The sequence below is a fragment of the Anopheles funestus genome, chromosome 3RL (genome assembly GCF_943734845.2).
Source record: "Anopheles funestus chromosome 3RL, idAnoFuneDA-416_04, whole genome shotgun sequence".
Taxonomy (NCBI): domain Eukaryota; kingdom Metazoa; phylum Arthropoda; class Insecta; order Diptera; family Culicidae; genus Anopheles; species Anopheles funestus.
The window spans coordinates 47,460,534-47,520,856 of record NC_064599.1 but is presented as its reverse complement, the minus strand read 5'-3'; the positions used below and the strand labels follow the sequence as shown (position 1 = coordinate 47,520,856).

Genomic DNA, 60,323 nt, shown 5'->3' with positions numbered 1-60,323 from the left:
TCGTGAAGTAGTGAACGAGACTCTCAGAAGTACAAAATAAATAAATTAGAATGTTTCTAGTGAGGCGGGACGAATGGGAATTTTAGGATCCTGGAAGCCATGAACATAATGGAAGCATGAATCTACATATTTGTCCCATGGCTTCAGTTATAAGCATTTTCACTCAAACCAATCAACCACTTAATCAGGTTCGAGGATTCATTCGAACAGGCAATGCGGTTAATGAATGTATTATTTGACTACTCCATGATAATTAGGGGATAGTAAAGAGGGACATAGAATTTTAATTGAACGAAAAATCCAATACCCTAATATGATCTGAACTACAACGTTAAGTAGACCTGGGTTCGAAACTTACTCCTTAATATACGTAGAATATTTTAGTTTAAAATATAAAATTATATCGTGTAAATATAAATATCTAAATCTATAACAAATCCTTCGCGGATACACGCAGAATCGTAGGATACATTTGGTACACTTTACAGTTTAACTGTTAAGTCGAGCTCATAAAATCATGTTATATAATTATATATACAATCATGTATAAAAATTCAGAAATACTCATAATGAAACTTAATTACAAAAGCTACGAGCATTTTAACCTCATATTTTCACATTACTTTAATACTTTTATTAATGCTTAATAATAATTAATTAATTAATTAATCATCTAATTATATAAGTAATTAATTAATGCATTAAACAAATCGTCATTTATTTATTTTTTATCTGTTTAAAAAATTTGGCATCCATTCTGTATTACTGATCAATTAATCTATTTTTCGTTATAATTTATTAACAACCTTTACGCTGAAATTCTTATTAAATCTTAAAAAAACCAAAATATTTTAACATTTCCAACCGCCATATGATGAGATTAATTCAAATTCCAAGCGTTATACAAAAAAAATGAAGCATTTCGCAACGCATCGGCAAAACGCCTGTATCTATGCAACGCGCATTCGTTTTCAATACAACTTTCAATATGGCGGAGCAATGGTCCAACCTGGGAACCACCTACCAACTTGTGGGCTCTTTCTACTCTTTAGCCACAGCCAATTCCAAATGGTTATCATTCCCAACATCAAGGGAATGAACAACAGCAAGAGCAACTCCAACCACAATGCACTCAAACAACTCGTGCTACAAACAGTCAACGAGGAGCAATAAAGGACATGCATATATACAGATGGGAGCAAAATGGAAGACGAATGTGGAATAGGGATGGAGCTGAGCGCCACAGAGGAGATAGCTGCTTCGTACAGATTAGAAAACTCGGTATCCATCTGCACGACTGAACTAGTGGCAGTCGACAAGGCACTAGAGTTAGCAGTGGAGAAAAACATCAGAAACCCGGTCATCTACACGGACAGCAAATCGGCTTGCACCATTCTCCAAAAAACACTGAAAGAGCCAATATTAGACGGGAGAATCCTAAATAACGGGACACTGCTTGGTGCAAAAATCCAGTGGATCCCGATCCACGTGGGCGTTAACGGTAACGAAAAAGCGGACGGACTCGCAAAGGAAGCCACTACCTCAGACCAAACCATAACTATCCATGGCCAGACTATTAGCTGGCCATGATTACGGGAACTACTGGCTCAGTGTAATGAGAATTATCCGACAAGGCGACTGCGAAATGGGTAATGTTCTGGACACAGGAACCCATAAAGTCTTCCACTGCATTAAGTTCAGCTTCGAGAGAAACAAAATTACAAGTATTAATGAAGATACATTCAGAAAGGATTGGAAGGACAGAAAGGTAGGGACCATAAAAGCTGTGATAGATTTTATTCATAAAAACAGAATTACATTTTAGTAACATAGACAAGAAATACTGGTAGAGTTAGGTATCGGCTTCCGGTCCGAGCAGGCCCGGAATAAGGCCGTTTAAAAAAAACACGACGTACAGGAGGAAATGCCTATACACCAGAAATCAGGAGTATAAACAAATCAAAACTTCGGAGTAAGGCTGGAGTCACGGTTGCGTCGCATACGATTTCGTCGCAATGCGAATCGCAAGTGCAGTCACTGTTCTGTTGGTATTAAGCAACGTTTAAGGTTTGACACCTCCTATGGTTCGACACGTCTGTGTGTCGAACGTTTAGTTTGGCATCACTGCCTACTACTATATAAGAGCTCCGCGTTATGAACTATTGTATTGTATCCTTCCAGCAACTCACCAATAAAGAACTGTGAACTAAACGTGTTTTTCGCATTTCAAATTATTTAACAGGTTATGGGCCCAGAGTGAAAGGCTCTTGTTAAAAAAATGACGACGTATCAAATTGTGCTTCCACGTCTGAAAGACGATAACTTTGAGATATGGAAATTCCGTTTGGAAATGGAATTGATTCGGCAGGATTTGGTGTCCTACATTTTGGAGGCCAAGCCGGAAGAGCCGAATGAAAAGTGGATAGCCGGTGATGCAAAAGCACGTGCTGTGATAAGTTCGACGGTCGAGGATAGCCAAGTAGTTTATATATTGAATAAAACTACGGCAAAAGAGATTTGGGACACTCTTTGTTCTGTTCATGAAAGCAGTGGCCTCCCGTCAGTTCTTTGTGTACTGCGAAAACTATGTTCGCTGAGATTAAGTGAAGGTGGCAATCTTCCTGCTCATTTAAGTGAGATGGTAAAAATGAACACGCGTCTTCAAATGGTGGGCGAAGGACTAAAAGATCGAGTATTCATGGCTATGATCTTGTCTAGCCTTCCGCCGTCTTACGGTAATCTGATAGTAGCACTTGAAAATCGTCCTGAAATCGAATTAACATCTGAGTTCGCGATGAGCAAGCTACGCGAAGAATACCGCAGGAGAACTGAAAGTGAAGTTGGCAGTGCGTTACCGGAAGATAAAGCCCTTCATGTGAAGTTGCCAAAAGTGAATGGTCCTATTTGTTACCATTGCCGAAAACCAGGCCATTTTCGGAAGGATTGTGCTTTGTTAAAGAAACACAAAGCAGGACAAAAAGCTGTCGCCAATTTTTCGTCAGTTAAGGGCGAAAAAGGATGGGTGGTTGATAGCGGTGTGAGTAGGCATATGTGCGGTGATCTAGATCTGTTTAAAAGTGTTGTGAAACATCAAAGGAACAGTGTAGTTTCCATAACGTTGGCTGATGGTAAAACTATCAAATCTGCCGGTATTGGAAGTGGAGTGATTCACGGTATTGATGACAAAGGAACAGCTTGTGAAATCATGGTTAAAGACATTTTATATGTTCCCAGTTTAAGCAGTAATCTATTATCAGTGTCTTGCTTGTGTGCTGATGGTTATGATGTAATGTTTACGAAGGAACTGTGTAACATTATTAAGAATGACCGGGTTGTGATACAAGGCTTTCTAAACGGCAGCATATATGTGCAAAATAAGGAGTCGGCGTATGTAGTGCGAACAGGACAACATAGTGAAAATTGCTGTCATTTGTGGCACGAGCATTTTGGGCATAGGGAAGATTCCGCGATTAAGTTGCTGTTTGAAAATAATTTAGTGACTGGTGCAAAAATGCGGTCGTGTCCGGAAAACTTGAAGTGCGAAACATGTTTGGAAGGGAAACTTTCACGTACAAAGTTTCCAAAGATATCAGAACACCAGACAAAAGAAATGCTTGATCTAGTGCACAGCGATGTCTGCGGTCCAATGCCGACAACAACACCAAGCGGAAATAAATAGTTCGTTACCCTGATAGACGATTTTAGCCGATATGCAACAGTTTATTTGGTCAAAACAAAAGCCGAAGTTCCAGATAAAATAATAGATTTTGTTAACCTTATGCGTAACCAGTTTGGCAAAATACCGAAAATATTAAGGTCGGATGGAGGTGGTGAGTACATTAACGATAAACTAAGAGCCTTTTATCGGAAACAAGGTATTCTAATGCAAACATCCACTCCATACTCGCCGCAACAAAACGGTGTCGCGGAAAGGAAAAATCGGTACCTGGAAGAAATGGTAACGGCTATGTTGTTGGGTGCGAAATTGGACACGAAATATTGGGGTGAAGCAGTTCTGTGTGCAAACTATTTGCAGAACAGACTGTATTCAAGTGTAGTGAAATGCACTCCGTATGAAAAGTGGTTCTGTCGAAAACCAAAAGTGGACCATCTTCGCGTGTTTGGTTGCGGGGCATGGGTGCACGTCCCAAAAACAAAAAGAAACAAATTTGAAAGCAAAGCTCGAAAGTTGACTTTTGTTGGGTATTCCGAGCAACAAAAGGGATATCGTTTCGTGGATTTGGCAAACGAGAGAATCACAATAAGTCGTGATGTTAAGATTTTGGAACGAGACGTACAGCGCAAGCAACCGGTCAGTACCAGTGAGTGTGTAAACCCAAATACTGTTATTGTTTTCGAGCAAGTTACCGAGAAAGAAAAAGCAGACGAGTGTGTCGCGTCGAACAATGAAGATCTTACAGAAGGGTCGAATTCTGAAGACTCATTGTTTCTTGACACCACTACCGGATTCTCGGAACTAGTGGAAGGGGACGTCAACGAAGACGAAGAACTACCAGCTGTTCGGCGAAATCGGGGTAAACAGCCTGGGTACTTGGACGATTATGTGGTCGGTATGGCGAAGCTGATCGAGGACGAACCAAAAACATGGCGTGCAGCGATGAATTCATCAGATGCCCGTTCCTGGAAAGCCGCAATGGACGATGAAATTAAGTCACACGAAAAGAACTGTACGTGGGATTTGGAGGATTTGCCACAAGGTAAGAAAGTCATCGGTAGTCGCTGGGTGTTCAAAAAGAAAAGAAACGAAAAAGGAGAAATTATTCGTTTCAAAGCGCGCATTGTGGCACAGGGTTTTAGCCAAGTTTATGGGACTGATTACGATGAAACGTTTGCTCCGGTAACACGATACAATACGGTACGTACGTTGTTGGCAATTGCGGGGCGAGACAAATTGTTCGCAAAACATCTTGATGTAGCGACAGCATATTTGCATGGCAACGTAGAGGAAGAAATATATATGCGACAACCTCCTGGTTATGAAACCGTTGGCCAAGAAGGGAAAGTTTGCCGTTTAAGGAGGAGTATATATGGATTGAAACAATCAGCCAGATGTTGGAATAAGGCACTTTGCAATGTAATCGAGAAGTTAGGTTTCGTTGCGAGTAAGGCAGACCCTTGTTTATTCACGCGTGTTGATAAGAAGCTATTAACATTTTTGGTAGTCTATGTGGATGACTTGTTAGTTGTTTGTAAGGACGAAAAAGAAATAACCGGTTAATCAACTGAAAAACCATTTTGACATCAATATGTTAGGTGAAGTTAAGAATTTTCTGGGACTGCAGGTCTTCAGAAATGAAGAAGGAGTTTTCTGTCTTGGTGCTCAGAACCATATTGATGGACTAATTACGAAACTCGGATTAGAGAATGCAAAAGAGGCAAAGACCCCGATGGATTCAGGTTTTCTACGAGACGAGAAACCTAGTAATGTCCTGAAAAATGGTACGAATTATAGAAGCATTGTAGGAAGTCTATTGTACATTGAAAATTGCGCTAGGCCTGATATTGCCGCATGTGTTGGTATTCTAGGAAGAAAATTTAGTGAACCAACTGAGAAGGATTATGTAGCGGCAAAGCGAGTAGTGCGGTATTTAAAACGTACAAGGGATTGGATTTTACATCTCGGAGGCAAAACGTATCAAAGTCTGGTAGCGTTTTCCGATGCAGATTGGGCAGGAGATGTTAGTAGCAGGAAATCCACCACGGGATTTATGATTCTTTATGCAGGAGGAGTTATATCATGGGTCAGTAGACGTCAGAGTTGTATAAGCCTTTCATCCATGGAGGCGGAGTATTGCGCTCTAACAGAAGCCTGTCAAGAAATAGTATGGCAAAAGCGACTTTTAGAAGATATGCGAGAAAATACGAGTGGACCAATAATAATACATGAAGACAATCAATCATGTATAAGTTTTGCAGGATCAGGAAAGGCAACTAGAAGATCGAAACACATAGAAACTAAACAGAGCTATGTGAAGGATTTAATAGAAAAGAAAATAGTGACCCTGCGGTATTGTCCCACTGAAGAGATGACGGCTGATATATTGACCAAACCTTTAGGAGCAACAAAACATGATAAGTTTTGTAAGGTTATGAATCTTTCCTAAAATATGTAAACGTTGAGGAGGAGTGTTGGTATTAAGCAACGTTTAAGGTTTGACACCTCCTATGGTTCGACACGTCTGTGTGTCGAACGTTTAGTTTGGCATCACTGCCTACTACTATATAAGAGCTCCGCGTTATGAACTATTGTATTGTATCCTTTCAGCAACTCACCAATAAAGAACTTTGAACTAAACGTGTTTTTCGCATTTCAAATTATTTAACATGTTCATGCGATTCGCATTACGATTTTTGGATGAGTTTGACAAAATTTAATCACTGTCATTCGCGGGTTCAAACCTACCGGTAGTGAATTTGTGAATATATGGAGCTTACGGACAAATGTTTAAGATATTTCGGACAGACGATAAATTTCATACGGAACATTAGTTTTGAGAAAGGAGTGAAAGAAACAAGAACAGTAAAGGGACAAAGGAGCAAAGATAGAGGGGGATGGGGGTCGAGGACCCAAGAGGAGGATCAGCCTTCGGCTCATATTATGAGCCGCTATTAGCGATCTCACCGAAAAGAAGCAATAAAAAAAGAAGAATCAGAGGAGAAAGAATAGAAATAGGACTGGATAACTCCGACGAGGAGATATTCATGGTTATTGAAAGCATGGACAAAATAAAATCCTACAGGCGGTAAACCTATTTCTGGTTCAAAAGAACCTAGAAACAGCACTCGGCGAAAACCCTAAAAAAGTAACCATGCTAAGAGATGGAAATCTCTTAGTATTAGTGAAGAGCAAAAAACAAGCAACGCACTTAGCAAAGTACAAGCTCAACCTAGGGATAGCAATACACGTGAAAGAGCATGATAGACTGAACACATCAAAAGGTGTAATCAAATGTGATGCCATAGCGACAATAATGGAAAAAGACTTAGTCGAAAGATTGAAGAAAGAAAAGGTGAAAAAAGCATATATGTATAGTGAAAAGGAAGAACAGCGAAGGCGTATACGTGAATACGAATACAGCGACTGCGATACTGCCACGTCGCGTTCCCGCTAGATGGCGCTCATAAAGCGATTTCGGCTGAGTGAGCTTCGGCTCAGCGAGGCCATTCTGCTGAGCGAGATGAGTGCCGCTGAATAAAAGCCCACCGAAGCTGGTGCCAGGGCTCTTTCCCTAACGACTCAGCAAGAACGCAGAGGTTTTTAACACACAATCCACACACAACATACAATCCAACTCTACAAACGCTACCAACACCAAGACACAAAACACACGTGTTTTAATATAATATACCTAGTTTTAGTTAAAAAAAACTGCGTGTCGCGATTAAATCAAGGGAAAGAAATTTGTGATTGCTGGACGCAATCTTTGTTGCTGGACGCAACAGCGATACTAACGTTTGACGGCACAAGGATACCCAGGAGAATTAACGTCGCTTACTACTACGATGTGAAGGTAGAGCAATACTACCCTAAACCAATGAGGTGCATGAACTGCCTGCGGTTAGGGCATAACAAAAAATATTGCAGAGGTAGCAAAAAATGTGCCATGTGCGCTGAGGAGTATCACGAAAACTGCAACAACAAATCCTACTGTACAGAGTGTGGAGAAGAGCACAACACACTAGATAGAAACTGTCCAATATATTTATACGAAGTGGAGATAAAAAAAATCAAGTACAACAGAGAGTAGCGATGAGAGAAGCAATAAGGAGAGAACAAACACCAGCAATCCCTAGAAACTATATAAAAAAGACTTTCGCTGACACCCTAAAAAAACGGCTGAATGAAAATAATAAAATCAACAATAACAAATGAAATAATGAAATAATAGGTAGAAGTTATCTATAAAAATGGAGCAAACAAGCGTTAAAAACAGTGGAATGAGTTTAAAAATTCTACAAACGTTCAAAGCATAAAAAATAGTAAAGAAGAAATACAAGATATATTAAACAGAGAACATTTTAAGAAAGAAAAAACGTAAGTTTTTTTGTATACAGGAAACATGGCTTAACAAGGATGCAACATTTAAAATACCTGGATATAATATAGTAAGAGAAGATAGAGAAGACGGCTATGGTGGTAGTTGCATATTATTAAAAAAACAGCTCAAATATAAAAAAATAAATGAAGAAAAAAAGTACAAACTTTATTCAAATTACAGCGGTAGAACTAATAGAACTCAAGATTAAAATATTATCAGTTTACATTTCAAATAAAGCCGACTACACAGAAGTTCAGAATGCAATGAATTAAATAGTCAGCTACTACACAGAAAATACTATAATAACAGGAGACTTCAATAGTCACCACACATATTGGGGTGATGAATAAACAGATAGATGGGGAAAAATTATCATGGAGGAAATAGAGCCATCTTACATGATCATCATGAAAAACGAGACAGCCACCAACATCCCAAGAGACATAAACAAAAGAGGATAGGAGGAATAGAGGATAGAGGAACAAAAGAGAACATAAGCAATTGATCTAACGATAGTAACACAGGACATATAGTCAAATATCAAAAAAGTAATAACGGAACAGTACATAGGCAATAGCCAACACAAAATAATACAGATCAATGTAGATAAGGAAACGAAGCTAGAGGAAAAAATAATTTATTAAAAATCCAAAATATTAGAGTACCTGAATAAGTCAAACTGTGATAATGGAGAAAGTTTTAAACAAATATCAGCCAAACTAAATAAAATAGTAAAAAAGAATAGTTATAAATTGAAACATAAGCCTAAATTATGGTGGAATAGGGAAATATGAAAGGCTTGGATAGAAAAAAAACAAAGCCAGAAGACAATTCAACTGCATGAGAACGACAGAACACCTAATACAGTTAAATAAACTAACTGCAAAACTAAAATTTGAAATCCAAAAACGGAAGAAAAAATACATTGAAAACACGATAAATCTAGTAAACCAAAACACATCCACCAAAGAACTTTGTAATCTGGTTAAAAAAGTTAAGAACAAGAACAGTGAAACTACAAAAGCAGAACATATAATACACAATGAGGAAAAATTAGGTAAATAATTACTGGACGAAACATATGGCAAAAACAAAGGATTCCGTATAGAAGAAATACAATTCCCACAATTTATTAACGAAGATCAACTGATAGATCTAGAACTATGGACCTATGGAAAAATACAGCACCAGGTGTCGACAATATTACATATGAGATGTTAAAACATCTAGATTTAAAAACAACAAAAATATAGTAAACGAAATAAACGACACGTGGCAGAGAGGAAAAATAAAAAAAAAACAGTACAAAACAATAAAAGCGATAGCGAGATAGCGATCCCAAAACCAGAAAGAGACTCAAAAAAATAGAGAACTATAGAATAATCGCTCTAATATTAACACTCATAAAGGTGAGCAATTCAACAGTACTGGAAAAGTTAAACAAACATTGTTCAATAAATATAATAATACCAGAAACATCATTCGGATTCAAGAAAAAAGATCTTTTCAAACATACACAAACTGTCTTTATAATATCATCAAAGAAAACAAAAATAAAAATTTAAGAACAGGAATAATATTTATAGATTTAGAAAATGCATATAACAAGGTAACTCTAAAAGAACTTTAGAACTTTAAACTTAATAGACGCAAACATACATACACCAATAGTTAAATGGATTATAGAATTTTAAAAAAATAGAACAATTGAAATCAATAGCAATAATACAATTGTAAGAAAATTAATCACTGAAGGGCTCCCTCAAGGAGATGTATTATCTCCAACGTTATTCAATATCTATAATAGAAAATTACATAAAAGATTAAATAGGTTAAAAAACATACAGTTAGTGCAATACGCAAATGATTTTACGATAGTTACAGCAGGATGTAATGACTACGAACTACAAAGAAACCTACAAATAAGCCTGAAGGAATTCGAAAATGAAATAGAATCGCTCAATCTAAACATTAACACAGAAAAAAACAAAACTCATGGTGATGGGAATAACCAAACAAAATATAGAATTGAAAATTAATAACAAAGACTTAGAAAAAGTAAATACGTACAAATACCTAGGTACGATATTAGACAAAAAACTAGGCTTTAACAAACACATTGAACAGCTAAAAAACAAAGCAATCAAAAGACTTTACATATTCAAAATTGTATGCACAAACTCAAACAGTATCTCTCCACAAAAAGTCAGAACACTGTATAGAGCGACAATAAGAAGTCTAATAGAAAGGGGATCATCATTAACTTTAAACAACAGCATTACAAATAGTAACAAACTAAACACAGTCACCCACACAGCACTAAGAAAATGTCCAGGGTGCACAAAAACCACACCAACCAATTCGCTACACACAGTGAACGCAGAAATAAGAAGAGCGAGTTAAGTTTCGGACGAATGATGAGCGGATGAAATAATTGTTAACGCGTCGAGTGCCGATTACTGAATGTTGGTTTATTGCCTTTACAGCCAATAATTGGGTGGATGGAGGAAGGGAGGGAACGGAGGTGTACCGAACTGCGACGACGTCAGAATTGTATCGATGCACTAGTTCTGCCGAATAGCAATTTTGTTGCTAATCGGTTTTATGCTGTCCGTGCATTTGGATGCGGTCGGAAACAGCAACGGACATCGATGTTGCTGACATCGATATTGCTGACGATGACGTTGACTCTTAACTTGCCCCCTCTTAGTCTTGAGGCTCCGTACGAAAGAGATCTTGGATTGTGGGTGGTTGAAAACTTCGAATATTTTCGGAGTTTGCTGCTTCTGTTGGGCTGGTAACTTGAACTTCGATTCGACTAGATTTCTTTTTCAGCTGTAGAACGATGAGGCAACCGATGAAAATGATGAATGGTAACGTAATGAAGAAGGGAGGTGACCACTTCCATGTCCACGTAAAACTGTTTGACTCTAGTTTAATTGCGTCCATTTCTTTTCGCATTTCAACGTGTAGATCATTTAAGTTATCCAAACTCAAATTCGTGATGTTGCTTTTTGGCTGAATCTGTACACCGTATAGTGGAAGATGTATCAGTGATCCTGGTAAATCGGTGCGATTATTCGAAATTTCCTTCCCGTTCATTAGAATCGTACAAGAAGCGTATGTTATCAATAGCGGTCCGTTGAATACTCGTTCTTTCAAGCCGCAGTTGGTTGTTATGATGAACGTAGTACCAGTATTTATCAATAGATGTGTCGCATCCGGACACACAACTTCCGCTATTGTTGGTTGATAAACCATATCACATTCTGATTGTTCTTGGTTCAAAATCGCTGCAACGCATGATGATTCTTCTTCCTGCAGGTCCTCAGGTTGATATATGGCTTTTCGCAATGTCGGTACGGTATAAATATAGTGTTGATAGGATAGGAAATAGGGATTGGGTACATGAATACTTCTATTGCTATTTGTGACAGGGTAAACTTGAATTTTCTTATAAATCTTATCTTCCAGCCTAGGGTCAGTAATTATTAAAACTAGTTCTGAATTGCTAATAGCAGCTTTTGTAGTTGTATACGAAAGGGATTCTATGATTGTATGTATTGGAAGATTATTCCGCTTAATGTCTGCTACTATTATGTCTATTTCCTTTTTGTTAAGGAGCTGTACATTGGTTACTCCCAATTTTGCCAAAGTTATGCTGTCGATAATGATTTTTATCCTTTCTGATAAGTGTTTCAAGTTTAAGAAAATGTTTATGGAGTAAAGCTCCATGGAAGAACTGTTAAATATGGTAATAGCTTCTCTTATTTTCGCTAGACTATCATTCAACCGAGTCGCCAAACCTTCATTTATTTTCACTTGAGCATTATTGTTTATGATCAATTTGTTTAAGGTAGTATTAATTAATCTTAGATCATTAGCGTCTGGATTTCCTGCGACAAATTTCCAGACCGTTCCTATTGTGTCCCATCGTTTTTGACGGTTGGGTAAGATGGTGTTGAGTTGGCTTGTAATTTGATCAAATTCGTTCTTAATAATATGGGTATATTGGGTTTCCATTACTTTATCGAACTCGGCATGCAATAATTCCACTTGATTTTTTATATCGGTTACTTGAAAATGGTGAATATAATAATTGTTACCTGTTGATATCCTAGCTACACCTCTATCGAAGGCCAGTAGTGGTATTTTTTCTAGGCTTAGTATTGAAATATTCTGTGTCCATACTGCCAAAACTATCCTGTAACATAACAGGGTATTAGACATTAATTATTTTAAGATCATTTTGATGAATCCTTTTTTCGTCTTTAGTGGTAACGGTTGTTTTGTTTACTTTTTTAATATTGATTGGTCTAAAGGGTTTGACTTGTTTCATTCTTCTTTTTGTTTTCACGAAAGCTAATGCTGAATCCGGTATCGGAATTTCTACTTTATTTTTGTTAAAGAAATGCAAATCTTTTTCCTGTTTTAGACGCAAATTTTTTTGTACTTGTAAAATAATAGCGGTACTTTTCTCTGAAGGATTAATAATTTCGAAAGGTTTAAATTTTGTAACCGAATGGATAAAATTATTATATTTATGTACAGTAAGATCAACGAGATCAATTAATTTCGTTAATTGATTGTCTGTTTTAGTTACACGATACATTTCCAGGAATGTTGAATGAAACCTTTCTACGATTCCGTTAACTTCGCTGTGGCCAGTAGGAGTAACATAGGGAGTAATGTTTAATGTGTTAAAGAAGCTTGTTATCTCTCCTGAATTGAACGATTTTTCTCCGTCCATGACGATGGTATCGGGAGGTTCATATTTAAGCAGCATTTCCTTCAAAACGGGTAACACATCAACTGTTGCCCTTGATTCAATTTTCTTAACCTGTGCGAACTTAGAGAATTTATCAACGCAAGTCAAGAAATAATTTTTTTCTAGGAAGAGGATGTCGATGTGTACAATTTGAAACGGCCGTGTTGGTAAAGGCGTTTCTTGGATTTGTTTTTTGATCGGTTTTCTATTGTATTTGCATTCGTTACACGTTGCACATGTTTTTATAAAGTTTCTGACGATTGCAGTCATTTTAGGAAAATAATATTTCCGGAGGATTTGTTGCTTGTTTTCCTCGACACCTCTGTGTGCCCTACTATGTTCTAAACACACTATATCCATTTGGTTTGAATAAGATTCGACGTCTTCAAGTATTCTTTGAGTAAATCGAATCTTTAAGATATTTTGTCTACCAAAATTGTTCTTGTAGACTTCCTGAATTCTTCCCATGATAGATTCAGTTGTGTACAAACCATTCAATTTAGAAGCATCAAAATTACTTTTCAGTATTTTAAGAAGATTTGCTTCACTTGTATCATCTGTTGTGATGACTATTCTTTTAAAACGATCGAAAATACTTATTTCCTCAATTTTATTTTTTCCTTCTTGTATTATTACCTGATGACGGAAAGCATTTAGTGGTCCTTCAGTTGAAGGTATAAATAGCAAATCACAGTCAGGAGCTGAATGCTGGGTTGCTATCATAGAGCAGCAAATGCGACTTAAAGCGTCGGCCACCACATTTGTCTTTCCTGGTTTGTATACAATACTGTAATCGTGCAGTTCTAGATAGGCTTTCCATCTTTTAAGTTTTGCGTTTGTATTCTTTTCCGATAATGTAAATGTAAGGGGTTGGTGATCAGTTAGAATGGTGAATTTTGCCCCATATAAATAATTTCTAAATGTTTTAAGAGCCCATATAATAGCTAACATTTCTTTCTCCGGAACTGAGTAAGATTCTTCAGTTCTTGACAGAGAACGAGAAGCAAAATGGATTGGTTTATCCTTTCCTATGTCGCCTTGGGACAGAACTGCTCCAATTGCAAAGTTAGAAGCATCGGTTGTTAAAATAAAGGGCTTATTATAGTCTGGATAAATTAGAATGTCTGACGAGGAAAGTATGTTTTTCAATTTTTCGAAACATTTCAATTGTTCCGTGGAGAGTGTTATTTTGCTATTTGAAGTTATATTTTTCTCACCTCGTAGGCTATTAGTTAAAGGTTTCGCTATTTTCGCATAGTCCTTAATAAATCTTCTATAATAGCTTGTCAATCCCAAAAATGATCTCAATTGTTTGATTGTTTTGGGAGGGGGAAATAATTTTATGCCTTCAATCTTTTTAACGTTTGGTTTCAATCCTTCACTTGAGATAATATGTCCTAAAAACTCAATCTCCTTGTGAAGAAACTCGGATTTGTCTAATTGAACCTTCAGATTAGAAGCATTCAATGTAGAAAGAACTTTATCTAGATTATCCAAATGTTCTTGAACCGGTCTCCCGAATACAATTACATCATCCATATAGATGTAACAGATTTTGCCTATGTGTTCGCGAAGTATATCATCAATGGCTCTTTGAAAAATGGCTGGTGCATTTTTCAGACCAAACGGCATTCTTGTAAATTCATATTTACCGTTGTTGATAGAGAATGCAGTTTTTTCAATATCCTGTGCATTCATCTGAATTTGATGAAATCCTGATGCAAGATCAAGATTTGAAAAGTATTGTTGGCCTCGTAGTTGATCAAGGACATACGAGATTTCTGGCATTGGATACCTATCGCTTATGGTCTTTTCGTTTAATTTCCTATAATCTATGACCATACGGAATTTCTTCTTTCCTGAGGCGTCGTCCTTTTTTGGTACAATCCAAACTGGGGATGTCCAAGCAGATCGCGACGGTCTAATGATTCCGTTATTGAGAAGCGTTTTGATCTGATCAGCCACTTCTTCTCTGTAGGCCGCGGGGTATGGGTAAACCTTTTGGTGCACAGGTAAATTATCTGTAGTGTTAATTGCACATTTTACATTTGTAGCACAGGTCAATTTGACATTTGGTTCGTGGAAGGTAGCTCGATTTGCATTCAATATTTTAATTAGCTTGCATTTATCTTCAGAATGCAAATGATCGGTACGAAATTCTGCTAAAGCATTGCTCATTTTGAATGAGTATTTTTCTAATGGTACAGTGAAAGTGGTGCCATTATCGGTTTTAAGTTGAAGTGTTGAATTTTTGAATGATATATCGGCTTCAAGGGTGTTCAAAATTGTTGTTCCGATTATTCCAGCAAAAAATGGATGGAAATCATGTACTATAAATTGAAATGATTTCATTGTTCTTGGTGCAAAAAATTTTATGTCTATTGCAGAAGATGTGTTAAATTTTCCGTTCGTAGACGCTATACTATTTGCCGAAAAAGGGTATGGCTTACTCAATTTGTAAGTATTTGCTAGTTTTGTTGAAATTAAATTTATATTTGATCCGGTATCTATTAAGAAGGGGAATTCTCCCACATTAGTACGCAAATTGATAAAGAAGTGAAATGGCTTTACCAACTCGCGTCCCACTCTAAAAAATTATTTTCGTGTGGAAAATTAGATTGCTCATATCCGGGGTGTTCTGTACCATAAAAATGTTGATCAGGCGTTTGGAATATAGACTTTGATTCACAGCTTACTTCATCTAATTTTCTGGAGCCATCGATATAATCAAGTGACGGTTCCGTTGAACTAATGTGTGACATTTTGCTGGTTTGTGCAAATGGAGCATCGATTCCGTAAGCCTGTCTAAGATTTGATGACGCAGGTCGGGGTCGTTTTGCATTGAAATTTCCCTGATTGATTGTTTGCATAGAACGGTCAACTTCCATGGGCACTGAAGTGTTAAATCTTATTGGTCTATTTTGGGGCTGAAAACCGTTAACGTTGGGATACCTATTTCCTGTATGAATTTGATTTACATACTGCTGAGGGTTACCTTGGTTTGCGAATGGTCTGGTATTGGTGAAATTTGGCGGTTGAATTTTATTCACCGGTGCTGTTCTTCTTTGATACGAGTGATTCTGATGGTTATGGGTTTCTAGGCCAATTGGTTTTGGAATTTTTATGATCCTATTGTCGTTAAAGGGTGCAGACCGCATGTCCATATTGTAATATTCTAAACAATATTGGAATGCACTGCTCAACGACTTAGGGTCGTAGTTTTTCAAAAGCAAGCTTAGTGTTTTATCAAGACCTCGGATAAAACAATCTAGTGCTTTTTCCCTAAAGAATTGTATGTGGACACTATTGTTAACCGCATACTTGGGGTCGGATTGAATTTGTGTTACAATAGCAGTTTGTAGGTCGTTAACCCTGCTGAAGTAACTGCTGATAGATTCAGATGGTCTTTTTCGTATCATTGTCAGTTCGTGATCAAGCGTTTTAAGGTCTCTCTTGTCCTTATAATAAAGGAGGAGAGTCCTTTTTATTGTATTCCAATCTGCTGCTAGGCAGTTAGAATTCAAAACATCAGCGGCTTCACCTTGTACCTTTCTCCTAATAGTACCTTCGATTATCTGGTACTCGGAGGAGTCTTTAGGAAGCCGTTCATATAAACTAAGAACGGTTTCAACTTCCATTATCCAACTCGGTAAGCTTGAGGCTTTACCACAAAAAACAGGTAACTTTTTGACATACTCTGGCACTTTCCCTATGTTCAAATACTCCTCGCGGCTCATGGTATTGGAGATGATAGTTTGATTCAACATCCTGTTCCTGTTTTGCAAATTTGCTCGTTGTTTTGAAAATGGAATTTTGAATTTTTTATTTTACGTAAAATATAAAAAAAGGTAAATTTATGATGCCGAAAATTTTAAAATGATGGTTATACCTAGTTCACGCTTTTCAATTTTCAAATGCAGTTAAATTTACACTAACTTGAAATATTTTTTCCGATAGTTCACGCACACTTGATTCACTTATCGATTAATAATATTTTTAATGCTAGTCACTTAACTTACAGACTCAGAATCAGCAACGAACGAACCGACATCATCATCCAGTCCAGATGAACTCTGATCGCTTCTATGGTATGCAGCAGGTTGTGGGTTGTTCAATCCTCCTTCGGGCGGAAACGTCCAATCTTCAGGTGATCCTTTTTGATGTGTTGTTCTACTGGGGGCCTTCAGTTTGTTTCGAGAGAGATGTCCCGAACTCGTTCCACTCCGTTGATGCAGGATGGATTTATCCTCACTTATTTGGAGATGTTTTTCACAACACGACACGACTGCTTTAACTACCGAGCGTTGTGCAGGTTTGATATTATATTAACACCTCACTTTTATCAGGTCCCTATTCGGGCGCCAGTTAAGTTTCGGACGAATGATGAGCGGATGAAATAATTGTTAACGCTTCGAGTGCCGATTACTGAATGTTGGTTTATTGCCTTTACAGCCAATAATTGGGTGGATGGAGGAAGGGAGGGAACGGAGGTGTACCGAACTGCGACGACGTCAGAATTGTATCGATGCACTAGTTCTGCCGAATAGCAATTTTGTTGCTAATCGGTTTTATGCTGTCCGTGCATTTGGATGCGGTCGGAAACAGCAACGGACATCGATGTTGCTGACATCGATATTGCTGACGATGACGTTGACTCTTAACTAGCGCTTAGATAAGAAGAGAATACATAATATTAAAAGAAACAACAAATGCGTACACACTTAGCCCCGAAGTAAGAAAACAGATAAATGAAATGAGCAAAAACAATTCAAAAAAAGGAACGAAAATAAAACAAGAGGAACTAATAAAAGAGCACAAAGAAATATTAGATAAAATATCAGTAGCAAAAACAAATGATACCGAAAAATACATAAATATAAATACTAAAATCAAGGACAAAATAGAAAGTAAAAAACAACAAACAAAGCTGTGATAAAACAAATTACGTTAGAAACAATAGAAAGCAACATAAAAAATAGACCAAGTATTTATACAGATGGAAGCGCAATTGAAGAAAATATGGGAATAGGTATATACATAAAAGATAAAAACAAAAGATGGTACTATAACTTTAAAATAATGAATAAGGCATCAATAACAACAATTGAAATAACAGCCATTCAGAAGGCAATAGAAATAGCAGTAGATTTAGGAATACAACACCCAATAATTCATACTGATAGCTTAAGTAGTTGCACCATACTAAAACATGACAAAAAAGAAACACAAATAGAAGGAATTGTAAAAAATATCTATGAATTAGGAAAAAAGGCAAAGGCTGAAATTTGGTGGATACCCGCACATGTGGGCATCCTAGGGAACAAATGGGCAGACCGTCTGCCCAAACAGGGAACAGACAGTGAACTAACCATAAAAAAAGGATTAGGTACATAGATGTCCACAAAGAATTACAACAAAAGATGATTAAAGAAGCAAAAAGCTGGTATAAAAAAGAAATTGGAATGTGTGCCATGGGAAAAAGAGATTAACATAACAAAGACAGAAATTGGATTAGCAAACAAAATATTAACAGGACATGATCTTTCGCCATTTTGGTTGAACAAAATGAGAATAGAAGAATCAGGGACCTGCGAAACATGTGAAGTCCCAGATACGGGAAGACATAGGATATTCGAATGTAAAAAATATGAAGAACATAGGAACGATCTGAAAATAAAAAAACTAAAAGAAAAATGGAAATACAAATCAGGGGAAATGTGGAGAAAAATAGCAACATTTAAAAAAACAAACAAAATAGAAATGTAGATCGTATAATGTTACGGACGCGACAAAATTCACAAGCGTACGCGTGAGAAAATCAAATAACATGTTTCCTTCCAGGCGAGGTAAGAACAGAACGACGTTTTGATAAACAAGAACGATATATAGGATCGCGTGGAACTTAGGTTGTACCTACATAGACATTGCGATAGGAAAGCAAGTAATAAACGCGGATTCAACATACCCACAAATGCAACTTGTAACAAGGGTTGGCCTTGTTCGAGCCTTGATATCTTAAATAAGCGATTACCCGAAATAGCTAAAAAAGGGACGTCTCAAAATGCTAATATTGGTAAAGGTTTCGACGCGGGTAAAAATCATCCGTCTACGGACGAGAGCAATACGAAAATAGCGATAAGCATAACGAGCATACGCCCGCGCGCCGTAGCGTACCTGGCGGGCAATAAAACTGCACCCGATCCCTTAAAACCATCCCATCAGGTAACATGCTTTGCATATAGATAAAATACGCACGGGATCGACAGGAGAAAAAACGCACCTATGCGTTCGGTGCAATTAATTAAAAAAGGCCGAGTCAGATGACGGCTACGGAATCCTAAACTAACATTAGCGGGTAAAACTAGGATTCTACCTTACGTTCTTGAAACTAACACACACTTACTGCGTGTAGAATAAGAACTAATACCATTACACTTTGTTAGTATATAAGCTGGATAATTTTTTAAAAACTTTCACTTGTTATCCGAAATCCGAACTGACGAGTCTTTTCTGTTAGCGATTCGAGCGGCACTCCACAGTAGGAACTTATATTGAATTTCAATAAACAGCCTATTGTTAGAACCGTTCACTCGCTGATCTACAGAAAAAGCCTATAAACGGCAAAGGAAACTTGCTCTAGAAGTTTCCAGTTTGAATGTCCTTCGCGCAGCCAACTCAACGGCGGACCGTAATCCGAAATTGTTAACGTCAGCAACAAATGGTGGCTCCAGAGAGGAGTGCAATAGCTTGAGCGTATTTGCATCTCGAGGAACGAACTCACAAAGTGCGGTGTGCTGTCGCCAAGAACAGCTGTGTGTAAAAGAAATAAATAGTGAAGTGTGCATCCAGATGTGTCTGCCACGCGACCAGGAGGAGCTCGACCGAGAAAATATCCTGGAGGTTCGACCGCGAAACGATCAACAGTGGATCGAAGAGATTGAGGAACCAGCTGCTGCGGAACCGGAAGACCTAGGCGAGCCGTGTAACATCGGCGGTTGGGACGAGGACGAGTGGGATCGTCTATTTGCTGAGGAGCTTGCACGTCAACGGGAGAACCGGAAGACAACGAAGACGTGCATCCCGAGGAACCAGAAATTCTTAACTATCAAGAATTTCAGGTAGAATCAGACGACGACGAATACTACTTTAGTCGTTATCGCGTGCCCACCTACGACGACACGGACGAAGTGATAGCGACGACTATAAGCGCCATCACGCAGACGCTGAACGAAGGCCGTCCAATTCCAATTGATATCCTTGAAGAGCTCGAGGATATCTTTAACAGCTACGTCAACTTCAAGATACTACCGAGGGATGCGTACCCTAGGATAGTACATCTGCAGTATCAGTGTTTGTAGAGCGGAATAGGTGAAGTGCGTGAAATGGTTAAATAAACAATAAAAAAAAAACCTCAAATCAGTGCGTAGACTATCATAAGTGTCACTATCCGAAAGAAAAAACTCACAGAAAGAAACATTTACGAAAGAAAACAATTGAGAAACTTTGAAAGAAAATTAGTGAGTCATCCGAAAAACAACGATTGCAAGGAATCGTTGTTTGTGCTTCGCCAAGAGTCCAGTCGGTGCTTAGAAAGGAAATTCAGACCAAGGAGTCAGGTAAGTGAATTATATTCTTATAAGCAAGGCTGGAAATCTCTGATTCGTCCAAAATGCCTTATCCGTTTGTTTCGAATGTTAACGGCAGTTGCCGACTCTGCACAGCGGAGGATACCGCTGAAGAGAGTATGGTTGCTTGTACAGAGTGTGACCGATGGTTTCACTTGAAATGTGCCAAGCTAACGCGGAAACCATCAACTGAAGAGTGCTGGTTATGCCGCAAATGCCAGCAAATTAAGTACGAACTCAATAGGAAAGAGGACGCACTTAAGGCTGCTCAGGAAAGAGAGGCCAAGAATAAGGAGGAAATAAAGGCGCTTCAGGAAGCAGAAGCAAAAAATAGGGATGAGCTCAGGGCCTTAACAGAAGGCGCAAATAAGGTTGAAATTGCCGAACAGGAATCAACCGAAGTAGTAGGAGGTCCAGAACAGGAACCATCCCTTGGGAAAATGATTTCTCAATTAATAGTTAGCCAACAACAGCAAACGAAGGAGTTCGTTAAACTGATGGCAACTAATGGTGGAGAATCCGCCAAAATGGGGGTCCTGATCAGAAGACAGGCCCTAATGCAACTACCTAGATTTGATGGCAGTCCCAAACAATGGCCAAATTTTAAGAAAACATTTGAAGACACAACCCGAGAAGGGGAGTTTTCTAATTTAGAAAACTTAAATCGTCTCAAGCAGGTTTTGCATGGAACGGCTTATAAAAGCGTTCAACAGTTGATGATGGAAGCCGAAAATGTACCTGAGATTATAAATCGTTTGGATGAACTTTTCGGAAGACCCGATTTGGTATATTTGGAGTTACTGAGCGATCTCCAAAAATTACGAAAAGATTCAAGAAACATAATATCGGACATGACTAGTGCACTGGAGAACATCATCAAGAATGTGAATTTAATGGGGACATCGATATATTTGCATGATCACAGGTTAGTGCTGGAATTGACGGGCAAGTTACCGCACAGTATATTGGTGAAGAGAGCGGAACATATGGCGTCCGCATCATCAGCACTAAGTGTTAAAAATCTTGAGGAATTTTGTCGATGGCTCAAACCCTATGCCAAGACGGCAGAAATGATGAACACAATCACGGTTCACAATCAAAAGGGGAATTTTCACTTACATGATTTGGGAACATCAGGAGGACCAGCCACAAATCAAAGAAAAAAGAATGTAACACAGGCAAAGAAAAGTTGTCTGATATGTAACAAGCCGCATGAAACGACTTGTTACGACGGAAATCGTTCGACACCCCAGACGCGTGGACAGGCCTGGCACGGCGAAAAGTGCTAGTGCGAAATGTAGGAGAGTAGGATCGAGACTGATCGAGAGTAGGAGTATGGAAAAAGCAACGAGTGAAACAAGTCGATAAAAGGACAAGAAATGTAGGTCGCGCTACGGGAGTGAAAGAGTGTGAATTTAATAATAATTTTGATAAATATAGTTTTAGAACCTGCGGAAGCGGTTATCAACGAAATCTTGTCTACAAAATTCTAAAAATTTCTTCGCTGAGGAAATAATAAACTACACGTATTACTACACGAGGTTAGGATGGATGGAAAGAAGAAGTGCCAGCAATGCAACCGACCGGAGGAAAGCGACGCCACGATGGCACAATGCTGCCTTTGTACGAAGATGGAACATATGGAGTGTGCAGGACTGAATTCAGCCGATTTCAACGATCCTACATTTCGGTATGTATGTACAAAGTGCAAGGTAAGGCAGGAAACCACGGCCGCAAAGTTCCGCGAAGATCGGGAAGCTGCTGGATTAAAACCTTCAACGAGGAGCAGGAAAGTGTCAACGACCTCGACGGCGAAACGTAGTGACAAAATAGCGCCAGCTAGTGTAGTGTCCACTTGCCTCTCAGTAAACGTCGAGGAGCAGATACAAATACTAGAGGAAGAGAAACGTTTGAGAGTGCGTGAGATCGAGGAGAAAAGAGAACTCAAACGCAAAGAGAATGCAGAATTGGCACGCCAACTAGAAGAGAAAAAAAGGCTAGCCAAAGAAGAAAGTATCCTTCGGGAGAGAGAGCTGAAAGCCGAAGAGGAGATGAAAGCATTAGAACAAAGTGTGCGCCGCGAGGCGCTAGAGAAGAGACGCGAATTGATGCTGCAACTCTCACGCGCAAGCCACATGGGTTCAGAGAGTAGCTACAGTGAAAAGGTAGTGTGCTGGCTCAACACGAGCAAAGGAATGACTAGAGGAAACCCAGTCACAAATAAGGACATCCCCTCTAGCTCCAGCTCATTGGCGTCACAGCTTAAACCCATTGCGACATCAAGCGCGTCGAAAAGAGGGAGTGAGAAAAAGGTAGTTTGCTGGCTCAATACGAGCAAAGGAATGACTAGAGGAATCCCAGTAACAAGTAAGGACATCCCCTCTAGCTCCAGCTCATTGGCGTCACAGCTTAAACCCATTGCGACATCAAGCGCGTCGAAAAGAGAGAGAGAGAAAATAGAAGTGCACGTGTTTAGAGATGCGAGTGAAGCAGCTTACGCTCCTGTGGCATATTTTCGTCTAGAAGCCGACAGCAAGATCCACGTAGGACTCATCGGCGCTAAGACTAAAGTTGCTCCGTTGAAGACGGTATCCATCCCCAAATTGGAGTTGAAGGCTGCACTCCTAGGTTGTCGCATGCTCACCAAAATAAAAGAATACCATTCCTTTCCGATAAATCAACAATATATGTGGAGCGATGCAGGAGTTTGTCTGTCTTGGATTCGATCGACAAACCATCGTCGCTATCAACAATTCGTGTCAGTGCGAGTGGGCGAAATCTTGACAACAACAGATCCTAAAGACTGGCGATGGGTTCCATCTAAGCTCAACGTGGCCGACCTAGCAACAAAATGGAATGATGGACCAGACCTGAGCATGGAAAACCCGTGGTTCCATGGGCCTGCTTTCTTGCATGAGCCCAAAGACTGTTGGCCGACAAAACGTACCTTTCCGGATACGAACGAGGAAATCCGTGCTAGTCACTTACATGTTGGATCAACAGTGCAAATCATAGATGTTACTCGGTTTAGTATCTGGCGCAAACTACATCGTTCCACTGCATACATCGTTCGGTATTTGGACAACCTGCTAAGGAAAAAAGCAGGGAAAACACTTGAGCTGGAAGGGCTTAAGCAAGATGAGTTTCAAAGGGCAGAGCAAATATTATGGAAGATTGCGCAACGTGAAGCTTTCCCAGATGAAACCGCAAAATTGTCCAAAACCCAGGGCACACCAGAGAGACGGCACAACACCGTTAGCAAAGCCAGTCCCATCTACAAAAAGTGGCCATTTATGGACGACAATGGAATAATAAGGACGCGTGGGCGAATTGGTGCATCTTTTTACGCGACAAATGAAGCTAAGTACCCTGCAATACTCCCCAAGAATAATCAGATAACTTCCCTCATCGTAGGTTGGTACCACTACAACTATCGCCATGCGAATAGAGAGACTATAGTTAACGAAATCCGTCAACGTTTCGACATCGCCAACCTGAGAGCCGTAGTAGAAAAGGTAGCCAGAAACTGCCCAGTCTGTAGGATAACGAAAGCAACAGCAAGACCACCACCAATGGCCCCACTTCCTGAAATGCGTCTAGCAACCTTTGTTAGACCATTTACGTACACCGGACTGGACTACTTTGGGCCGGTTCTAGTAAAAGTAGGCAGGGCAAATGTAAAAAGATGGGTAGCGCTCTTCACGTGCCTGACAATAAGGGCAATACATCTCGAAGTAGTACACACCCTAAGCACTGACTCGTGTATCATGGCAGTAAAGCGTTTCATCGCACGCAGAGGTACACCCTTGGAATTCTGGACCGACAATTTTACGTGTTTCCAAGGAGCGAGTAACGAACTGAAGGCAGAAATGAGACAAAGACATGACGCTCTCGCGCTTGCTTTTACAACTTCTCACACTAGCTGGAAATTCATACCCGCGGCAACACCACACATGGGAGGTGCATGGGAACGGATGGTCCGGTCAGTAAAAACAGCGATTGGTACTATAGCAGAAGCTAACCGGAAACCAGATGACGAAACTCTCGAGACAGTGATGCTGGAAGCAGAATCGATGATCAACTCAAGGCCCCTCACGTATATCCCGCTAGAGTCAGCCGATGAGGAGTCGTTGAATCCTAATCACTTCCTGCTGGGGAACTCGGACGGCACTAGACACTTCCTATCATCGCCAGTGGAACAGCGCGCTACACTTCGAAGCAGCTGGAAGCTTGCACAACACATTAAGGAACAATTCTGGAGAAGGTGGCTCAAAGAGTATTTGCCCATCATCACTCGTAGGTGTAAATGGTTCGAAGAAGTGAGAGAGTTGCGAGTGGGTGATCTCGTGCTTGTGACTGGAGACTCACCAAGAGATCAGTGGCCACGAGGTCTTATAGAGGAAGTATTTCCGGGGAAAGACGGGAGGATAAGACAGGCTTTAGTGCGTACATCGAACGGATTGCATAGACGATCAGCAGCGAGGCTAGCTATTGTGGACGTCGTGCAGAGCAGTGAACACAAATCAGCATTGAAACCGATAGCGGTGTGAGTTCACGGGTGGGGGCATGTTACGACGGAAATCGTTCGACACCCCAGACGCGTGGACAGGCCTGGCACGGCGAAAAGTGCTAGTGCGAAATGTAGGAGAGTAGGATCGAGACTGATCGAGAGTAGGAGTATGGAAAAAGCAACGAGTGAAACAAGTCGATAAAAGGACAAGAAATGTAGGTCGCGCTACGGGAGTGAAAGAGTGTGAATTTAATAATAATTTTGATAAATATAGTTTTAGAACCTGCGGAAGCGGTTATCAACGAAATCTTGTCTACACGACTAAATGCTATACATTTGTAAAAAAGGTACCGTCGGAACGGTTAAAGGTTGCAAATGAAAAAAGATTGTGTTTTGGGTGTCTGAACTCAAATAAACACGGCATAAGAGACTGCAAGAGCGCAATTCCATGTGGAATTGATGGATGCTCACAGAAGCATAGTAAGATGCTACATGTAAGGCAGGAAGCTCCAGTACAGTTGGAGCAAATGAATAACCACCACAATGTGGAGGTTACATGGACGACCCATTATCAGACCTTGCCGGTCAGATTAATAAATGGGAATAAATCATTGAATACTTACGCGTTTTTAGATCCTGGTTCATCTTTAACCATGATCGAAGCGAGCGTCGCTCGATAACTAAGTTTGACTGGGCCAAACATACCGCTACAACTGAACTGGGCTCAAGGAATAAAGGCAGTTCAGGAAACCAGCGAGCAGGTACAACTGCATGTAAAAGATGCAACCAAAAAGGGTTTTTTACTAAAGGATGTTAGAACGATTGAAGAATTGAGACTACCCATGCAATCGTTACCTTATGAAGAGATGAGTGAAAGGTATCCTCATCTAAAAGGGCTGCCAATAAAGGGATTTGGTAATATTCGTCCTACCATTTTGATAGGACTAAACAATAATCACCTGTTGATGGGGCTCAAGCACCGGTTCGGTAGGCCAGGAGAACCAATAGGGATGAAAACGCGACTAGGGTGGCTAGTCTTCGGTAAGTTGAGCAGTGAAGAAAAATCGAATAAGGATCACACGATGATCGTCCAAGAGGACGACATGCGTGACTTGATGCAAAAATATTTTTCAACTGAAGATTTCGGAGTAAAACAAGTAGCTAAACTACCGGAATCTGAAGATGAAAAACGCGCGAAGGCCATCCTAAAAAACACTTTAAAGTTTGTGGATGGACGCTATGAGGTAGGGTTATTATGGAAAAATGATAAACCCGAATTTCCATGGAGTCTTGACAATGCGATGTCAAGACTAAAGCACATGGAGAATAAGCTAGCCAAGGATCCAGCTCTAAAGGAATGGGCCATAACAACCTTTAAGAGCTATGTGGATAAAGGCTATGCAAGAAAATTAGAACCTGTGGAAATGATAAAGGAAGTATCACCACTGTTCTATCTGCCACATTTCATTGTAATAAATAAAAATAAGGATCCACCTAAGCCACGGTTGGTTTTCGACGCGGCAGCCAAGGTAAAGGGTCAATCCCTTAACTGCACGCTACTATCGGGCCCCGATAGTACAACTTCCTTGTTTGGAATTCTAGTAAGATTCCGTGAAGGGGAATATGCAATTTGTGGGGACATAAAGGAAATGTTCCACCAGGTAAGAATCCGCAAGGAAGATCAAAACGCGCAGCGTTTCATTTGGCGCGATTGTCAAAATCGGTATCCAGACATATATGTCATGCAGGTAATGACCTTCGGGTCAACATGTTCACCATCATGCGCTCAAGCAGCGAAGAATACGAATGCTGAGCGATTGAAAGATAAATATCCGTTAGCTCTCACGCCGATAATCAATCAACATTATGTTGATGATTACAATGATAGCTTTAATTCCCTTAATGATGCAGTAGAAACTGTTAAACAAGTAATTCAAGCTCACGATGAGGGTGGATTTTTCATCACTAAGTTCTGCTCCAATAGCAAGGAACTTATTGCGTCAATACCTGCGGATAGAGTAGAACCTGATGCTATCAGGATGCTCGATGAACAGGAAGAAAATTCCTCTAAAATTTTAGGCATATACTGGAACACCGCAAAAGATAAAATAGGATTTCGATCCAGATTGGAGGCTCTTCCGAAGGAGGTGTTCAATAAGCTAAGACCACCTACCAAGAGAGAAGTATTATCCTTCATTATGAGTTTTTTCGACCCGTTGGGATTGATTTCACACATCACAATTCAAGGGAAATTGTTGATGCAAGAATTACACAAGGAAACGAGCGAATGGGACACTCCGATATCGCAAAAATTATTTGAGATGTGGGATTTATGCCTTGAGGGTATTAAACAAGCCAACCACATTAAAATTCCGAGATGGATCCTTAACGCGCCAGTGTCTGAAATAGAGTTACACGTTTTTGTGGATGCATCTGATAAGGCATTTTCAACAGTAATCTATGCAAGAAGTAAAGGAATTAGCGGAAAACCGCATATACAGCTTCTTGTGGCTAAGGCCAGAGTAGCACCAATAAAGGGGTTATCTATTCCTAGATTGGAACTACAAGCTGCATTATTGGGAGTAAGACTCTGCGATACCATCAAGGAAGAGACAAGATTGAAAATTTCTAGAACGATATTTTGGAGTGATTCCAAAACGGTGCTAGCTTGGATAAACTACGCACACCGTAAATACAAGCAATTTGTCGCTTATAGAATTGGTGAAATACTAGAGTCAACTACCGTGGACCAATGGAGATGGATACCATCAAATCAAAATCCTGCAGATGAGGCTACCAAAAAGGTATCAAGGCCATCAATATGGGTAACCGGTCCCGAATTCCTTAAGGCCGCAGAAGGTGAGTGGCCAAAGGTAAACATTACGGAAACACACGAAGAAGCAAGCTTCGTGAACAAGCATGTCGAACAACCGAATTATATACAGGAAATGAATTTTTCCAATTGGTGGAAATTGATAATTCGCGTATGCATGATAATGAAAATCATCGAATACGGGCTAAAACGTAAATCATTCAGTAAGGCTTATACGGTTGAGGATCGTATTAGAGCAGAAAATATACTGTATAGAAAGGCCCAAAGGGATGTTTATCCTGATGAGGTAGAAGACCTTATCAAAAATAAAGAGTTAACAACAATTGGACCGTTGTCAAAACTCTCCCTGAACAGCTTCGCGAAATTTCGGATCGATTTTTTGTTGCGATATTTACCAAACAGGTTGTAGTTTTTCGAGGTTCCAAAATGTAAGAGGATTTATTCCATTTTTCTAGCCCTATTTATAAGTTTTTTCATGAGTGTTCCTATCGTGAGAGACCATCTCACTACTCACTATTTTCTCACTACTCACTTGACGAAACTAGCTTTCGTCAAATGGCCCTCTTGACGTCTACGCGTCAACATACTCCCCCCCATGACAGAACGTCATAAAGAAAACAAAACAAGTTACACGTGCTACTAAGCAGACGGCTTCGCAACAGGTAACAGACAAATTTTAGTTACTGGACGCGTAATTATACCTTTCGCCGTTTTCAGCTTCACTACACGCGTAAGCTGATCCTCTCCGGGATGTATTTCGACAATGCGTGCGAGGGGCCATCGGGTGATGGGAAGCGAATCGTCCACTAGGATGACCAGTCTGCCAGGTACTATCTCACTACGATTCACCACCTTGTTATCCTTCTGCATCTCCTGCAGATATTCTGTTGCCCAATGCTTCCAGAAGCGTTGAACAAGCAATTGCCAGCTCTGCAATTCGTCTAACGTGTAGGCCTTCAAGCGGGTGTAGTCGGGAACAGGCACCGCATGCATCGACGTGCCAATAAGGAAGTGCGCAGGAGTAAGCGCCGCCAGATCATTCGGGTCATCCGTCAGCGGCAACAAAGGACGCGAGTTCATTGCCGCTTCTATCTGCTGCAGAATGGTGCAGTACCCTTCATACGACAGCCTCGAACTGCCTAGGTGCCGATAGAGATGTCGTTTGGCCGTCTTTACCGCGGCTTCCCACAATCCACCGAAATGTGGGGCCTTAGGTGGGGTAAAGTGCCAAGTGATACCCAAGTCGGAACATTTGGATGCGATGACGTTTTGTAGCTGTTCGTTCTGAAACAATTCAAACAGTTCATTAAGTTCGTGTGCTGCACCCTCAAAGTTTTTCCCATTATCCGAGTGTATATCAGATGGTAATCCGCGCCGGGATGTAAACCGATGCAAAGCGGCCAAGAATCCTGCAGTGGTGAGATCGCCAACCAGCTCCAGGTGAACCGCCTTGGTTGAAAAGCACACGAACACACACAAGTAACATTTAGTGGCAGCAGCTCTCTTGTGTGTTGGTTTGAGGTAAAACGGCCCGGCGTAGTCCACTCCGGTTACGGAGAACGGCCGGCTTGGGGTGATGCGTTGGTACGGGAGTTGTCCCGTTTGTTGTTGCGTAAGCGACGGATCTTGTCGTATGCAACGAAAACAATTCCTTACTATTCCTTTCACTAGACGTCGTCCGTCGAGTGGCCAATACTCCTCTCGTATCTGGGAAAGCAATAGTCTTCCCCCGCCATGCATAAGCTTTTCGTGGTAGTGGACTGCGATGAGATGAGCTAGCTTATGGTTCTTGGGGAGCACGATGGGATGCTTAGACTGGTAAGGAAGCTGTGCAAGCTTCAAACGCCCTCCCACTCGTACTCTTCCTTCTTCGTCGAGAAATGGATTCAACCGTCTTAGAGGTGAGTGTTTTCCCACGGTTTCTCCTATTTTCAGTAGTCGGATTTCCGATGAAAACTCGTCTTGCTGCGCCAGTTTGCATAGTACGATTTTCGCTGCTTCGATGAACTTGGGTGTAATCGACAATGCAGCGGAGGTAAACGGTGCTGACGGTTGCGTACGTATCTTGTGTTTTGTGTTGTGTATAAAACGTGTGCAGTATGCGATTATGCGTAACAATTTGGTATATGACGACGACAAATTGAACCAAGGGTGAATGGTATGTATATTGGCGACTGCAGCACTCACCTGACGAGTTTCCATATCCGTTTCAGTAGCCAGTGATGGATTCGAAATAGGCCAGTTAGAGGCAGGTAAAGCCAACCAATCGGGACCACAACGCCACATCGAACTTTTCAGCATCTCAGCTGCGGACATCCCTCGGGACACCAGGTCTGCAGGATTCGATGTACCGGGAATGTGCTTCCATTGTCGGGGATGCGAATAATTCTGGATCTCAGCAACACGATTCGCCACGAATGTTTTCCAGGTGTTGGGTGGAGACGCAATCCAGTTTAGCGTCACAGTTGAATCCGACCAGAAAACCGATTCGGTCGCATCGATTTTCATCGCCCGTCGAACACGATGATGCAGATGTACTGCTAGCACGGCTGCGCAAAGCTCCAATCTCGGTAACGTAACACGTTTCAGTGGAGCCACCCGAGATTTCGACGCGAGCAGAGTCACTCGTACCTGTGCCTGCTGGTCCTCACAACGAGCGTAAATACAGGCACCATATGCAACCTCTGACGCGTCTGCAAATATATGGAACTGTATTTCAGAGTTAGGTAAAAGCACATAACGTTCACTTTTGAAGTCAGCCAAATCCTTCCAGTCGTCAGTAACCGATTTCCATTTGTTGCAGATATGTGCAGGAACCGGATCATCCCACCCGATTTTCTGCAGCCACAACTCCTGCATCAGCAGTTTCGCGCGTATGATGACTGGAGCGATCAACCCAAGAGGATCAAACATTCGAGCAATGTTTGACAATATGGACCGCATGGTGATGCTGGTGGTTTCCATTGTTACCGTCGACTCGAAACACAAAACGTCGAGTTCGGGCTTCCAAGCGATGCCAAGTGCCTTTACCGTCTCGTTCGGCGCAAACTGCAGCGATGACTGTGTGCCGATGTGTTCCACTGGTAAACCGGTAAGCACGTCCAAACAGTTGGATGTCCACTTTCTGAGCTCAAACCCTCCCTTGGATAGCAACTCAGATAGCTGCTGACGAAGCTTGCGAGCTTCATCCACGCTGTTGGCTCCACCAATGAAGTCGTCAACGTAGAAATTGTGTTTCAGCGCAGGTGTAGCAAGTGGATAATCAGCACCTTCATCTTCCGCCAGCTGCAACAATGTACGAGTGGCCAAGAACGATGATGGAGACAAACCATATGTCACAGTATTCAACTCGTACAATTCAATCGGCGAATGCGGTGAGAAGCGGAAGAAGAGGCGAACCAATTTTCGATCATCGGGATGCAAAATGACTTGCCGATACATTTTTGCAATATCAGCTACAACAGCGATCTTGTAGGTACGAAAACGAAGAATGATGTCGATGAGTTCATCCTGAATTATGGGTCCAACCCGTAAAGCTTCATTCAGTGAATGTCCAGTCGACGTTTTAGCTGAGCCATCAAACACAACTCTAACCTTTGTAGTGGTACTTGATGCATTAAAAACTGGATGGTGTGGTAAATAATAAGCAGCTGTATCGTCACATTCAGTGCTTATACGAGACATGTGCCCCAGTTCCAAATACTCCTTCATGAACGTTTGATATGATTCTCGAAGTGCAGGATCGCGTTCCAATCTCCGCTCAAGAAGCTCGAAACGACGGATGGCCTGTAATCTAGAAAGGCCGAGCTTTTGATCGAAGTCAGGCTGCTTTGGTAGGCGTACAATATATCTGCCGGTGTCGTCACGTTTGGTAGTGGTCTTGTAAAGGGTTTCACAATACCGTTCATCCGGTGAGTATGCGTCATTCACCGTTAAATCTTCTAATTGCCAAAATCGTTGTAGCGACTCCTCCAAAGATGCCATACAGACGACCCTATACGAAGCGTTGGAAACGGTTTTAGGTGCAGAACTTCCAACGGACGTTGCGCCGCTCACTACCCAACCAAAGACACTATTTATCATGACGGGTAGATGAGGTGCTGGATGGAACTGAGATGCATTCTCGAAAACTGTATGGTAATGACGAGCGCCAAGAATGATGTCAACGGGGGCAGCTTTATCGAACAACGGATCTGCTAAAGCGAAACCAGGTGGTATGGTCCAATCGTTGCGGTCAATATCGCGCGTCGGAATATTCGCAATCAAATTGTCTACGATCAACAACTCGGTGTTCACCGTAAACGAACTGGATCTAGAGACAATCTGGGCGTGTACGGATTCACGTACTGTTTTTGTAGATTGCCCAGCTCCAACAATAGTAATGTTCACATTACTTTTCTTTAAACGTAGCCGATGAGCGAGTCGATCGCTTATTAGATTCGGCTGCGATGCGCTGTCCAACAGCGCTCGCGCAGGATGAGCTATTCCGAAATCATCAATAATGTTGATCAACGCAGTTTGGAGTAAGACCTGCTCGGGTGCTTGCTGCAAAGCTGCTGCAAAAGTGCGTTGTGCGTTGTTGGTGGCTGTGTGATCTCTAGTGGTGTCGGGTGTGTGGTGCGGAAGTGCAGTAGTACTAGTGGTGTTGTGTACGTAGTGCAATTTCGTGTGGTGTGCCGCATTACAGTAACGGCATTTGTGCGGCGATGGGCAATCACGAGCCCTGTGATTCTCTCGCAGACAATTCAAACATAAACGCGCGGACATGGTAAAACGGTGACGCTCCTTCGGGTCCATCCCTTCGAATTGCGGGCATTTAAAAAGATAGTGCGCGGATTTGCATAACGTACAATTTGGCGTTTCATTTGATGTCGAAGCAAAACTGGCTTGGCGTGAAAAGGACATTCTCGGTGAGTGACTCAGGTCATGAACCTGTGACGTATGACGGTTGTTTACTAACAACGTCTCCAATACACGCATACGACGGTGAAGGAACGAAATTAAACTATCGTAACTCGGATCGGCGTTATTTGATGCGTGCTCTTCCCAATCGCGTAAGGTGATTATTGGGAGTTTAGTGCATAACAGATGCTCAAGAATGCTACCCCAAGTGTCCGTGTCTTCTCCCAAGTGCTGTAGAATCTTTTTATGCCGCTCAAATTCATCCACAAGATGGTGCAGTGTTGAAACGCTTTCCTTCTGGGCAGCAGGAATGGCAAACATTGCTTGCAAATGGCGTTTTCGCAGCAAATACTCGTTTGAGTATCGCTCGGTTAGCGTGTTCCATGCTAACTCATAATTAGCTGCACTTATGGTGATAGATTCTATCACTTGAGCCGCTTCACCTTTAACCGCGGCGCGCAAATAATGGAACTTTTGTATTGCCGGCAAATCTATGTTTGCGTGTATCAGGCACTCAAAGGTATCGCGGAATGTCAACCATTGCATATAATCTCCCGTGAATTCGGGCAGTGCAATAGTGGGTAGTTTGATGCCCTTTAACGGATTCAATCCGGTGCTCGTTTGTGGGATCGGAACTTGTTCTGATGGTAACTTAATCTGTAACTGCGATTGTACGTAGATCAGCCTATTCTCGAAATTCTCCCTTAGAGCAGCATTTTGCGCTATTTCTTCTGCAGTGGCAGCAGAATCTTCCAAACCTTGCTGAACACTTTCTAGATCAAGGCATAGCTTCTCGAACCTTTTTACACGTATTTCCACCTCTGCTTGGTCCCGTTCAGGAACGAAATCCTCCAAAAACTTCTCGTACCGCGAAAGAGACACCAACAAAATTGTCCGTCGGGACGCCAAGACAACGGGTTGCACGGGCATTGCGTAAGTGACTATGAGTGCGTGGGATTGACAGTGTTTTGCGTGCGGCGGCAAAATCAGCTGTGCGTTTCACAAAATCACGACGAATGTGATACGAAAGCAGGAAACGATGTTACGGTAACGGTGTGATGATCGAAATTCGCGATTAAAAACCAGGAGCAAGTACCATCCTGGTCACGGCACCATGAACAGCTTCGCGAAATTTCGGATCGATTTTTTGTTGCGATATTTACCAAACAGGTTGTAGTTTTTCGAGGTTCCAAAATGTAAGAGGATTTATTCCATTTTTCTAGCCCTATTTATAAGTTTTTTCATGAGTGTTCCTATCGTGAGAGACCATCTCACTACTCACTATTTTCTCACTACTCACTTGACGAAACTAGCTTTCGTCAAATGGCCCTCTTGACGTCTACGCGTCAACACTCCCCTATATTAGATGACAAGGGGGTTATGCGATTCAAGAGTAGATTGGAATACGCAGAACAACTGCCAAAACAAACAAGAGTACCAATCATACTGCCCAAACACCACCACATAACGCACCTCATCATACAATGGTATCTTGAAATGTATAACCATCAATCGGACAAAATAGTTCTATCCGTTCTGCATCAAAAATATTACATAATTGGACTGAATACAGTATTCAGGTATGTAAAGGCTAGATGTCAGCATTGTAAGAACGCTAGGGCAAAGCCGATACCGCCAATAATGGCACCATTACCTACCTGTCGAACAGATGCCTTTGTCTATCCGTTCACACATACAGGAATTGATTACTTGGGACCTTTTGAGGTAACCGTTAAGCGTTCAATCGAGAAAAGATGGGGCGCAATATTTACATGTATGACAACACGTGCCAGTCATATCGAGCTAGCGGAAAAATTAGACACTGATTCATTTTTGCTCTGCTTTATGAACTTCCAAGGAAGAAGAGGAGCAGTATCGCATGTTTACAGCGATAATGGAACTAATTTCGTGGGAGCAAATAATGAATTATTGCAACTACTGAAGCAAATCAATTCCGTAATGACAAGCGGACAGGCAATGAAAATGAATATTAGCTGGCATTTCAATCCGCCAGTAGCACCGCACTTCGGAGGATCTTGGGAAAGGTTAATCCGCATAATAAAGTCCAATCTGAAGGAGATGATATATTGCAGAGCGCATCGTCCACCTACCATTGAAACATTAAGAGGCGCATTGATACATGCGGAATTTATCTTAAATTCACGACCGCTTACACATATACCCCTTAATCACGAGGACGATGAATCATTAACGCCTTTCCACATTCTCATATGGAGAGCGGGAGCTTATTCTGTACCAACAGAGTTTCAAACCCATGACTTGGAACGACACCAACGGCGTCTGGCGTTACACTATGGGAAGGTATTTTGGGAAAAATGGAAGAAACAATATCTTCCATTAATCGCTCAACGTCCAAAATGGAACCAACGATCGGAACCCATTAAACTAGGCGATATCGTCGTCATAACCGATTCGACCAACAAGATAGGAGCATGGTTAAAGGGGCGCGTAATAGAACTCCATAAGGGAAAGGACGGTGAAATCAGATCAGCGAAGATAAAAACCTTGCAGGGCACATACTGTCGCCCAGTTACTGGCATAGCTGTGTTGGATGTCTATAACAAGCAAGACGAAAAAACACAAGTAGCCGATGAAAAACCGATTGATGAACAATCAGTTAAAGAAGATCCGGTTGAACATGACTTCCTGGGTTTTTTTTCAAGAAGGAACCCTCAGAAGGAAGATGGATAACATACCTGTAAGAGGAAAAAAGAAAAAAAGGGTAAGACCTTGTAATTGGGGATTAAAAAACTTGCAGGCAAATACAAAATATGTTACTGCCATCACCCCATATAACAAACAAGTACAAGAAAAGAAAAACAAATCTAAAATATTATCATTAAATATGAGCATTTTAATAATATGTCTTCTCTTTGCAGCCCAAGCATTTGGTAGTCCGATCAAAGGTCTAATCGCGTACGATTGCGCAAATGATAATATAAATATTACTAGCTATTCGTTGATGAAAGTAGCTTCTTGCATGCCACAAGCGAAAACGTAACTACGGTCGAAACAAAGATTCAGGTATTACAACGTAGCCCGAAAACATTAACTCACGTACGTCAATGTAAGGTAATAATTAAACGCTCGATTAAACACTGCGGGGCTTGGTCGCACACCTCTGAATATGAAAATGGATTTGCGTATATAGTAACGGAATTTACTCCAAACGAATGTCAACACGCTCAAACAGTAGGGGAAATTTCGCTCTCTCATGATTATAAGATTAGGGAACTACGTCGCAACCATACCACCAGGGGACAAGCGTTAATCATCGGCAGCGTCTCGGGTTCATCATGCGAAGGGGGCGTCTATTCAACACCATCCTACACGTGGACGAAGGCGTTGGTGTACTACGAATACGAAATCAGCATGTACGACTACGTGGCAACAGCGGACATTGAGGAAGATCGAGTGACGCTTCGAAATGGGATCGTGTGCACGTACAGTGTTGGTTGGTGTTTGGACGCGGAACACGGCTATCTCACCTGGGAAATAGATCACCAAAAGCTGTGCGAGAGAACCGATTTCGACATCATCTACGAAGGTACGGTCAACAAAACGTTCGACACCAACGGAGGCGATCGCGCAAATGCCGTGTATACCTTGTATACGAGCAGATGTTTTCAATCAGAGCACGAGACATAAAGCAGATCTGCGGCTTCGACAGTTACGATACGGATCACCCAAGAATCTTTATTCTTGAATCAAACGGTTATCAATCGCCGTTTAAACGCAAAGCGGTAAATGGGAGAAACCTGGATCTCTTTACCTACTTCAACTCCAAAATAACGTTAGTGGAAAGCTATCTCGGCCAAAAACTAAATGATGTGTATACCACAGTAATGACCGAAATATGTAAGGTGGACAAGGCGCTGATGGAAACGAAGCTAATTCTAGCGCGCCTGAACCCTCATGAATTCGCCGCCAATCTAATAAAACGACCAGGGCATACGGCAGTAGTTACAGCGGAAGTGCTGTACATCCTCGAATGCAAGCCAGTTTTCGTCACTTATGAACAGAAGGATGAATGTTATCAAGAGATACCAGTAAAATACAATAACCAATCGATGTTCATTGCTCCGGTAACCAGAATGTTGCAACTCCGAGGTACCGAAATAGCCTGCACTCCGCTACTGCCCGCTAAATTCAACATTGGCGGTAGATGGTATACGACAGATCAGAGACTGAGGGAAACTACACCGCCGCAGGAGATAACGACGGACGTCGTGACAAGCTGGTCGTACACTCCCTTACCAAGCCTAATGGAAAGTGGTGTGTATGATTATGAAAATCTGCAGCGAATGAAGGACACGGTGTACGAGCAAAGTGATAAAAGGGTCGCTTCATCAGTCGTACACAAAATAATATCCGGTCAACACCCCAATCTCCAAGGCGTCTCGTTCGAAGCACTAGTATCCGAGAACATAGTCCACAACGCCCTCGAGAAGTACTGGTCTAAATTCCTATCATGGTCAACATGGCTGGGCAACGTTATTTCAACGGCACTTGGAATCTACATTTTTGTAAGAGCTCTCAAATTCATCGTTGATACCATGATACACGGCAGAATACTATACGATATCTACGGACTTGGCTGGCAACTCCTAGCTTCATTTTGGGATTCGCTCACGAATCTGCTATCGCATCGGAACCACATGGCAATGGGCCAGAACGCATACACTCAACCCGAAGCAGATACAATGTTAGAACCACACGATGACCAACCTACAGCACCTCGCCTTCCAAACACCAAAACCAAGATGTACCCCAACGTACGCGTCATCGATAGTCCTCAATAGCAGCGTCATCATAGCAACGACATCCTACAAGTATGCCCATTCGTCAACTCATCAGCCAAGCATCAGCACGCGTCCAATTCAGGTATCAGAGAGAACTAATTAGGTAATAATGTCGCGATATTTGGTAAAACTAACAGGTAGTTTTACCAGGGGTGGAATGTTACGGACGCGACAAAATTCACAAGCGTACGCGTGAGAAAATCAAATAAACATGTTTCCTTCCAGGCGAGGTAAACGTTAGAAAAACCAATAGAATTCTAGGTAAGAACAGAAGGACGTTTTGATAAACAAGAACGATATTTAGGATCGCGTGGAACTTAGGTTGTACCTACATAGACATTGCGATAGGAAAGCAAGTAATAAACGCGTATTCAACATACCCACAAATGCAACTTGTAACAAGGGTTGGCCTTGTTCGAGCCTTGATATCTTAAATAAGCGATTACCCGAAATAGCTAAAAAAGGGACGTCTCAAAATGCTAATATTGGTAAAGGTTTCGACGCGGGTAAAAATCATCCGTCTACGGACGAGAGCAATACGAAAATAGCGATAAGCATAACGAGCATACGCCCGCGCGCCGTAGCGTACCTGGCGGGCAATAAAACTGCACCCGATCCCTTAAAACCATCCCATCAGGTAACATGCTTTGCATATAGATAAAATACGCACGGGATCGACAGGAGAAAAAACGCACCTATGCGTTCGGTGCAATTAATTAAAAAAGGCCGAGTCAGATGACGGCTACGGAATCCTAAACTAACATTAGCGGGTAAAACTAGGATTCTACCTTACGTTCTAGAAACTAACACACACTTACTGCGTGTAGAATAAGAACTAATACCATTACACTTTGTTAGTATATAAGCTGGATAATTTTTAATAAACTTTCACTTGTTATCCGAAATCCGAACTGACGAGTCTTTTCTGTTAGCGATTCGAGCGGCACTCCACAGTAGGAACTTATATTGAATTTCAATAAACAGCCTATTGTTAGAACCGTTCACTCGCTGATCTACAGAAAAAGCCTATAAACGGCAAAGGAAACTTGCTCTAGAAGTTTCCAGTTTGACTGTCCTTCGCGCAGTCAACTCAACGGCGGACCGTAGTCCGAAATTGTTCCCGTCAGCAACAAATGGTGGCTCCAGAGAGGAGTGCAATAGCTTGAGCGTATTTGCATCTCGAGGAACGAACTCACAAAGTGCGGTGTGCTGTCGCCAAGAACAGCTGTGTGTAAAAGAAATAAATAGTGAAGTGTGCATCCAGATGTGTCTGCCACGCGACCAGGAGGAGCTCGACCGAGAAAATATCCTGGAGGTTCGACCGCGAAACGATCAACAGTGGATCGAAGAGATTGAGGAACCAGCTGCTGAGGAACCAGCTGCTGCGGAACCGGAAGACCTAGGCGAGCCGTGTAACATCGGCGGTTGGGACGAGGACGAGTGGGATCGTCTATTTGCTGAGGAGCTTGCACGTCAACGGGAGAACCGGAAGACAACGAAGACGTGCATCCCGAGGAACCAGAAATTCTTAACTATCAAGAATTTCAGGTAGAATCAGACGACGACGAATACTACTTTAGTCGTTATCGCGTGCCCACCTACGACGACACGGACGAAGTGATAGCGACGACTATAAGCGCCATCACGCAGACGCTGAACGAAGGCCGTCCAATTCCAATTGATGTCCTTGAAGAGCTCGAGGATATCTTTAACAGCTACGTCAACTTCAAGATACTACCGAGGGATGCGTACCCTAGGATAGTACATCTGCAGTATCAGTGTTTGTAGAGCGGAATAGGTGAAGTGCGTGAAATGGTTAAATAAACAATAAAAAAAAACTCAAATCAGTGCGTAGACTATCATAAGTGTCACTATCCGAAAGAAAAAACACACAGAAAGAAACATTTACGAAAGAAAACAATTGAGAAACTTTGAAAGAAAATTAGTGAGTCATCCGAAAAACAACGATTGCAAGGAATCGTTGTTTGTGCTTCGCCAAGAGTCCAGTCGGTGCTTAGAAAGGAAATTCAGACCAAGGAGTCAGGTAAGTGAATTATATTCTTATAAGCAAGGCTGGAAATCTCTGATTCGTCCAAAATGCCTTTTCCGTTTGTTTCGAATGTTAACGGCTGTTGCCGACTCTGCACAGCGGAGGATACCGCTGAAGAGAGTATGGTTGCTTGTACAGAGTGTGACCGATGGTTTCACTTGAAATGTGCCAAGCTAACGCGGAAACCATCAACTGAAGAGTGCTGGTTATGCCGCAAATGCCAGCAAATTAAGTACGAACTCAATAGGAAAGAGGACGCACTTAAGGCTGCTCAGGAAAGAGAGGCCAAGAATAAGGAGGAAATAAAGGCGCTTCAGGAAGCAGAAGCAAAAAATAGGGATGAGCTCAGGGCCTTAACAGAAGGCGCAAATAAGGTTGAAATTGCCGAACAGGAATCAACCGAAGTAGTAGGAGGTCCAGAACAGGAACCATCCCTTGGGAAAATGATTTCTCAATTAATAGTTAGCCAACAACAGCAAACGAAGGAGTTCGTTAAACTGATGGCAACTAATGGTGGAGAATCCGCCAAAATGGGAGTCCTGATCAGAAGACAGACCCTAATGCAACTACCTAGATTTGATGGCAGTCCCAAACAATGGCCAAATTTTAAGAAAACATTTGAAGACACAACCCGAGAAGGGGAGTTTTCTAATTTAGAAAACTTAAATCGTCTCAAGCAGGTTTTGCATGGAACGGCTTATAAAAGCGTTCAACAGTTGATGATGGAAGCCGAAAATGTACCTGAGATTATAAATCGTTTGGATGAACTTTTCGGAAGACCCGATTTGGTATATTTGGAGTTACTGAGCGATCTCCAAAAATTACGAAAAGATTCAAGAAACATAATCTCGGACATGACTAGTGCACTGGAGAACATCATCAAGAATGTGAATTTAATGGGGACATCGATATATTTGCATGATCACAGGTTAGTGCTGGAATTGACGGGCAAGTTACCGCACAGTATTCAGGTGAAGAGAGCGGAACATATGGCGTCCGCATCATCAGCACTAAGTGTTCAAAATCTTGAGGAATTTTGTCGATGGCTCAAACCCTATGCCAAGACGGCAGAAATGATGAACACAATCACGGTTCACAATCAAAAGGGGAATTTTCACTTACATGATTTGGGAACATCAGGAGGACCAGCCACAAATCAAAGAAAAAAGAATGTAACACAGGCAAAGAAAAGTTGTCTGATATGTAACAAGCCGCATGAAACGACTAAATGCTATACATTTGTAAAAAAGGTACCGTCGGAACGGTTAAAGGTTGCAAATGAAAAAAGATTGTGTTTTGGGTGTCTGAACTCAAATAAACACGGCATAAGAGACTGCAAGAGCGCAATTCCATGTGGAATTGATGGATGCTCACAGAAGCATAGTAAGATGCTACATGTAAGGCAGGAAGCTCCAGTACAGTTGGAGCAAATGAATAACCACCACAATGTGGAGGTTACATGGACGACCCATTATCAGACCTTGCCGGTCAGATTAATAAATGGGAATAAATCATTGAATACTTACGCGTTTTTAGATCCTGGTTCATCTTTAACCATGATCGAAGCGAGCGTCGCTCGACAACTAAGTTTGACTGGGCCAAACATACCGCTACAACTGAACTGGGCTCAAGGAATAAAGGCAGTTCAGGAAACCAGCGAGCAGGTACAACTGCATGTAAAAGGTGCAACCAAAAAGGGTTTTTTACTAAAGGATGTTAGAACGATTGAAGAATTGAGACTACCCATGCAATCGTTACCTTATGAAGAGATGAGTGAAAGGTATCCTCATCTAAAAGGGCTGCCAATAAAGGGATTTGGTAATATTCGTCCTACCATTTTGATAGGACTAAACAATAATCACCTGTTGATGGGGCTCAAGCACCGGTTCGGTAGGCCAGGAGAACCAATAGGGATGAAAACGCGACTAGGGTGGCTAGTCTTCGGTAAGTTGAGCAGTGAAGAAAAATCGAATAAGGATCACACGATGATCGTCCAAGAGGACGACATGCGTGACTTGATGCAAAAATATTTTTCAACTGAAGATTTCGGAGTAAAACAAGTAGCTAAACTACCGGAATCTGAAGATGAAAAACGCGCGAAGGCCATCCTAAAAAACACTTTAAAGTTTGTGGATGGACGCTATGAGGTAGGGTTATTATGGAAAAATGATAAACCCGAATTTCCATGGAGTCTTGACAATGCGATGTCAAGACTAAAGCACATGGAGAATAAGCTAGCCAAGGATCCAGCTCTAAAGGAATGGGCCATAACAACCTTTAAGAGCTATGTGGATAAAGGCTATGCAAGAAAATTAGAACCTGTGGAAATGATAAAGGAAGTATCACCACTGTTCTATCTGCCACATTTCATTGTAATAAATAAAAATAAGGATCCACCTAAGCCACGGTTGGTTTTCGACGCGGCAGCCAAGGTAAACGGTCAATCCCTTAACTGCACGCTACTATCGGGCCCCGATAGTACAACTTCCTTGTTTGGAATTCTAGTAAGATTCCGTGAAGGGGAATATGCAATTTGTGGGGACATAAAGGAAATGTTCCACCAGGTAAGAATCCGCAAGGAAGATCAAAACGCGCAGCGTTTCATTTGGCGCGATTGTCAAAATCGGTATCCAGACATATATGTCATGCAGGTAATGACCTTCGGGTCAACATGTTCACCATCATGCGCTCAAGCAGCGAAGAATACGAATGCTGAGCGATTGAAAGATAAATATCCGTTAGCTCTCACGCCGATAATCAATCAACATTATGTTGATGATTACAATGATAGCTTTAATTCCCTTAATGATGCAGTAGAAACTGTTAAACAAGTAATTCAAGCTCACGATGAGGGTGGATTTTTCATCACTAAGTTCTGCTCCAATAGCAAGGAACTTATTGCGTCAATACCTGCGGATAGAGTAGAACCTGATGCTATCAGGATGCTCGATGAACAGGAAGAAAATTCCTCTAAAATTTTAGGCATATACTGGAACACCGCAAAAGATAAAATAGGATTTCGATCCAGATTGGAGGCTCTTCCGAAGGAGGTGTTCAATAAGCTAAGACCACCTACCAAGAGAGAAGTATTATCCTTCATTATGAGTTTTTTCGACCCGTTGGGATTGATTTCACACATCACAATTCAAGGGAAATTGTTGATGCAAGAATTACACAAGGAAACGAGCGAATGGGACACTCCGATATCGCAAAAATTATTTGAGATGTGGGATTTATGCCTTGAGGGTATTAAACAAGCCAACCACATTAAAATTCCGAGATGGATCCTTAACGCGCCAGTGTCTGAAATAGAGTTACACGTTTTTGTGGATGCATCTGATAAGGCATTTTCAACAGTAATCTATGCAAGAAGTAAAGGAATTAGCGGAAAACCGCATATACAGCTTCTTGTGGCTAAGGCCAGAGTAGCACCAATAAAGGGGTTATCTATTCCTAGATTGGAACTACAAGCTGCATTATTGGGAGTAAGACTCTGCGATACCATCAAGGAAGAGACAAGATTGAAAATTTCTAGAACGATATTTTGGAGTGATTCCAAAACGGTGCTAGCTTGGATAAACTACGCACACCGTAAATACAAGCAATTTGTCGCTTATAGAATTGGTGAAATACTAGAGTCAACTACCGTGGACCAATGGAGATGGATACCATCAAATCAAAATCCTGCAGATGAGGCTACCAAAAAGGTATCAAGGCCATCAATATGGGTAACCGGTCCCGAATTCCTTAAGGCCGCAGAAGGTGAGTGGCCAAAGGTAAGCATTACGGAAACACACGAAGAAGCAAGCTTCGTGAACAAGCATGTCGAACAACCGAATTATATACAGGAAATGAATTTTTCCAATTGGTGGAAATTGATAATTCGCGTATGCATGATAATGAAAATCATCGAATACGGGCTAAAACGTAAATCATTCAGTAAGGCTTATACGGTTGAGGATCGTATTAGAGCAGAAAATATACTGTATAGAAAGGCCCAAAGGGATGTTTATCCTGATGAGGTAGAAGACCTTATCAAAAATAAAGAGTTAACAACAATTGGACCGTTGTCAAAACTCTCCCCTATATTAGATGACAAGGGGGTTATGCGATTCAAGAGTAGATTGGAATACGCAGAACAACTGCCAAAACAAACAAGAGTACCAATCATACTGCCCAAACACCACCACATAACGCACCTCATCATACAATGGTATCTTGAAATGTATAACCATCAATCGGACAAAATAGTTCTATCCGTTCTGCATCAAAAATATTACATAATTGGACTGAATACAGTATTCAGGTATGTAAAGGCTAGATGTCAGCATTGTAAGAACGCTAGGGCAAAGCCGATACCGCCAATAATGGCACCATTACCTACCTGTCGAACAGATGCCTTTGTCTATCCGTTCACACATACAGGAATTGATTACTTGGGACCTTTTGAGGTAACCGTTAAGCGTTCAATCGAGAAAAGATGGGGCGCAATATTTACATGTATGACAACACGTGCCAGTCATATCGAGCTAGCGGAAAAATTAGACACTGATTCATTTTTGCTCTGCTTTATGAACTTCCAAGGAAGAAGAGGAGCAGTATCGCATGTTTACAGCGATAATGGAACTAATTTCGTGGGAGCAAATAATGAATTATTGCAACTACTGAAGCAAATCAATTCCGTAATGACAAGCGGACAGGCAATGAAAATGAATATTAGCTGGCATTTCAATCCGCCAGTAGCACCGCACTTCGGAGGATCTTGGGAAAGGTTAATCCGCATAATAAAGTCCAATCTGAAGGAGATGATATATTGCAGAGCGCATCGTCCACCTACCATTGAAACATTAAGAGGCGCATTGATACATGCGGAATTTATCTTAAATTCACGACCGCTTACACATATACCCCTTAATCACGAGGACGATGAATCATTAACGCCTTTCCACATTCTCATATGGAGAGCGGGAGCTTATTCTGTACCAACAGAGTTTCAAACCCATGACTTGGAACGACACCAACGGCGTCTGGCGTTACACTATGGGAAGGTATTTTGGGAAAAATGGAAGAAACAATATCTTCCATTAATCGCTCAACGTCCAAAATGGAACCAACGATCGGAACCCATTAAACTAGGCGATATCGTCGTCATAACCGATTCGACCAACAAGATAGGAGCATGGTTAAAGGGGCGCGTAATAGAACTCCATAAGGGAAAGGACGGTGAAATCAGATCAGCGAAGATAAAAACCTTGCAGGGCACATACTGTCGCCCAGTTACTGGCATAGCTGTGTTGGATGTCTATAACAAGCAAGACGAAAAAACACAAGTAGCCGATGAAAAACCGATTGATGAACAATCAGTTAAAGAAGATCCGGTTGAACATGACTTCCTGGGTTTTTTTTCAAGAAGGAACCCTCAGAAGGAAGATGGATAACATACCTGTAAGAGGAAAAAAGAAAAAAAGGGTAAGACCTTGTAATTGGGGATTAAAAAACTTGCAGGCAAATACAAAATATGTTACTGCCATCACCCCATATAACAAACAAGTACAAGAAAAGAAAAACAAATCTAAAATATTATCATTAAATATGAGCATTTTAATAATATGTCTTCTCTTTGCAGCCCAAGCATTTGGTAGTCCGATCAAAGGTCTAATCGCGTACGATTGCGCAAATGATAATATAAATATTACTAGCTATTCGTTGATGAAAGTAGCTTCTTGCATGCCACAGGCGAAAACGTAACTACGGTCGAAACAAAGATTCAGGTATTACAACGTAGCCCGAAAACATTAACTCACGTACGTCAATGTAAGGTAATAATTAAACGCTCGATTAAACACTGCGGGGCTTGGTCGCACACCTCTGAATATGAATATGGATTTGCGTATATAGTAACGGAATTTACTCCAAACGAATGTCAACACGCTCAAACAGTAGGGGAAATTTCGCTCTCTCATGATTATAAGATTAGGGAACTACGTCGCAACCATACCACCAGGGGACAAGCGTTAATCATCGGCAGCGTCTCGGGTTCATCATGCGAAGGGGGCGTCTATTCAACACCATCCTACACGTGGACGAAGGCGTTGGTGTACTACGAATACGAAATCAGCATGTACGACTACGTGGCAACAGCGGACATTGAGGAAGATCGAGTGACGCTTCGAAATGGGATCGTGTGCACGTACAGTGTTGGTTGGTGTTTGGACGCGGAACACGGCTATCTCACCTGGGAAATAGATCACCAAAAGCTGTGCGAGAGAACCGATTTCGACATCATCTACGAAGGTACGGTCAACAAAACGTTCGACACCAACGGAGGCGATCGCGCAAATGCCGTGTATACCTTGTATACGAGCAGATGTTTTCAATCAGAGCACGAGACATAAAGCAGATCTGCGGCTTCGACAGTTACGATACGGATCACCCAAGAATCTTTATTCTTGAATCAAACGGTTATCAATCGCCGTTTAAACGCAAAGCGGTAAATGGGAGAAACCTGGATCTCTTTACCTACTTCAACTCCAAAATAACGTTAGTGGAAAGCTATCTCGGCCAAAAACTAAATGATGTGTATACCACAGTAATGACCGAAATATGTAAGGTGGACAAGGCGCTGATGGAAACGAAGCTAATTCTAGCGCGCCTGAACCCTCATGAATTCGCCGCCAATCTAATAAAACGACCAGGGCATACGGCAGTAGTTACAGCGGAAGTGCTGTACATCCTCGAATGCAAGCCAGTTTTCGTCACTTATGAACAGAAGGATGAATGTTATCAAGAGATACCAGTAAAATACAATAACCAATCGATGTTCATTGCTCCGGTAACCAGAATGTTGCAACTCCGAGGTACCGAAATAGCCTGCACTCCGCTACTGCCCGCTAAATTCAACATTGGCGGTAGATGGTATACGACAGATCAGAGACTGAGGGAAACTACACCGCCGCAGGAGATATCGACGGACGTCGTGACAAGCTGGTCGTACACTCCCTTGCCAAGCCTAATGGAAAGTGGTGTGTATGATTATGAAAATCTGCAGCGAATGAAGGACAAGGTGTACGAGCAAAGTGATAAAAGGGTCGCTTCATCAGTCGTACACAAAATAATATCCGGTCAACACCCCAATCTCCAAGGCGTCTCGTTCGAAGCACTAGTATCCGAGAACATAGTCCACAACGCCCTCGAGAAGTACTGGTCTAAATTCCTATCATGGTCAACATGGCTGGGCAACGTTACTTCAACGGCACTTGGAATCTACATTTTTGTAAGAGCTCTCAAATTCATCGTTGATACCATGATACACGGCAGAATACTATACGATATCTACGGACTTGGCTGGCAACTCCTAGCTTCATTTTGGGATTCGCTCACGAATCTGCTATCGCATCGGAACCACATGGCAATGGGCCAGAACGCATAAGGTGCCTGGCAACGAGAGCTGACAAAAAGGTGAAAAATTTGTCAAAACGGAGCTTTTGTCACTTTTTTGAGCTTTTGACAAAATTTTATTTTGTAGAAAATCCACGAAAAAGGTTGACAAGAATGGTGACAAAAAGTTGACAAAAATTTGACGTTCGCTCAAAACGTAAACAAGCGCGCTTTAAAGATAGTATATCGTGAATTGCTGACCATTGCGGTGTTCTCATTTGTTGCATTAACTGTATTTCATCCCTGCAAGGACACACACCATCTTAATGAATTAATTTGAAGCCAAAATTACTGTAAAACTGCTTACAGGGAAACACACATGATAAGCTGCGAAGAGCCCACTTTTGGAAATCGCGCAAGCGAATATGAAAGTAGGGAAGATTGATACGGAAACACCCAATATGTTAGCAAATCGCCCAATATAGATACGAAATCGCGTGCAATTGATATAAAATGTCAGATTGGCGAGGCGGATTGAATGCTGGGTATATACTTGTCGGTTCGAGAGTTGAAAACTGTAAACAAATATTTTTAAAATAATTTTTAATTAAATTAAGTAGGTGTGCATTCGAAAATCGAATCAAAATTATTGTTTAATAATATTATTATAATATTATTTCACTCAAACTCAAATTGCGAACTATAACTGTAAACTGTATTTCAAAAACATGCTAAAATTCAAATTGGAGATTTCAACCAGTGCCTATATACACCCGTGTTCAAAACTGTTCTGTTGAGAAGGCTAAAATTCGTTGGGATATAGAAAATATTTCATATTGGTCTACAAGCGAAGCGTCTACAGTTTTACGGATTAATCTTTGGCAAATTTTGTGTGCTTTGTGGATATTTACAAAATAGCATAACGTACGTCAGTTTTTGGTGTATACAATCATGCCCCTGAAGGTATGTATACGTTTAAAATAGTTCAATAGTTCATTTAAAATAGTGTAAAAGTTTAAAATTTCCGTGCCTTTTCATGTCTTACAGGCGCTCGAGTACGAAAGGAGTAATTTCTTTGCCGATGAATTTTTGCTTCAAGAACGTACCGTGTAAGAGTAAAGTAAGTTACAATCGAGCAAAGGATTGAGGCAATCTAACTGTAACTAAAATCGGCAATTTTTCATTTATATAAGTAAACACGAGCTCTAGCCAAAGCTCTGAACTAGCTCAAAGTGCGAACGGGGCAGTGCAAGCACTTCGACGTCGAAAGACTACGAGCAACGAAGATAGAGCGCGTGGTAACAGCGTATGAAAATGGAGCAACTCATGCTGCCATTAGCCAAATGCTGAATATAAAACTAACGACAGTTTACGGTATTGTCAAAAAATACCAAACAGCATTTCAGGTCAAAGCCAAGAAACGTGGTGGCAATGGGCAGAAAATATTATCGCAGCAAGCCATAAGCGATATTCAATGCTGGATCAACGACGATTGTACGGTGACGCTAATATCACTCGCACAAAAATTGTTGCAGGAACACGGTGTGCGAGTTTCCACTACCGCCATAGCGAGGGAAATAAAAGGCTTCAACTACCCCTTGAAGATGGTGAAGCTAATGCCGGAGCGGCGTAACGCACCGACGACCATCGAGGATCGGAAAATGTACGCCACACAATTTTATGGCGTGGCGCGCGAAGTTGGATTTAATGTCAGCATGCGCACGCTTAAAGAACGATCTCGGAAAGGTACGCCGGCCACCGCCACCGTACCACAAACTACGTAATATAATTAAAAAAATATTTTTAAAATGTTTGTTTACATTTTTCAACTCTCGAACCGACAAGTATATACCCAGCATTCAATCCGCCTCGCCAATCTGACATTTTATATCAATTGCACGCGATTTCGTATCTATATTGGGCGATTTACTAACATATTGGGTGTTTCCGTATCAACCTTCCCTACTTTCATATTCGCTTGCGCGATTTCCAAAAGTGGGCTCTCCGCAGCTTATCATGTGTGTTTCCCTGTACATCGCGTTGAATTTTCGTGTACGTTGAAGATGATGAAGATTTTGTCAATCATGGGTTGCTATGTTTTGACAAAGTGTACAAATGTGTGCACGGCCACGGGAAAAACTATTTTTCGCAGTTGACAAGCGGTTTTTGTCACTTGAAAAATTTGTCACCTTTTTGTCAGCGCTCGTTGCCCGGCACCTATACACTCAACCCGAAGCAGATACAATGTTAGAACCACACGATGACCAACCAACAGCACCTCGCCTTCCAAACACCAAAACCAAGATGTACCCCAACGTACGCGTCATCGATAGTCCTCAATAGCAGCGTCATCATAGCAACGACATCCTACAAGTATGCCCATTCGTCAACTCATCAGCCAAGCATCAGCACGCGTCCAATTCAGGTATCAGAGAGAACTAATTAGGTAATAATGTCGCGATATTTGGTAAAACTAACAGGTAGTTTTACCAGGGGTGGAATGTTACGGACGCGACAAAATTCACAAGCGTACGCGTGAGAAAATCAAATAAACATGTTTCCTTCCAGGCTAGGTAAACGTTAGAAAAACCAATAGAATTCTAGGTAAGAACAGAACGACGTTTTGATAAACAAGAACGATATTTAGGATCGCGTGGAACTTAGGTTGTACCTACATAGACATTGCGATAGGAAAGCAAGTAATAAACGCGGATTCAACATACCCACAAATGCAACTTGTAACAAGGGTTGGCCTTGTTCGAGCCTTGATATCTTAAATAAGCGATTACCCGAAATAGCTAAAAAAGGGACGTCTCAAAATGCTAATATTGATAAAGGTTTCGACGCGGGTAAAAATCATCCGTCTACGGACGAGAGCAATACGAAAATAGCGATAAGCATAACGAGCATACGCCCGCGCGCCGTAGCGTACCTGGCGGGCAATAAAACTGCACCCGATCCCTTAAAACCATCCCATCAGGTAACATGCTTTGCATATAGATAAAATACGCACGGGATCGACAGGAGAAAAAACGCACCTATGCGTTCGGTGCAATTAATTAAAAAAGGCCGAGTCAGATGACGGCTAAGGAATCCTAAACTAACATTAGCGGGTAAAACTAGGATTCTACCTTACGTTCTAGAAACTAACACACACTTACTGCGTGTAGAATAAGAACTAATACCATTACACTTTGTTAGTATATAAGCTGGATAATTTTTAATAAACTTTCACTTCACCAGTGGCACAAAACGCATGAAATTCAAATTTTCGACTCATATAGCGACTCAGTTTCGGCGGGTCGAAAATTTTGACAACTCCATACATGGTGAGTCGAAACTGCTGCTGGTTAGCAGTCCTGTTTCGACTCACCTTTTTGACCTTTTTCACCATGGTGCTTTTCATAGGCTTTCGGAATCTGTGCCGTGCGCCAGTAAAACGCACCGGACTTTCGTTGTCCTTCTAGTTCACGGATCTTCCTGCGGCCAGATGAAGTTGATCGTGTAGTGCTCATTTTACCGCAACACTTTTAAATGAAACTGTACAGCTAAGCACGTCCACTTTCGCTTTGCTTTGTTGACATGAACGTTCACCATAACACCGCGGTAATGTCACAGCTGTGGTGAAAAAACTTCGTTTGATACATCAATTCACCATAGAGTTGAGTCGAAATTTTGAATTTGTGCCACTGGTGTTGTTATCCGAAATCCGAACTGACGAGCCTTTTCTGTTAGCGATTCGAGCGGCACTCCACAGTAGGAACTTATATTGAATTTCAATAAACAGCCTATTGTTAGAACCGTTCACTCGCTGATCTACAGAAAAAGCCTATAAACGGCAAAGGAAACTTGCTCTAGAAGTTTCCAGTTTGACTGTCCTTCGCGCAGTCAACTCAACGGCGGACCGTAGTCCGAAATTGTTCCCGTCAGCAACATATAATAAGAAAAGAACCAAACAACATAAACCAAAGAGACAGTACCAAAATATAAATGAAATCCGTTTTGACATAGATTGTCTGGAAGAGAAGGCCTTGAGCTAGAGCGAGTAAGCCTCTGTGTGTGTTCTCAATCAACTGGTCGGTTGTGACATAGGAGGATACAGTCTCGTTCGTACAACAAGAAGAAGAAAAAATAAAAAACTGGAAGGCATCCAGTAAATTGATTTACTGAAGTCCAGCAAAAGAGTGACATTAAAGCTACAAATCAGCAAAACGAACTATTACTGAACAGCTTTCAGTAAAAAATATTACTGAAGAAAATTTAGAAAATTTGCTGGGCAGGATAGGAACCAATTTTTTTGAAATTTTGTATGACTTCTGCTTTTTTGGACGTCTCATGAGCCATCATGTGTACGTCGCCATTCGTTCATTCATGAAATGTATGACTTCTTCAGCAATATTAAGAAAAATCTGTGATTTTCGGTAGGACTCATGAAAAATCGGTAGTTGCAGGGTGCTCGTATGTGAATCGGTAAGCTTATCAAAAATCGGTAGGAATACAGATAAATCGGTAGTTCTGGTCACACTGGCCAGAAATGCCCGGCATGACCTCGGAGGTCGTTAAGTCAAAAAGAGATAGAGAACATTAGTGTGCGGGATTAGAGTGCGCGAACGGGGAACGACGCGGGCAAGAAACACACAAGGCGACGAGAAGACGTAAACACCATCCTGTACCGCATAGAATTGCAATGGCTGCTCGTACAACATATTTGACACTATTTGTCACCAAAATCAATGCTTAAACTAATTTGCGGCTTGTTGGTCGTAGAACACAAGATCAACTAGAACAATAATCACAATTTCACACACCAAATGTATTCATCGGCATGTTAAAAAGGGAAGAAGTTTTCACAATATGTACCGAAAGTTTTTTACCCTCACTACAATTTAATGCGCTTCACGAAGCAAGCACGAAAGGCGTGAAAAGGCACATAAATTCTATATAATCACAGCAATCGTCAGCATATTGCACTGCACAAAGCAAACGCGCATATTTGCAATCTTACGCGCATCATTCACGTACAAACAGATTCAAAATTTTCTTAATCCCAAAGCACGTGCGTCCTGAAGGTGATTATTGCGGATCTGAATTATTATTCCGGAGGGAGCTACACGATATCTCAGATCTGTATTTTTTCTATAAGGATAGTTAGTTTATTAATAATTTTTTTGGGATATGAACCTGAAATAAGACGTGTTTAATATGCTGTGCCTATTTGCCGTGGTGTTGGAGGTGTCCACAATCTGATAGTGCTAAGGATTTAGCGCCAAAATGCGTGCTACAGTCTAGGTTTTATTCTACGTTTAGCGTGTTGATTCGCGAGAATATTTGAATTGCAATTTTTAAGAATGTTTACACAATATTTTTGTTTTTAAGCTAAGTTTTGTTATACAAAAACGCGTTACAATACGCGTTGTTCAGCGATATGATTCAGCCGGTTACATTGACTGCTGGTAAGTATGGATCACTTGTTGCATATATTACGTTCGCATGTGTTTTGTGCTTGAAGTGGGGTTGAACTTCTTTTTTATTTTGATCAGGATCGGAGACCCTCACTCGCTGGCTTGCCAAAACCTTCTGGTCCTTGACCTGACAATTTGTTCTGCTTATATACTATTTAGTAGCGCTCGCTAATTGCGCGAAGGTGATCCGTTTTGATGCACGGACCTGATCCGTTTTGTTTTCTTTGGTTGAAAGTAGCGTGGATGCTACATGCTTTTCAGAAAGTGTTGATACTACCGCCACTGGCTTCAATGCATCGGTCGTATCATGCGAAAGACTGACGCTGCTGTCACCTACATACAGCACATCCCGTTACGTAATCTATGATTATGTTTACGTCATAGTGGAGCCCTCTTCCACTAGTTTATCGTCAACTAAAACGAATGTGCCATTTTTGTTCGATCTCACACGACATAACGACAGTCATGTATAAAGTGAAGCCGATAGAACCATTATTCTTGTACATCACGAAAAAAGCTGTGATATGTTAAAATATAAGTAATGAAATAGAAGTTAGTTACGGACTACATGAACAAACAGACAAAATTGTTTTTTGTTGTTGATGTTGATATTTTTTTTATTTTCAGTTTTATTTTACTCCGCAAAAGTGTGCAGCAAAGGCACCAGTGTCAAATCGTTGCCACGCTTAGTTACAACCATTTTGCAGAGCACTTCGTCCGTGCGAAAATTGACGGCAGCATTGGCCGACAGGTCATGGATGGATCCCTTGAAAATAAGCATATCGCTTGAATCCAAGGGATCATCAAAAGCGGATGTTGGGCGTTCCAGCTTTTGACCGATGATGATGATTTTGCCAGCATCCGCATCCATGCCCATCGCCGCTGATTGCATTTTGACAATGCTGCCGTCTGTCGTCAAAAACCAGCAATTTTTGTGGTTGTTCATTAACGTCAGCTTTTCCCTTACGAATACTTTAATCATCCTACCTCGTACGCTGTAGGACGGGTAGGTTATTCGCAGGGCGGCCTCTTGCATCCCGAACTGCTCCACCTCCGATATTCTACCGATCGCCTGCTCCAAACTTTTCCACCCGCTGCGCATCATGCGCTTCAGATGCTGGAGCTCGTTTTCAAACCTGTAGGTAGAAATGGACGCCAGGGAACCAAAACGAACCACTTCTTCGTGCACATGCAGCAAATTGTGGACGTTGCTGGTCATGACCTTTTCTCCGTACAAGGGTTCAGCCAAGCTGACAAACTTCTCCAGCATCTGCGCAGCGAGTGGCCACTTTGCCTGGTGGACCTTTGCAGACAGCAAGGTGATCGCGCAGAACAGCAACATAAAATGTTCGTAGCGGCTGGGTGGAATATACCCCTCTAACACTACAAAGAAGCTGTAGTGAAAGAAAAAGGCAAATTCCGAACCCTTCCAATACCCCAAATATTTTAAGTGCCGTATCTTGCGATGCACCTCACAAGGCTGTGCTGTCTGCTGCAAAGCCAATGCAAAACTGTGGCGCTTTCTTTCGTTCCACTTCGGCTCGCCTAGCGTCCCGTCTTGCCAGCCCATCATCAACCGACGGACGTTGCCCAGGTTCAGCAGGTGCAGCCGATCGGCCACGAGAACATCTTCGATCATGTCGAACCCGGCGCAATCCAGCAGTGGCGTAGCGGTTTTGCGATGTCCGGGCTAAACATCATCCCTGAAGCCTCGGTCGGTCCGTTTGGGCGCGTTTGAGTACGGGAACACCATAGTTCGTGCCGTTGTGCTATGGTGTCCTTGCACCGTACATTTCAGGCAACTACCGTAACTGGTGTGCCCTATAACGCCTAGTAAAATGAAAAGGAAAAAAAAAATACTAGTCTGTACATGTGAACGATTTTTAAAATTTATAAAAAAAAACTCTTTTCTATTACCTTTTACGAACGACCTCGCAGGAGTGTCTGCGACAATGACGCGAAGCTTGCAGGTAATGAGTTTCCCCTTGATCTGCAATCCGTTTCTAATAAGCTCGTTGAGCTCAGTCACTACTGGACGCAAATACTGTTCGACACTATTGGGCTTTTTCAACCCGCAATAGATTGCCGCTGTCATCACCGGCGCTGCTGGCAACTCATCGACGGAGAAAAGCACCGGCCAAAACTGGCACGAGCCGCTTCTGTGCAGCGGTAAACCGTCGACAGATAGCGTCAACGTGAATTGGCCAACCGCTGGTGGATCCTGGTTTCTGTAACACAAAAGAAAGATAAAACAATTGCCGCTGTTTCTATGCACAAATGCTATTAATTGCACTTACCGAAAATAAGTGGACAACGTTTTTTTAAATCCGTTGTACCAGTACTGTCCACCGGCGAGTTGTACTGTCCTCCGTCGATGGATTTTGCCTCGTTTGCAGCAGCGTTTTGGCGGTAACGGGCACTCTAACACCTGCCTTCCGGAACAACTTTAAGACCATGTCGATGGATTGATGCGTGGCGTTATTCGACAAGGCCCAGTATCGAATGCCATCGACAAGCGGCAGGTCTTCAACTGTCCGGACACCGGCGTCGGCGTCGCTATCGTAGGAAAAGCTATCCCTGTCGCCGATGTAATCGGACAACGGTTCGCTTGCCTCCGATAGCGATGCTTCCGGATCTAACGGCGGCATTTCGGGTTGGCACTCCACACTTGGCGGTGAGTCGGTAACCGCTTCAAAGGGAACTAAAAAAGAACAGAACCATTATAGGCACTGTTATGGTCCAGCCTTTCCTAGGTAGATATGTCACGTAAACTCTCCACTGACAGGAACGGTCCAGGTTGATGTGTTAATGAGATTTACCGAGAGGTCAGGGTTCGCGCCGACCATGTTACTTCGGATTAGATCGACCGGTTCGAAAGAACGCTCAGCGGACTAAACATTTCTTCGCTTATAGCGAGCGTGTCCAAGTAAAACTTATAATACACCTTAGTTTACGTTAAGTGTTCATCCGGTGCCAAGTTATTATTTTCACCATTCAACTATAACTGCGCTCGGGAAATATAATCTAAGAGAAAAAAGGATTATAGTGCAATTATTCGTATACGCATATGTTACAATATAATTCCAGCGCCACAAAGTCCTGAAAGTCCCTGAAAGGGATGCTATGCCAAATGTTGTAATTAATGCAACTGCAGCAGATGATGGCCCAATTGATGCAACGTAAATTCTCCATCTCGAGCTGGTTATAAACGCCCTAGCGGCAAGCATCACCGAGCTTCGCTAGGACGCAGAAGCAAGAGCCACATTTCGCGCGTGGTACTTGCGATTCGAGGATCTGTTCGTAAAAGATGCTGTTTTATGTACACTCAGCCGTATAATAATGTTTATGTGCAGATTCTTAATAAATTTTAAAGCTTTACGGCTTGTAGTCCGTCGTCTTTGGTACACGCAAAAAGTGATATTAGATTTCCATCGACCGCACGTAGCTTATTATACATACTTAGCTGCTTACGCAGGAAGCGGTAAGAGGATTTTACGCAATATCAATTCTCTTCCTCGCACGCTCCCATATGACACATCGTGCGAACAAGAGATAATCGGATCAAGTGCGTATCGGAACGCAGGTATTATTTTCAAACATTAGAAAGCATCCAAGCAGAGGATCCACGCATCCACGCTTGACGGTTTCGAACAACGTTATGTTCGAAAACGAGATGCTTCGTGGCTCGATGAATCAGCAAAAATTCGTAAGTTACTCACACTGAAACATGAGCAGTATGCCAACTACATGCTGCTCTGCCACCACCGCAAGCTCACATTCGACAAGACGTTAAGCAAGCTGAAGGTTCTTTCCGGAAACGTGGAATAACTTAGTAATAGGCGATAAAGGTGTCTTCAGACGGTAAAAGCATTGCATCGAGGATCGAGCGGATCGGACACTGGAACAGCTTTCCGCCGAAGGTCAATGGCTAAATGGCCCTAAAAGAAACCAGTGAGATTTTTGCTTCCTGGAGAGAGGACAATATTCTTGCTCTACACAGCGAGAACACGTAACGATAGGCGCAGAAAGATCAGCGAGGCGACAACAATAACAAACAGCGGAGGCCTGAGGGAAGTAGTGCAGACCAAAATTCACCAGCATCGAAACCACCGAGACCGTGCTGATTGTGCGGTGAATCCCATTGGGTGAGATAGTATTCGTACAGCTCTCACAAATATCAGGATTATAAGTCAGGAGATACGATCATCGAGAGGTTCATTGCAGTACAAATCGGTGAGAGCTCGTCACAACGTAGGAGATCCTCGAAGCGACTACACGCACAATAAAGAGTACAGAATCTACACTAACTAACTGTAGATGTAGTGTACAGAATATACACTAACTGGTGTTAGCGACTAACACCAGAAAGACGATCCGAACATTAGTGCCTTAACCAAGATTGCATGCAAGTGTTAGTGCGAATACTGTGTGAACTTGCTATGATGAACTATAATGAATTTTGTAAAACCATGTAATCAAATTGACAGTCGAATAAACAGTCTTAAACTAGAAGCCGGATACTGAAAAGCCGGACACTACAAACCCGGATACCGAAAAGCCGGAGTGTAAATTAGAAAAGGCGAGATTTCGGGTATTCTGAAGTCAAGTGCATTCTACCTAGGACAATCTCAGCGCATACAGAATTTGCACAAATGCGTGAGCAAATGTGATTGTGGGTGTGAGAATAATTTCGATCGTAGCAACGTGCAACGTGTCAGGACATCAACCGAAGTGCATCGCGTATAGTGTCCGCGTACACTAACACAAATTGCGTATTCAATACAATACAATTCCATCTGACGCTAAATGAGTGTTCCGTCTTGAAGCTGTGTTGTGCGCGTCTGGAAGTGCGTAGAATTCGTTAACATATTGTTCGAGCCTGGCTGTGGGACGAACGCTTCTGGTTTTCTTTCTTCTTCGAAGGACCAATCTATTCTCTTTGGAGGTTGACACTAGACTCTATTTATTTGTTACATTTCACATTCAGTTCCCCGCTCCTGTCAATAGTGATGGGCGTTGTGTTTTACCCTTCCGTTCCGGATGGGAACGGAACATACTCCCCCCGTTGAGTTTACTCAAAATACGAATTCAGGAACAGTTATCTTCGATGGGTAGTACCGAGATTTTGTTCACAGCGCGGCGATAAGTAGCTCCTCCCGTGAACACGTCAACAGCGCGAACCAAACCATCCTTGCCAGGGTAGACCGACGTAACTCGACCCATCTTCCAGTTTAGAGGTGGCTGATTTCGATCGTGAAGAAGAACAACCACACCCTTCCGGATGTTAGGCATGGCTCGCAGGTTCTTCTTTCTTGGCTGCAGAGTGTTGAGATAGTCGCGGCTCCATGCGCGCCAAAAATGCTCGCGCATGAGCTGAAGATGCTGCCAACGAGACAACCGGGTGGCTCGTACATCTTCCAAAGACGGCTCAGCCAGGGCGGTTAAGGGTCGTCCTATCAAGTAGTGGGCGGGGGTAATTACCATCGGGTCCGCAGGATCGTTGGACACAGCGAATAATGGACGAGAGTTGAGAACTGCTTCTATCTCAGTCAAGACCGTGCTCAGCTCTTCAAAATTCAACTTGACGTTGCCGACGATGCGTTTTAGATGGTTCTTTGCAGATTTCACGGCAGCCTCCCAGAGGCCACCAAACTCGGGAGCATCTGGTGGTATGAAATGCCATTCAATTTCCTTGGACCGACAAAACTCCTGAATGGCATCCACCGACTGCTGATTGTGGAACTGCTCAAAAAGACTCTTGAGTTCGTGGTTGGCTCCTCTGAAATTTGTTGCATTATCAGAGTTAAGCTGCTGAACCATTCCACGACGACCGATGAAACGCTTTAGGGAAGCCAGGAAAGCATCGGTGCTTAAGTCGGATACTGCTTCTAAATGCACAGCTTTGGTAGTCATGCATATAAATACGCACACATAGGCCTTGGTGATCACTGGACGGCGTGACCCTTGTTTTATCATGATTGGACCAGCGTAGTCCAATCCCGTGATAGCGAATGGCGGTGAAGGTACAACCCTGGAAGCGGGTAAATCTCCCATCAGCTGGTTAGTGTTTGTCGGGTTCAGTCGGAAACATCTCACGCAATTTCTCGTAACAGCCCGAATAGTAGAACGGGCGTGGATAAGCCAATATCGTTGTCTCAGTACGTTTAATAGACCCGTTTGCCCAATATGCAGATGTTCCGCATGCATCTGTCGAATCAGCAAACGTACAACTGGATCCTTATTGGGTAGAATGATTGGATGGCGATTTTCGAACGGAAGCAAGGATTTATCTAAGCGACCTCCTACACGTAGCAACCCGTCGACATAGATTGGGCGAAGGTTTGCTAGCTTCTTACAGGGTTGGTTTTCCATTACTCGTCGTATCTCGTCCGCCAAATGAACGTGTTGGATTACTCTGATGACTGCTTCGGTCGAAAGACGTAACTCTTTAACAGTTAAATGACGGCGAAGTTCTCGTAGTGGAGCAGGCTTACGGGAGTTTTCAATGAATCGGAGTACATATCCCATTATCCGTTGAATTTTACTAAAATGACTGAATTTGTTGAAGAACGTTAGTGGCTCGATACTTACAACCACAGACGAAACTACATCCTTCAATTCAGGCAATTCATCATCTGCGAGGGGGGGTAGCGAGGATGTTTCGTAGTCTACTCGCTGCAGCATTTCGGGACCGTTCCACCAAAGACTGTTTACTTCTAGAGCCTCGGGCAGTTGCCCTCGGGATATAACGTCGGCTGGATTGAACTGGGAACGGACGTATTCCCATTTGCAGCCACTCGTCTCTTCCTGAATCACAGCGATCCGATTACGAACAAACAGCTGCAATTGATTGAGCGGTTTACCAATCCAGGCCAGAACAATTGTGCTATCACACCATAACACAATTTCTCGGAGCTTCATATTCAGGGCTGGTAGTACTCTTTTCAACAGTCTGGTAAGCAAGAGGGCTGCGCATAACTCCTTTCGTGGGATGGAGAGGTCATGCAGTGGAGCAAGCTTCGATTTACTAGTTAGGAGTTGTAACTTTGCTGAACCATCTGGAAACAGACTTCTAAGGTAGATGCATGCGCTGTATGCGTAAGATGAGGCATCGGAGAATCCATGTATCTCACATGCAACTACTCCATCGAAAGTTACACATCTTGGAATTGCTATGCGGTGCAATTGTGACAAAGATTTCTGCAGTTTCGTTAACGCCTTTTTCTTCCAGCTTCACCTTTTTCTCACGGTCCTCTTCAGGTATCTGCTCGAGAAACCTTTGCGAATTCGAACACCATTTGCGGATAGGAAATCCTCCTTGCTCTAGGAGCTGCTTTAGTTCACGTTGAGCTTCGATCGCTTCGTCTACTGAGTCCGCACCCGACAGTACATCGTCCATGTATGTTTCTTCCAAGACGATTCTCGAGTCAACAGGAAACGCATTACCATCCTCTGCTACCAATTGCACCAGACACCTTGTAGCTAAAAACGGTGCAGCGGCAGTACCGTAGGTGACAGTACTCAGTTCCAAAACTCGCAATGGTTGCGACGGATGATCTCTCCAAAAGATACGAAGGAATCGTTGATCTTCCTCAGCGTGACGTATCTGACGATACATCTTGGAAACATCAATTTTGTTTCTACGGAACCGCAGCACAATAAAATGTAGATCGTTTTGTACTACGGGACCCACTTGCAGCACGTCGTTGAGAGAGAATTCAGAAGGCGCCGCTTTGGCGCTAGCATCAAACACCACTCGACACTTCGTGCTTGAGCTGGACGGCCTCAATACTGCGTGGTGGGGCAGGTAATATGCTCGTTGTTCTGGGGGATCTTGGGCTTCGTGGATTTCATGGCAGTGTCCAAGCTCCTCATACTCGTGGATGAACTCCTTATACTGATTCTGTAGATCA

General features: G+C 42.0%; 2 protein-coding genes across 3 annotated transcripts; both read left to right on the top strand.

Moving 5' to 3' along the window:
• The first annotated feature begins 21,685 nt into the window (after positions 1-21,685).
• Positions 21,686-25,100, top strand: LOC125767759 (uncharacterized). Its single transcript, XM_049434642.1, has 2 exons — positions 21,686-21,834; positions 21,894-25,100. Exon 2 carries the CDS (start codon positions 22,001-22,003, stop codon positions 25,001-25,003), a length of 3,003 nt encoding a protein of 1,000 aa, XP_049290599.1. The 5' UTR covers positions 21,686-21,834; positions 21,894-22,000; the 3' UTR covers positions 25,004-25,100.
• An 11,252-nt stretch (positions 25,101-36,352) lies between these two features.
• Positions 36,353-52,784, top strand: LOC125767777 (uncharacterized). Of its 2 annotated transcripts, none has more exons than XM_049434669.1 (2): positions 36,353-38,511; positions 50,747-52,784. In XM_049434669.1, the coding sequence occupies exon 1, from the start codon at positions 36,565-36,567 to the stop codon at positions 37,519-37,521; it is 957 nt and encodes a 318-aa protein (XP_049290626.1). In that variant the 5' UTR covers positions 36,353-36,564; the 3' UTR covers positions 37,522-38,511; positions 50,747-52,784. The 2 variants fall into 2 exon arrangements, with proteins under 2 accessions (XP_049290626.1, XP_049290627.1); XM_049434670.1 differs by lacking the exon at positions 50,747-52,784 and adding an exon at positions 49,553-50,157 and having other exon boundaries at positions 36,353-37,782.
• The last annotated feature ends 7,539 nt before the right edge of the window (positions 52,785-60,323 follow it).

Coding starts and splice junctions, on each gene's coding strand:
- LOC125767777 (XM_049434669.1), top strand. CDS start 36,565: ATGACCGAAATATGTAAGGTGGACAAGGCGCTGATGGAAACGAAGCTA.
- LOC125767759 (XM_049434642.1), top strand. CDS start 22,001: ATGGATGGAAAGAAGAAGTGCCAGCAATGCAACCGACCGGAGGAAAGC.